Below are 72089 nucleotides of genomic sequence, written 5' to 3'. Positions count from 1 at the left end.
TCGCGCAACCCGGGCGACGGCCGCCCGAGGTCGCACGACCTTAGGCGGCCGCCTAGGTCACGCGACCTCCGCTTGAGGTCGGGTGACGGTCGCTAGGGTTGGGCGACCCTTGGCCAACGGTCGCCGACGCGTCGTCGGCGTGCGCGACCCCTTGGCTGGCGGTCGTCGGCCACTGTGCGGTGGTTTTGGAGAAGATGAATAGTACCGAGCACTTGCATTCCGGAGATGTAACTTTTCAAAGTACCTCCGAACTTGCTTTGGGTTAAGGGCCCTTAGAGCCATTTGGAGATGCAATTGCATCTTGCCAAAGTCACCCAAAAAATCGAACCAAACGCATTTGCATTTGGCCAAAGGACTTTAGAGTCCAAAAGCCCATTTGAAATGCCAAATCAAACGGGGCCTTAAACCTTTCAAAGCATTCACAAAGCGAACTGTTTCCTTTAAAAATTGCATAATTTGTTTATTATTTTTGTCATTTTAGAAGAAAAGCAATCAATGCTTTTTTTTTTTTTTTTTTAAAGCTCAAACAAACTTTTCCGATATTCTTCATTTTACTAAATTCTTGTCCTCTGACTCCTGCCCATGAAGTCACGCTCCAATTAGCATCTTACAAATTTATCCTTTTATTTTCCCTTTATTTTAGTCAGGTTTGAGATTGAATATATTTCATGTAAAATATGTAATAACCTTTTACCAGTTGATAACTTAATTGAAGAAGCATTAGTTAATCACAAAGATAAAGATTCTTAATTTCATATGTGAGTTGATATTAAATTGTTGATAAGAAAAATAAAAAAGGTAGTAAGTGATAAAAGAAACTTTCTTTTGTCTGACATAAGAGAAATTGGTAACTACATGAATTTCAAAGAAACATCGATACCCAACTCAACTGAGAGTTGATAGTGTAAATTAATTGGTAACTTAATTAAAGAAAGAAAATATCATAATCACTCAGACCAAAATTAGTCAGTTGATGAATTTAAAAGTTGGAGAGCAATGCAAATAAACATGGTAATTAAGTAGAAAAGTTGGTAACTTTTACAACAAATAAAATAAGCATTGGAAATCAACTTATATGAAAGTTGGTAACTTAAAACAAATTGGCAATTTAATTAGAGAAAATTTGGTAAGTCATTAAAATATAGATTGGTAATTCTTTAAAAGTCAAATACATGCTAGGAACTAATTCTATTAAGAATTGGTGGCAAAAAATTGATTGGTAACTTAATTGGAAAAAAATTTAAACCCCAATTTCGTTGGTAATCTCTAAATATAATTGGTAATTTAATGGGATCTTAAGCAAGACAAATTAAAATTGGAAGCTTAGTAGAAAAGTTGGTAAGTCTTTTAAGAAGAAACATTTAAGAATTTCAAAATGATAGTTGGTAATTCAAAACTAGTTAGTAACCTAATGGGAGAAAAATTAATAAATTATATACAAAAATTATTAGTGAATTGGCACAAGAGACAATTAATTAAAGATGTTTGTAAGAAAGACAAATAAATTTGGTAAAAGACAACAAAGGTTGAAAAAAGAAACGCCAAACAATCATTGATAAGATTTACCCAAAAAAAAAAAAAAAAAATCATTGATAAGAATCTCAAATGATCAAGGTCAATGATTCAAAACGAGATGGTGATTGATATAAGAAAAGTTGATAAGTCATCTAATAAAGATTGATAAATTCATAAAAGAGTTGATGGTAAATTTATGTCATTAGTAAAAAATAAATAAAAGTGGGTATATCATTTGTAAATTTTCAGAAAGAGTTGGTACTCTTTTAATAGCAAGGATGATTTACCATAAAGTTATCAAGAAGTCCTTGGGTAATCTCTGATTTTGTTACCAATATAATTTCATCACTTACCAAAACTTTCATTAATTACTAGTAGGAAAAAATAGTCATTTTTTTTTTTTTTTTCAAAACGGACCACTAGAACCTAATATAAAAGTTTAAATGAATGTTTTGATTCCAATTTGATAAATAATAATGCGGAAAAAGAAATATGAAATTTTATATATATTTCGATGTCTATTGAAGAGGGTTTAATTAGATGACTATCTAAAATAACAAATAAATCAAGATGTTCATAATCAAATGAAGATATGCATGGATCTTGAGATATGGAAAATCAATGAAATTATTAAAATATCTTTAATGATAAATGAACTTAGAGAAGTCTTTAATATTTTCTCATAATAAATGTCTCTTCTACTATTCATGCCTTGTCAACTCCAGCTAGTTTTCGACCAAAAAAAAAAAACTCCAGCTAGTCTTCGACCAAAAAAAAAAAAAAAAAAAAACTCCAGCTAGTCTTCGACCAAAAAAAAAAAAACTCCAGCTACTCAGCATCTGCTCCAGCATCCATCAATAATGTCTCGTCCCTTTCCTGCCTTCGGCCAAAAACTCAACTCGATCTTATTCGTTGCCGGTTCTCTCTCAAAATGAGTACAGACATATAATATCGTCAAAAACTCGTCTTCTCCTAGGTAACGTCCTTGTCTCTCTTTCACTCTCCAACAATGGCTCCACTAGGCTTCTTGAGCCGCTTTGTGCTGCCGCTCTCGGGCTTCGTCTTCACCTGTGTCCTCGCTGTAGCGCTCCAGATCTTCGTGTTTTCGCCAATATCTCCTGACTTGCTCCATTTACCGGAACCATCGTCCCTAACTTCTCTTCCCACAAACACCCGCTTGCAGGTAATTGAAAAGCTTCGTCATACAGAAGGTTCAATCTATCGTTTCTTCGATTTCTCAATTCTTCATTTATGCAAAAAACCTTTTGTTTCGTGCAGGGCGTGGCCAAACTTGGAGAGGGCTTGGTGAAAAATTCAGAAGACGTTTGGTTGGACGAAAATGGCGTGCTTTACACTGCGAATAAAGATGGTTGGATTAGGAGGCTGCATCGAGATGGGTCCTGGGAAAACTGGACCATGTTGAACAGCCGGACACTTCTGGGGATCGCAGCGACCAGGAGAGGTGGCATCATTGTGTGCGATACTGAGAAGGTGTGCGTGATAAGATTAAAGAGATGATGAAATTGGTTTTATGGAGAAATTGACTTGTGAGGTGCTCATGTTGCAAACTCTCTGTGATGTGATTTGGCCAGGGTCTGCTCTGGGTCGATAAGGATGGTCAAGCGAATGTCCTTTTATCACAAGTCAATGGATCTGAATTAAGGTAATGTTTTTAACCATTTTGATTGGCAGTAGTTCTTTTTCTTTTCATTTTATAACTCCGGACACTCCCATGGGGGCGTGGTAGTCCTCCTGTTCTGCACGCCTCTGTAGTTCCTAGAAACACATGGGGGGGCGCCCCAACAATATAAAACCGACTTTCATTTTCTATCTCTTCTGCCTCTACCTCTCTGCCCACCTAATCTGCCATAGCCGTTGTCATCAATGGGTGACCTTTGATTGGAGAGAGAGAGAGAGAGAGAGAGAGAGAGAGAGAGTGGCAGGCCGTAGGCGGCATCGCTATGGTGATCGGAATTGGAGACAATGGTGGTCTTAGCTTAATGTTGTAGTGGATGGAGGGAAGAAGATGAGAAAGAAAAAGGAAAAAAGACATAAGGAACGATTACTGAGTTATAGCTCAAAAAAAAAAAAAAAACTGATGCATCGATCATCTAGAAGGGGAAATTTACACCTAACTTTGTTAGAATCAATGATACACTTAATTTATTAAAATGAGTCTAAAAATAATTTGCATCTGCAACAAATTCTTCCGACTTCTCTCTTATTTTGTCACTGTCTAGCCATATTTTCAAGAGATTGACCTTGTTAGAGAGCAATAGGGATTTCGTACTTCGACAAGAAACGTGCGTACCCTTCAATAAATGATATCTCAAGTTCTCCTTAGAATAGTACCATTTAGAGTTAGACTCCATATTATACTTTTAAGTTAGTTCAAAACAACATTTTATGACAACTTACATAAACGAAAATGAAGACTTGTTAAATTATTTATCTTTTGTAAATTCCTACCATAGATTAGTCTTATGAACATCAAATGCACGTCACAATTTAACATGTCTCACCAGTGATATGCGACAAGTTAGATAATGTTGCATTGAACTTGTCGTGTCCTGGCTTCTTAAATCCTAAAGACGACTCCATCCTCTAATTTTCCATTAACTAATGAGTACGTAACACCTTGCAAGGTCACTTGTCAATAGTACATTAATCAGGCGCGATCGTAGGGAAAGCGACGGAAATTAAAAGTAACAGCTTAAAATTGAGCCATGTGTAAGCATTTGCGACTCAGTCAAAGGAAGATAATTGAAGAATAGCAGCTTTTTATTGCCATGATGCGCCATGCGTGGCACATGCTACAGGGTGTTTTGTCTCTTTTCTTCTTCAATTGTCATTGACAACAACGTATGGTGGGTATTTGTTCGTTAGGTTGCGTTTGTTTGCGTTTCTGTTTAAAAATTGTTCAGAGAATGAAATAAAAAAAAGTGTTTCGTTCGGGAACAATTTTTCAACAAAAAAACGCGTTTGGTAAACTTGTTCTAACAAAAATAAATAAACACGTTTGGTAAATTTGTATAATTTTTTTATTTCTTTTATTTTTCTATTTTTTTTTATTTTTTTCCTTTTTTCTTTATTTTTTCCTTTTTCTTTTTTTTTTTTTTCTTTTTTTCTTTTGGCGGTCGCCGGCCTCGGCCATGGCCGGCGACCGGCCGACGAGGGCCGGCGGCCTCGCCCAGCACGGCGAGGCTCGGCCTCGCCGACCGCCGGGCGAGCTCGGCCTCGCCGGATCCGGGCGAGATCGAGCTCGCCCGGCCGGCGAGATGTCGGCGCGTCGGGCCGGGCGAGCTCGATCTCGCCAGATCCGGCGAGGCCGAGCTCGCCCGGCGGCGGCGAGGCTCGGCCTTGCCGAGCCATCGCCAGTCGGCGTCGCGGGGCGGTGGCCGGCGAGGCCGAGCCTCGCCGGCCGCCGGGCGAGCTCGGCCTCGCCGGATCCGGGTGAGCTCGAGCTCGCCTAGCCAAGGCGAGGCCGACCTCGCCCGGCTACGGCGAGGCTCGGCCTCGCCGTGCCGGGCGAGGCCGCCGGCCCTCGTCGGCCGGTCGGCCGGCCATGGCCGAGGCGGCGACCGCGAAAAGAAAAAGAAAGAAAATAAGAATTAAGAAGAAAAAGAAGAAAAATTTCAAAAGTGTTTCGATTTGTGTTTGAAACAAGAAACACAAAATTTGTGTTTCTTGTTTCATTTTTTTTTGTTTCGGGAACAAAAGAACAAAAAAACAGAAAAAGTGTTTAAAAACAAAAAAAAGAAATACAAACAAACGCAGCCTTAGTATCCAGACAACACCACAAATGTTGGAGTCATGTTAGTTCTTTTCTCGAGCGATTTGTGTGGTGTTCTGAGATTTTTCCCGATCACCTTCTCACGAAGAGAAATCCACAAGGGACCATGGTGCGCGAAGAAACACGGGGCTACACATCACTGTCGAATGAACTCTTTCTACTTGGACTAACAATTTAAATAGACATTCCAGTACTTTCATTATAGGCTTGAGAAATTTGGAAGGGTAATAAGGACAATCTATTTGAATTTTGGCTCGCATGTTATTTGATACATAAATATTAGTGGGTATTCTTATGAAAAAAATTCGCGGGATTTTACTCATTAAAATGAATTATTTCGTCATGAATATGAAGAAAAAAAGGGCTGAGTTCGAAATTAAGGTAACATTACATTGTTTCAAATTTAAAAAAAAGACAAAAGAAATAACGAAACTTGGGGGTTTGCCAGCTTAAGTTTTCTTGTCCTCCTACTCCTGCAACAATAATGTTAAAGATATCAAGTAAGTAATTTACAATGTGATGTGGCAAAATTTTCTGAGACCTCTAAAAGAGTCAACCACCTGCACCCAGTTGCTTGCTTGTATGCGAAGTTAGAGTTTTTCAGATTTTTTGGTAGGGTAATTCCCAGAATATTATGTCTATATGATGTTGCTTTATACTTATCGCATAATATGCTCGATGGTGCAAAATCATGAAACACTAGCAATTAAACCCAATCCCAGACCGAACTCAAACCGCACCTTGGGTGAAAATTATTTTCCCTAATGATTTGGGTCTCGATGAATTGAGCATGGCACTAAATACGTTCAAGTCTGGCTGGAAATCGGCTAGGTTGGAGGCTCATGGGGGACTCGGGCCCATGAGATTGCCTGCCTCATGAACATATGTACCTAACGGTAGCATAGTCAGTGAAGTAGTTTATCTCAAAGCACGAGAACTGACAAAAGCACAAGGAGTAGTTTCATCACAAAGTCATTGAAAATTAATGTTTTTTCTATGATTGCTACGTATAGATTTGCGGATGACGTCATTGAAGCATCGGATGGGAGTCTATATTTCAGCATAGCCAGCACCAGGTTTGATGACCGCAGTTGGTACTTGGACGTCCTCGAGGCGAAACCCCATGGCCAGCTTCTCAAATTCGACCCTTCATCGTCACAAACTTCGATTGTTCTTGATGACTTGGGCTTCGCAAATGGCGTCGCTCTCTCTAGGGATGGAGATTTTCTCATTGTATGCGAAACTTGGAAGTGAGTACATCCACTTATGCACACTTTATAGAACTCATCATTGGAATTCCTCTTGAAAATAAATCATCTTAGTGCAGTTTTGGGGAGAAAAAGGGAAAAAAAGTAGTGCAATTTAGCTTATGCGCATGTGTGTGTTCCGCAGGTTTAGGTGTTTGAAACATTGGCTAAAGGGAGATGAAGCTGGGAAAACGGAGATTTTCATTGACAATCTTCCTGGCGGACCTGAAAACATCAATCTTGCACCGGACGGATCTTTTTGGATTGCCCTAGTGCAGGTATATGCGTAGGATTTTCGCAACATAATAATTAAAAATCTAAAATCCAAAGTGATTAGTGCTCTTAAGGAGATAATGGTGCCCCTGATTTTGGGCAAAACTACATGCATTACATTGTGAGCGGTTCGGCTTCTTTCGGACCATGTATTTCGGATGCTCTATCCATGCTCTTTGCAAATTTGGTGCAGTTGACATCTGAAGGGTGGGAGTTCGTGCACGCCTCCAAGGCAGCCAAGCACTTGATAGCAACATACCCAAGTTTGATCAAGAAAGTGAATGGAGTGTACGGAAAAGCGAGTGTTTTGCATGTGGGAGCTGATGGCAAGATAATCAAGAAGCTTGACGATCCTGACGGGAAAGTCATCTCGTTCGTTACCTCAGCATTTGAGTTCGAGGGTCATCTTTACCTGGGAAGTCTCAACTCCAACTTCATTGGAAAATTACCCCTCATCTGATGATGTTGCCTAATGTAATTCTCACTCAAACTGGTATTCAAGTTATACCAATTCGCAAATCTTGGTAGAGGGAGTATTTCAGATGGGAGGTAGTTGAGCTTTTACATGTATTATAGCATCATTTGCTTCACCGGTTCTGAACTGCGAAAGTTCGATGGTTCCAGGAGGCGGATTTCATAACAATTTCTTAGAACTGCAGTGATGATACACAATCAAAGGGGACAACAACATTGATGCACAAATGAAAGAAGAAAATTCTATATTGTGTATTTATATCAGAATCACACCAATCTGTCCATTGTAAGGACATCATAGCTTCTTTTTTCATACTTAATGGGTTAAGATTAATTTGTCGACACGAAAGATGAAGTTTTCTGGAAGGATTTATTCCGCCAGAAAAGGATGCCTTCATGACCTGATGTTTATTGAGGACATAAGCATCAGTATATCCTGAGTGAACATCGACCCTCTTTTTGGAGCACTTTAAACTACATTGCTCTCTCTACCCAAAACTTAGGCATGTTTAATTGGAAAGTAAGAGGCAGCAATGGTTTGGTACCTGAGAGTCAGCGCCAGAAGACACGAGAACATTTAAGACATTTGAGAAGGCAAGGCCTGTAATTCTTTTCTGATGTCCTCTGAGTATTCTGTTGAGCTGCGAAAGTGAAACAATCAATATCCATAACTTTGTTGTGAAAAACAAGGTTAACTTTCAACAACAATGAAAACAGTTCTCACCCCACCATGAGCTCACACATATCGAATTTGAATAGAGGAGTTCTCCATTTCTATTGCAATAATGTTATGGTCTTGAGGATAGAACGCAAGAGCTGTTGCGGCCAGCGGTTGGGGCGCAAATTTTATCATCGTCTAGATATCAGCAGGCGGGATAGTATTAACGATTTTTTAAGTGAGAGTGGGACATATGTGCCACAAGGCACTTGCCTCCGTGTCATCTCCCTTCTTGCAGAAGGGAGAGAGCAAGTTCGACAATTAAATCTCTGGACAGGTGAAAAAAGCCCTTGCTTTCTTTTAGTTAATCAGTAAGAGTACAAACATTCCATTGGAGAAAGAGAAATCAGTAAGAGTAAAAATATTCCATTGGAGAAAGAGAAAAGCCCTTGTCTCACTTAGCAAGTAAAAAAGCAGTGGTGTGGTACCAAAGAGTAGACACAAGAACAGTCAAGGAAGTTGTGAAGGTAAAAACCTTTGATTATTCTCCAATGTCCATTTTTCATTCTTGGCAACTATGACATATACTCGTAATCATGTCTAAAGACTGAAAATCAAACAATATCAAGTGAACATCACTAATGTGCTTTTGAATCGGATGATCACAGGAATCAATTCACAACAAGGCCTTAGACACATTTCATCGAACATGTTATGGTCAATCAGTTGAGGAACAGATCAAAGCCATTACGAACTCAAATTTACGACTAGACTCAAGCTAAATCAAACAATATCAAGTGAACATCACTAATTTACTTTCAAATCGGACGATCATTGGAATCAATTCACAACGAGGTCTCCGACACATTTCATCGAACATGTTATGGTCAATCCGTTGAGGAAGAGATCGAAGCCATTTCGAGCTCAAATTTACAACTAAACTCAAGCTAAATCAGTTCATGATGTTCGAAATCAAAGAAAAAAAAATTCAAATATAATCAGTTTCATCGTAATAAGAGAATCGGACTCTCGGCATCTTACTTGTGACAACAGAACGGGGGATGCTACCTCGTTAATGAAGTGGACTGAGGCCGCAGTTGGCGCACGAATCACTGAAGGAAGCTATCACGAAAATTGATTAAACCATTGGGCACCATATGTCCTATATCGTGGATAGCGAGGATTTTAACTAACGGGAGCGTGCCATGTGGCATGAAAATTTCGCCTAGAGAGATTTGGTTTAACGGCAGTTCGATCATGTCGGACCTAATGGCTTGGGTCGGTGCCATAAATAAATTACGGTGCCTCCAGTTTCTACATGTAGAAGGAACATAGCAAGAAAAGTGGACGCCCGGTTACTGACACCGAATTGTTTTGGTTAGGGATGAAGTTCCGCTGTTATTGGCGGATTCGATGGCTGAAATTTTCTGAAAATGTACGATGGATCTACGAGTGAAAATTTTAATGTTAAAAGATGCCATATTTGTGATATTCGAAGCACTTCCTATCTCCATCCAATTTTTTGTAGGGCTCTTTAATGAATTCGTTAGACTTCCCATTTCTTTCTCCCGTTACAAAGCACTCCGGGCCTTGCTAGAAAAAAGTACTCTCAAAGAAGCACGTTCCTTAAGCTGAGGGATTAACCAAAAATCTATCACCACCTTTTGATTGCTTATGCAATTTCATAGTTAGCTTGCAAACGTTTTCAAAGGACCAATATGGTTGAAACTCAACCAAATGAGTCAAATTCAATCCTTCAAGAAAAAAAGCAATGATTTACTCTTGCATTTTTAGTATTTCACACCTCATAAGTAGAGGTGTCAAAATGGGTCATTAATCCATTTCTCGACCCATTTATAATTAAATGAGTCTTAAATGGGTCTGCTCTCAAACCCATGCGTTTGGGAGTGGCATTTGGAAGCCACTTTGAACCCCAAAGCTCTTTGGGCTAATTGATGAGTGTTTGGTAAAAATGTTCAAACTCCATTTGGGGAATGCCAAGCCTTCCCAAGGCTAAAAGCCCAAGGTAGGTGGGGGGCTGCCTTGGGCTTTCAGCCTTCTCGACATGCTGAGAGCTAAGCTTAAAAAAAAAATTTCTTCCCAAATTGTCATAATTGATTTTTCGTTTTTCCTTTTTTACCTTGACTGTTCATCTTCTTCTTCTTTCTTCTTCGTGAGCGGTTACCGATGAAGGGCATGCAGTTGCCGGTGACCGTCGCGCCCGCCATGCCGACCCGCCATGCCACGACCTCTGCTGCCGCCGCGCGACCCTTCAGCGAGGGTTGCGTGACCCTGCTTAAGAGGTTGCCCCGCAGATCGCAACCGTGACCTATTTGGTCACAGATCTGGTTGCCAGCCGCGACCTTCGCACTGCGACCAGATGGGTCGCCGGCTGCAACCTTCGTGGAGGTCGCGACAGATCTGGTAGCGACCAGATTTGCGTCACCGGCTGTGCTTTAGGCGACCTTCGCGGAGGTCGTGACCTTCGCGCGACCCAATCTAGTCGTGACCTTCGCGCTGCGACCAGATGGGTCGCCGACTGTGACCTTCGTGGAGGTTGTGATGCAGATTTGGTAGCGACCAGATTTGCGTCGTTGGCCATGCTTTAGGCGACCTCCGCGGAGGTCGCGACCCATCTGGTCGCAGATCTGGTCGCAACCAGATGTGGTCGCCGGCCTTCGACCTTCGCGTGCTACCAGATGGGTTGCTGGCAACCTCCGCGACGCGGCGAGGGTTGTGGCGACCCTCGCCGGATCGCCTACCCTTGGCCGGTGGTAACTGGTGAAGCCTTGGCCAACCAACGTTCCTTTTTTTTTTTTTTAATAATAAAAAGCCTTTTGCAAATTTAATTTATCCAAACACTATTTTGCACAAAGATATTTCACAATAGACTTTCATAAATAAATTTACCAAACGCACTTTGCATTTTGAAAAACACCCTTAACTCAAATGCCTTTACATTTTCTCAAGGACTTTTCCCAAAAGTCTTCCTAAACGCACCCTAAGACTTATTTAAAGAGACTGAGATAAATGGGTCTGAACCCATTTATTAACCCATTGAAAATTAACCCATTTACTCTCCCCCTTCGTTTTCTCGTTTAACCTCCATCGTACGACGTATTACAAGTCGGGACTCGAGAGGCCGAGAGCTCACCGGCGACTTCCTCTGTCTTTTTCCGAGCATTTTGACTTCTACGTTTCTTCTCCTCCTTCTCTTTCCGCTGTCAGTCGCTGCCGCCGTCGCCGCCGCCGCCGTCGCCGTCGCCGTCGCTGCCGTCTTCACCGTCCGTGGAAAAGCGATTGTGTTTTGATTGGGTGGATCTGCGGATCTGCGGTCTTCTAGATCTTCGTCGTTGTCGTCCGACGCGGTTCAGCTGCAAACTTAAACCGTTTCCGTAGCAACCGGGTAAGTAATCGTGTCGCGGGCACGCCTTTCTCGCTTGTCTCGTTTCTGGGTTCAACCTCTTCTTTGGTGGCAAGTTGATGGGGGCGTGGGGCTTGCTGGGTTTTTCGATTGGATTGAGTTGCCATGTGGGTGCTCGCGTTTGTGGCGGTTTCGTTTTCTCGTCTCGCTCTTGCTCCTATCGATTTGGTCTCCTCTCGAGTTGCGGTCGGTTGGGATGATGCTTGATATGGTTAGGAACAGTGTGGGGGTATTGCTTGAGCTGGTGCGCAGCGTCTTTTCGGTGATTCGGTTTGGTTGCTTTGTTCTTGCCTTCCAGATTGATCTGTTTATGTGGGTCATTCCGTTTCGGGCTGGTGAATTAGGTTATGTATTGGAAAGTTTGTAACTGTTCAACGGTTTTCTGTTATCTTTTGTTTTTTAAGCGTAGTAATGTATTATGGACTTCTGAGCACAATTATAGTGAAATGTGCCTGCTTCTCTTGATGCTTTTCTACATTCCTGTTACTGATATATATGTCCAGCTTGCTACCTTTCAGACCTGGTTTATGGTTTTACTACTTGATTTTTGGAATCTATAATTAGCGAAATCTTGTGTACATCGAATATGGAAATCTTGAACTTGAACTTGCTTGTCTTTACTAGAGATTGATGTCATTATCAGGAAAATGGAGATTCAGTTTTCTTGACATCTAATTGATTGTGGTTGTATTGCCAGATCCAACTGCACTTTGGAATGCTGAATTTGTGTAGGTACAGGAGCTTTTTAGCTAGGATGCAATCACCGAGAATTTGTGCAAGCGGTGAGCAAACTCTATACACATGGTTCCTCCAAGAATGTAAATGATAAAGTGACAAATCCTATGCCAACCTTACAGGCGAAAGGTTTTGAAGACTAGAATTGATGAGCATGGGTCAGAAATGGGTTGCTTAGCATTTTTTTTTTTTTTTTTTTTTTGCATCCAGAGAGGTTCGCTAGCCAACCTATTTAAAACCCATTAAATCGCTAAGCATCCACTGACCAAAATAAAAATAAAAATGCTAAGCAACCCATTTTTGACCCATGCTCATCAATTCTAGTCTTCGAACCATTTCGCCTCTTTAGTAAGGTTGGCATAGGATTTGTCACTTTATTATTTACATTCTTGGAGGAACCATGAAAAAGTGTATAGAGTTTGCACACTGCCTGCGCAAATTCTCGGTGATTGCATCCTAGCTGAAAAGCTCCTCTGCCTACACAAATTCAGCATTCCAAAGTGCAGTTAGATTTGGCAATACAACCACAATCAATTAGATGTCAAGAAAAATGAATCTCCATTTTCCTGATAATGACATCAATCTCTAGTAAAGACAAGCAAGTTCAGGTTCAAGATTTCCATATTCGATGTACACAGGATTTCGCTAATTACAGATTCCAAAAATCAAGTAGTAAAACCATAAACCAGGTCTGAAAGGTAGCAAGCTGGACATATATATCAGTAACAAAAATGTAGAAAAGCATCAACAGAAGCAGGCACATTTTCACTATAATTGTGCTTAGAAGTCCATAATAGATTACTACGCTTAAAAAACAAAAGATAACAGAAAACCGTCGAACAGTTACAAACTTTCCAATACATAACCTAATTCACCAGCCTGAAACGGAATGACCCACATAAACAGATCAATCCGGAAGGCAAGAATAGAGGAACCAAACCGGATCACCAAAAAGACCCTGTGCACCAGCTCAAGCAATACCCCCACACCGTTCCTAACCATATCAAGCATCATCCCAACCAACCGCAACTCGAGAGGAGACCAAATTGACAAGAGCAAGAGCGGGATGAGAAACGAAACGAAACTGCCATGAACGCGAGCGCCCACATGGCAACTCAATCCAATCGAAAAACCCAGCAAGCCCCACGCCCCCATCAACTTGCCACCAAAGAAAAGGCTGAACCCAGAAACAAGACAAGCGAGAAGGGTGTGCCCGCGACATGATTACTTACCTAGCTGCCACGAAAACAGTTTAGGTTTGCAGCCGAACAGCGCCGGACGACAACGACGAAGATCTAGAAGACCACATATTCGCAGATCTGCCAAATCAAAGCGCAATCGCTTTCCGCAGACGGTGAAGACGGCGGCGACGGTGACGGTGGTGGCGGCTAACGGCGGAAGGAGAAGGAGGAGAAGAAACGTAGAAGTCAAATTGCTTAGAAAAAGACAGAGGAAGTCACGGGCGAGCTCTCGGCCTCTCGAGTCCTAACTTGCAGTACGTCGTATGATGGAGGTTAAGCGAGAAAACGAAGAGGGAGAGTAAATGAGTTCATGGAGGTTAAGTGAGAAAACGAAGAGGGAGAGTAAATGAGTTCATTTTCAATGGGTTGATAAATGGGTTGATAAATGCGTCTTAAATGGGTGCTTTGCACTCCATTTAAGACCCATTTATCTTGGTCTCTTTAAATATGTTTTAAATGGGTTTAAGAGCAGATCCATTTAAAACTCATTTAACTATAAATGGGTCCATAAATGGGTTAATGACCATTTTGACACCTCTATTTTTTTTAAGGATTTTTTTATAAAGATTTTCACACATTTTAAGGAAAAACCACTCAAAATTTTTTTAAGCCTTTTCTATATTTTGGAAAAATGATTTTTTTTTTTGGATTTTTCTGAAAATATTTATTTTCTTTATAATTATTTTTTACTCTGAAATTGGGACTAGGGCTGGGCCTTTTAGCCCAGTCCGAATATTTGCTGCTGCTGGTCTTCAGAGTTCGGGCCGAGGGCCCAAATACAAAGAAAGAAATGGGCTCAAAGAAACCCAATTCAACCACTACAGGACACAATCCGAGCCCACTCAAACAAAAGGCCGAATTACACCCAACACTAAAATTCTCCTCTGATCAGCCCAAGCCCAAAAGTCAGCAAACCCAATTAGAGCTAAACCTATCTAACGTATTTTCTCCTTCCTTCTGCCCTCTCTACCTCCCCAAGAGTTTGCTCACAGGAGGCCCCAGAGCAAATGCAAACTCCATTTTTTTCCGATGGACCTAGGTTAATTGCGGCAACGCGACGTGCATAAAACGAGGACGTACAAAGCTAAGGATAGTGGTCAGAATCTATCAAAAAGCAGCGAGCATCTACGATGGGAATAAGGCTAATAGCAACCGCACAAATCTTAGTCAGGCATTTCTTCAAACGCAGGAGGTTTATTGAGAAAATATTGGGTGTATTTAATATGCCATGTTGGATGATACAATAGAACATCCAGAGATTGACATGTGTCGACTGGGCCCACATGCTAGATTATTCAAAATTTCTAATGGACCGTCACTCTTCCCGTTAAGCACTAATGAATTGAATTGGACAACCTGCTCACGAACATGCCGACACTCATCCATGGCCGTCGTTGGCGTCGTTCGGGTATGCTATGAATCCCTACGTATCGTTTTTTGCAATCCACCATGGACAACACTCATCCATGGTCGTTTGGCCATGAAGCTCGACCTCAAGCCCGGAGCTTGGGGTAGCCTTGGCTGCTCGAGTTTTGAGCTTGGCCTCAAGCCATCTCACCGCAAACGAAGCTCGACACAGTCTCCACACTCCTCAACCACTCGATCTCCAACTGAATCACCCCCTGTCATCGTGTCTGGCGGCGTGCCATCCCTCCTCAACCTGAAGCGGCCATGAGCGACTCGAGCTCAAGCCATGGCAGACGAGAGAGGAAAGAAAAGAGAAATAGAGAGAGAAGAGAGAGGGAGAGTCACGAGCAGAAATGGAGGGGAGTGAGAGTAAAGATGAGAGAGGTAAGGAGCGTTAGCCAAGAGAATGGGGACAGAAATTTTGATGGTTCAACTGACATGTGAGCCCGGATTTATCTCGTGTTGCTCCGTGTATGGTTTATTATATCATCCCGTGTGGTGTCTTAAATGCACCTAATATTTTCTCGAGGTTTTATACTTGCCCGAAACTCAAACTCAGATCAAAGCCAGCCAACAATGAACGAGCGGGACTCGACTGCAGTATGGTACGAACGACACACAGTAAGTGTCAAACATAAACCAGGACATATAACATGCTTATGACTTGGGCATTTCATCAGAAGAGGTGGCGTGCATCATATGAGGGGCCAGAAACGCGAATAACCGAGCCCGAATTCAAGCCGAGACTCACAGCAATCAACACACTGAGGCTCCGAAACCACAGTACACACACAAATGAGGCTGGAAACTCAGACGAACCGGACAATAGTTGCCCGGTCCGGCGAGCCCAAAACAGGGCGCAAAAGGAAAAGCAAAAGAGGGGCGGTCTATTTATAGGCAAGTGTCATGGGCCGATCGATTGAGATCGTGATGGCGCGGCGACTCGGGTGATCCAAGCCTTGCTCGATTGAACACTCACTCGCTTACTCGGATCGTAGAGAGAGAAAGTTTAGAGAGAGGAGCTTTGGAAAGAAATGAGCTTTGATATTACTGAAATGTTGGATGGTTACAAATGAGGGGAGGGCACCCCTTTTTATACTTGAGGCCCTTGGCTTACATCCGTTGATCTAGAATTTAACTGGCGGACGAGATCGCACCGCCTCAATTACCGACATAAATGACAACTATTAGCTACCGACATAAATAAAGATAGAGTCTTCTAGAATCAAGAGTAATGACGGTGTCGCCCGCCCTTGGAAACTTCGGGGAGAAGACTTGATGGGAATCTGAGTGAAAGTAGGAGGTCCTCCATGAATGAGTCACGGCCGTCCCTTGGGAACCTCTCGGATTGGCCTTCTTTCGGGCCGTGACACAAGGATGTTGGTTGATGGAGTGTTTGGACTACCGGTCTTTGGCAAGCCGACCGGCCCACATCCTGGCCCAACCGGCGTCCAACATATAATAATATAAATAAAACTTAATTGATGCAAATATTAATACCTATGTGATGTGCTATTTAATGAAAATATTTTTGGGTATGGTCAAATTAATCCCTAATTTTCTATACAATTTAATCTAAGTATTTAGTCAAAATTTAAGCATCAATATTATTCGATAAAAAAAAAATCATACATTTTTGGGACAAAAATGCCCCTGTTGAAGGCGAAAATGGAGTAATGATTTAGGCTTCCTTTGGCTAGTTGGATTGCCTAAGTTAATTCTTTTCCTAGGGATCAATCACTTGCTCACTGATTCACTCAGATCACATAAAAAGGTGTTTAGAAAGAGAAGACCGGGAGAGAATGATTTGTATCGTTCAAGTGTTGAATGATACAAATGAGAGAATGACACCCCTATTTATACATTAGGCTCTCTAATCCTAGCCTTTGATCTCTATCTTGATCCTATGGGTTAGATAGAAAAAAAAGAAAATGTCATTGAAAAATTCCAAACTATGTCCACCCTAACACATTAATTTGAACTTTTTTTTTTTGTTGACTTCAAAAGCCTCATACTTGTACCGTGTGACGTATTTATCTTTTCATGGACAACGGTGATGACGTGAAATTGAAACGTTGTTTTGATTGGGAAATTATTTGATTTTGCTGAAGTTCCAAGAAGAACGCCGTTCACCTAAGTTTCTGTGAATCAATTTGGGGCTTTGGGGTTTATGTTCATTTACCAACAAGGGTCACACTTGTTCATTTGCAGTTTCGTATACAAACAATGGGTACTGTTCATTTACAATTTTTTGGGGGGTAAATATATGGTTAAAAACTAAGAAAAGTTAACACCTAAAATCCACAACCCCAATTTTATCACTAAATAAAACATGAGGTAATTCCTTAGAAGGCTGCAAGTAGAATGTAGTATCTAAACACTTCATTATGGCAACATTGAGGCCAATTGCTTTCTAAAAAAATATGATGAATTTTGAACTCAAAACAAGAGCTCATTAGTCTATTGATATCCTTAAGAAGTGTTGATCCTCTCTCTTTCTCTGCCCCTCTTGGCTGAAGCTTGATTTGTTCCAAGCTTGTTTGCTCACTAAGGCGAGCTAGGGCTTTTTCTGGGGTTCTCTTGCTGGATTCGGTCTCCATATAGAAGCTAGATTCTGATTTGGTGATTCTCTGAATCTGAGACATCACATTCTCATCCATGAGTTTCTTTAGAACATGACATGTCGAACCAAAATCAACGGGGATTTGGTCGATATGGAGCAGCAGTTCATGCTGCTTTCTAGCTAATTTTTATCTCAATTTAGTAACCAGACACATCTATTTCATCAGAAGACTTCAAAGGGCCCTTCGAATATCATTATTTTGTCAAGCATAGTGTCCTGGGGAATCTATCCTTCAATTATGTTGAAAATGCTGTTGAGCAAATTTCCCCATTCTGAGGATCGATAAAATCTTTTTGTTAAGTGTTTTATAATTCTGATGATAAGTTCTTCAAGTGTGGCTCTTGGAGCAAATCTATTGAAATCTTATTTATGAGATTCAAGACACTAGTGAATCCGGTTCTCTACGCCAATATATGATTATATCTTCTTAATCAAAGGCAAATATGTAATTTGCGAGGATTATCAAGACAAATGAAGAGAACTCTCCATATTTCATTATGATGTGAAGCGCAACGGCTAAAAATTGGCCTGGATTTTTTTCTATAATTATTGATAGTCCACGAGGGATGGTTAACATGTTTTAAGAGAAAACAATTGTTATCGTAAAATAGTGTTTGGACTTTTCCTTTTCTCTTAGAAAAAGAAGGGAGAACTCAAATCCTTAGCCGGCCATTTGGATTTGGCTCGTCGGAGGTGGCATCCCTTAGGCATCCCCTGATGGCTGCCCCTTGCGAGGGCCGCCTAAAGTCACTCGACCCAGATGACTCTCGAGGTTGCGCCCTTGCCAGACTCTTGTCAGCCTCTCACTTGCTGCCCTCATGCAAAATGAATGGGGAAAATTGTTGAGGGTTTCATGAATCATGTATAAGATAAATTAACGAAATGAACGCAGCGGAAACAAAGATATATTTTATACACGATTCTCCTAAGGCGTTGTTCGTGCGTTTTAATCAAAAATCTAAATATCAAAACGGAGTTAAACGAATTACCTCTCGAAGCGCGCTTTAAACAAGTCGGTTCGGATGTTCTACAGTTCGAGTCCCACAAGTGTTGGACCTCTAGTTCAGACACACCAACAACGAACGTCGAACGGAAGAGAGAATTTCGGATATTCACCACTTCGATCGTGCTAGCAATCACGTGGAAACAAACTGTCGTATCCTTGATGTATAATAGTCACGGCCCGAACGAGATAATGTTCTTCTTTCTGTGTCTCAAAAACACAAGAACACGCACACAATTTGCTTTCTGTTTTCAGCAAAGCATTTTCTCTCTAAAACACAAATGCACACAAACCTTTTCTCTGTCTTTTTTTTAACCCCTTTAAGTGTCGCAAAAACAACTCTTTTAAACTAAAAATATAAACCGATCAGCAACAGTTGCTGATCCGATCAGCAACCGTTGCTGATCGTCCCCACTCATGCATGAACAATCGTGCATAAGCGGTTGCTCATACATGACTTCGTGTATGAGCGGTTGCTCATGCACGACTTCGTGCATGATGGTCAGCAACTGCTGACCGTTCATGCACGAATTCGTGGATGATGGTCAGCGGTTGCTGACCATCCAAGTTTCATGCATGTGCTTCGTGCACATGCAGGAAGCTTTATATATATAATTTATTAAAAAGTATTAATTAATTAATTAAATGAACAAATAATTAATTAATCAATTCCTTTAGGGCATATATCTAATAATCTCCCACTTGCACTAAAGCCAACTTGTTTGGTATGTTAACATATATCCACTTTGGGCATGCGTGTGCATCATATGCAAGTAGGCTCGTGACTATAATACAAATTAAATTAAATCTCATTTAATTTAATTTCAAATCGACTCAATTCGATTGCAGTAATTGCAAACACATTTGCAATAATATTTCTCTCTTGTTCCACGTCATCCTAATTGTTTATGGTGTGTGACATCCCTAGGTTCATCACTAAGCTGGTAGTAAGACTTGTACTAACACATTAGTACTTCCAAAAGAATTAATTGTCCCGATTAATCTTTTAGGTCCTACAAGCCACGATTGACATCTAGCAATATGTCATGGCTACCCAGATAGTGTGAATACTTTAAGAACATAATGAACCTGTTAGCTTTGGCTACAGTGTAATTCAATCCCTCGTCTTACTATGTCCCGATCAAACAAAGACCATGGAATATTTGTCAAGTCATTAATTCGATCATATGCACAAATCTAATTGACATGCATTTTATTCGAGACATAAACAATTTATTCTCGGTTACAACCCCGGCCGAGGATTTCAATGCAGTGTCACAATTAGATCGCATAGGACATCATTATCATACCTTGCATATAACAAGAGACAGATTCCATATTGCGCACACGTGTAACTTCGTATATGAACAAACTATGACCATCAAGTATAAAGACGGATCGACGACCCGGCATTATGTGCACCCGTGAACCATAGTTGTTCAATACACAAGTTAACACTGTGCCTCAGGTCTAAGGATTATTTACACAAGACCAAAGCATGAACAATTAGACATTGACCACGCTAAAAGCTTCCATGTCGCTAATCGTTCCATATGCGTCACGTTCAGTGAATTTGTCTAATACAAACACTTGTGTTCTAACTCAGGCATCATAATACCCAATGACATATGACTCATCATTCCTTAAGTATCCAATACTTAATGGCGAAGTTAAGAACACACCGGTCTCAACAGGATTATTAATATCCACTTAATAATCCATCGACCGGGAACAATTTAAAGATTCAATCTAACTATGAACCCGACACATATATTCTTGACGTCTCAAGAATAGGTCTAGTTGCAACTGATCTTATGGAATCATTCATCAATATAAAATAATTGGACAAATGAATGAATACGTCGTTGCCATTAATTAAATAATAATAATGAAAGTACAACTGAAATCCCTAATATGTAACTATTACATAGTAGCTTTAGGGCATACATCCAACAATTTCCCAGTTGCACTAAAGCCAACTTGTCTGGTACCTCAAACCCATTTTGTCAATATGTCTTTCAAAAGAAGACTGAGGTAAGGCCTTAGTGAAGGGATCTGCCATGTTTTCTGCCGAGGCAATTTTCTACAAGGCGATATCACCTCTCCCAACAATTTCTCTGATGAGATGGAAGCGTCTCTCAATGTGCTTGGACTTCTGGTGAGACCTTGGTTCCTTAGCTTGAGCTATCGCCCCATTGTTGTCACAAAACAATGTGATCGGTTGCTCAATTGAAGGAACGACTCCAAGTTCAGAAATAAACTTCTTCATCCAAGCGGCTTCCTTTGCTACTTCGAAGCGGTTACATACTCGCCTCGGTGGTGGAATCGGCAGTTATGCTTTGTTTGGAACTTTTCCAACTAAACGCACCACCATTGAATGTAAAGACAAACCAGACGTAGACTTATAATCATTAGGATCCGATTGAAAATCGGAATCAGTATAAGCTACAACTTTAAATTCTCATTCTCCATATATCAAGAATAAATCTTTAGTCCTTCGCAAGTACTTAAGAATATTTTTGACTGCTATCTAGTGCTCTTCTCATGGATCAGACTAATTTCTGCTAGTAATACTTACAGCATGCGCAATATCAGGTCTAGTACATAGCATAGCATACATTATGCTTCCAATAGCGGATGCATATGGTATCTTTGCCATCCGCTCTCTTTCTTGAGGAGTGTTGGGACACATCTCCTTAGAAAGTCGGATCCCTTGCCTAAAAGGCAATAATCCTCTCTTGGAACATTGCATGTTAAACCGTGTTAACACTTTGTCTATGTACGTAGATTGTGAGAGGCCAATCAATCGTCTTGATCTATCTCTATAGATCTTGATACCTAAAATGTAGGTTGCCTCTCCTAAATCTTTCATGGAGAATTTCTGTGACAAGAATAGTTTTATCGATGATATCATTGGTACATCATTTCCAATCAAAAGTATATCATCGACATACAAAACTAGAAATGCAATTACACTCCTACTGATCTTCTTGTATACACAAGGTTCATCCGGATTTTTGATGAAGCCAAACATTTGACTACCTCATCAAAACGGATGTTCCAACTTCGGAGGCTTGTTTGAGTCCATAAATGGATCTCTTAAGCTTACACACCTTATGTTTTTCACTATTGGATTCAAAACCCTGTGGTTGTTCCATATAGATGTCCTCATCGAGAAAACCATTTAGAAAAGCCGTTTTGACATCCATTTGAAATATCTCATAATCAAGGTGTGCAGCTATAGCCAACATAATCCGAATGGATTTTAGCATGGCCACAGGTGAGAAAGTTTCGTTATAATCAATTCCTTATTTTTGACGATATCCTTTCGCCACCAGCCGTGCTTTGTAAATTCCAATTTGACCTTCAACATTCATCTTCCTCTTGAAGATCCATTTACAGCCAATTGGTACAATACCATCGGGCAGGTCGGTCAAGGTCCAAACCTCATTGGAATACATTGAATCATTTCGGATTTCATGGCCTCTAGCCATTTACCAGAATCGATGTCCAACATCACCTCCTCATAGGTTTTAGGATCACCGGGTTGATCACTATCATTCACAATGAATAATGGTTCGATATGATCAACCGAGTGTCTATAACGAGTAGGTGGGCGAAACGTTCTCGCACTTCTCCTAAGAGGTTGTGTATCAGAAGCTCCCACTGAATCAGAGATTGGTATCTGAACTCGGTTGTTTGATACTTCATTATTTTCTTCTTGTAAGACTATTTTCCGCCCAGCACCACTTTCTTGGACGAACTGATTCTCCAAAAAAGAAGCGTGCTTGCATACCAAAATTCTTTGGTTTGAATGAAAATAGAAATAATATCCAAGAGTTTCCTTTGGATATCCAATGAAGCGACCTTGTTCAAATCTTGCCTCCAATTTTTCCATTTTCAGCTTTTTCACGAAAGCTGGACAACCCCAAATCTTAATATGATTAAGACTAGGTTTCCTACTATGCCATATCTCATAAGGCGTAGTTGGAACAAATTTGGACGGCACTCTATTCAGTATATATACAGCAGTCTCAAGGGCATATCCCCAAAGGGATATTGACAAATCGGTGTAACTCATCATAGACCGTACCATATCTAATAAAGTACAATTTCTTCGTTCAGATACACCATTATGTTCTGGAGTTCCAGGAGGTGTCCATTGTGATAAATTACCATTATCTTTAAGATAGTCCAGAAATTCAGTACTAAGGTATTCACCTTCTCAATCCGATCGAAGAGCTTTAATACATTTTCCTATTTATTTCTCAACTTCAGCCTTGAATTCCTTGAACTTTTCAAAGGATTCAGATTTATACTTCATGAGATGTAAATAATCATACCGTGACTGATCATCGGTGAAGGTAATGAAGTAATTATAACCACCTCTAGCAGTTTTCATTAATTGGTCCACATACATCTGTATGTATTAATTCTAATATGTCAAGCAGCTCGCGCACTTTGTCCCACAAAAGGCGCTTTGGTCATTTTTCCTAGAAGACATACCTCACAAGTCGAGTATGACTCAAAATTTGAAGGATCAATGTATCCATCATTACTCAACTTGTTAATTCTGTCTTCTCCAATATGACCTAATCGAAGATGCCAAACATACTTTTTATTTGGACCGTCTCTAGGGCGTTTATTAGTTATGGCATTTATATCAATTCTATTTTGCTTATTGACATTGGTAATCACATTACCGGACATTGTAATGGTATAAAGATTGTTGGTTAATAAGCTAGAACCAACACATATTCTATTATGATAAATAGAACATACATCATCAGCAAAAAAGAAAATTCATAATTCTCTTTACCCAAACGAGGTATAGAGATGATGTTCCTAACAGCATTCTTATAATGCAAACAGTTCTTTAAAAACATTACATGTCCAGAAGGCAAACATAAATGAAAAGTCCCTATAGCTAATGCAGCAACTCTTGCTCCATTGGCAAACGTCAGGACAATCTCATTTCGCCTTAGCATCTCGCTTATTTCCAGATTCTGCAAAGACATACAAATATGTGAAGTTGCAGCAGAATCTAGAACCCATGAGCTGGATTCAGCACTAACCATAAGATTGGTTTCAATAAGCATAGACACCATACCTTCATAAGGTCGGTTCTTGGGCTTGACCTTCAAGCTCGTGAGGTACCTCTTACAGTTCCTCCTCCAGTGCCCTTTGACACCACAGTAATGACATTTACCTTTATCAATCATGGGTTTTGGTTGCACAACAGGTTTGGCAGGCCTCTTCCATTTATTCTTCTTTAAAACAGTCTTACCCTTTGAAGAAGAAGCCTTAGCCATAGCCACTACATTTGGCCTCGTGTTATGCATTTCCTTCTCATAAACTACCAGCATGCTATGTAACTCAGCAAGAGTTTTCTCCATCTTATGCATGTGGAAGTTTTGGACAAAACCAGAGAAGGAATCGGGTAAAGATTGGAGGATCAAATCCACAGCTAACTCATTGTCCATAACGAGATTAAGCCTAGCCAATTCTTCAATGTGCCAGATCATTTTCAAAGCATGATCATTAACAGATGATCCTTCAGCCATCCTCATACGGTACAATGCCTTAGATATCTCATATCTAGAGGTTCGACCATTCTCATCAAAGTATTCCTTTAAGTGCAAAATGATTGACCCAAAGCATCTTCCATAGATTCATACTTCTTCGTAATTCATTATTCATAGAAGCAAGCATATATGACCTAACTTTTAAGTCATCATCACGCCACTTATCATAAGTGACACGCTCCTCTTGGGTCCCACCCTCAGGAAAGGAGGTTGGCATCTTTTCATCAAGCACATACCCAATTTTTTTCTGAATTGAGAACAATTCTCAAATTCCTCACCCAGTTAGTGAAATTGGGTCCAGTCAAACAATTCTTGTCAAATATAGAAGCGAGTGGGTTTGTGGTCACCATTTTCAGAGTAATAATATATCTGTTGCAGAAAATAAATTGTTAGCCGTTGTATCTTTTAAAGTAACTATTTCATTTTGGCCTTTAAATGAAATAGATCCTCTCACTAAATTTATATTCGAACCCCATACTCCTTAAGATGGGAAGCGGTAATCTTTGTTGGGTAAAGATTACTAGTGGGGATTGGAGTCCCACTAGCCCAAAGTTCACATCACCTAACAGTTATTGGTGTCTTATGAACTTAGTGAGTGAACCAGCTTGTTCAACGCATCATATGCGAGTCCCAATCATAACTTCGGCCTCTAGACCATGAAAGCCTCACCTAACAGTTATTGGCATCATGATCATAGTTAAGTCTAGCCCATCATCTCATGCAAGTATTGAAAACACAAATAATTCCTCACCTAACAGTTATTGGAAATCATTTGGCTCCAACCCCACAGCATCATATGCATAATGGAGTGGTCCAATATTATAAATGGTAATTAACTCCTATGTATCCATAACCGGTTAATTAACCACTATAATATTGGATCAAACCACGACGATGGAAGGCCACGAGTCCGAAACCCGTTTCGACTTAATATTCTTTGTAAGGAGATTTGGGTCGTTATTAACATTCTCACTTTGCACATTAACCAGTTTAACATGCACGATACCATAAACACAATAAATAAATAGATATCACATAATATCTATCCTATGTGGTGATCATGGAATTATGGTTCAATGGGTCTCGAGCCAAAGAGACCCATTTAGCCATTTTAATATTTTAATAATATGGACCTGCTCTTCACTTTTTCTTCAATCTTTGAACTCTTCAAAGACCGGGCCCGAAGAGCTCACCGGTTTAATGGCTCCTCCAATGGCTCCTCCTCTCTTGTAGTATTTACATCAACAATTGAAATACTAAACTATACTAAAATTACATATCAAGAAAAATTAAAGTAAAATAAAAGGAAGGACGCAGCCTCCATTTAATAATTACATCCCCAAAAAGAATACATGTAATCATCATACATTCATCCATACAACAATCACAACAATTAGGGATTTTTCCATGATCACCACCCTTCCTTACGAGCCATAAATTCAAAATTTAAAGCTCTGGAAGGCATGCATAAAATTCTGCATATCATTTGTAGAATATAAACATCAAGTATAACAAGTTACGGATTTTTGATTCAAAATTGATTTAGTTCTAATTTTTTTTGCTTTGTTGATTAAATTTATCACATAAATCAATCAACTTCTATAGGCCACATAAGAGCAAGAGAACCAATTCTCTTAACAAAAGTAAATTGGCCATTAGAATGCAAAAATATATTTGAACTATAAATCAATTAAACGCACGAAAACGCCTAAGGTTGGCTCTGATACCACTGTTGAGGGTTTCATGAATCATGTATAAGATAAATTAACGAAATGAATGCAGCGGAAACAAAGATATATTTTATACACGATTCTCCTAAGGCGTTGTTCGTGCGTTTTAATCAAAAATCTAAATATCAAAACGGAGTTAAACGAATTACCTCTCAAAGCGCGCTTTAAACAAGTTGGTTTGGATGTTCTACGTTTGAGTCCCACAAGTGTCGGACCTCTAGTTCGAGACACACCAACAACGAACGTCGAACGGAAGAGAGAATTTCGGATATTCACCATTTCGATCGTGCTAGCAATCACGTGGAAACAAACTGTCGTATCCTTGATGTATAATAGTTACGGCCCGAACGAGATAATGTTCTTCTTTCTTGCGTTTCAAAAACACAAGAACACGCACACAATTTGCTCTCTGTTTTCAGCAAAGCATTTTCTCTCTAAAACACAAATGCACACAAACCTTTTCTCTGTCTTTTTTTTTAACCCCTTTAAGTGTCGCAAAAACAACTCTTTTAAACTAAAAAATATAAACCGATCAGCAACGGTTGCTGATCGATGGACGATCAGCAACCATTGCTGATCGTCCCCACTCATGCACGAACAATCGTGCATAAGCGGTTGCTCATGCACGACTTCGTGGATGAGTGGTTGCTCATGCACGACTTCGTGCATGATGGTCAGCAACTGCTGACCGTTCATGCACGAATTCGTGGATGATGGTCAGCGGTTGCTGACCATCCAAGTTTCATGCATGTGCTTCGTGCACATGCATGAAGCTTTATATATATAATTTATTAAAAAGTATTAATTAATTAATTAAATGAACAAATAATTAATTAATCAATTCCTTTAGGGCATATATCTAACAAAAATTCGCATATTGACCTGTCAATTGCCGTGTAGCTCTGAGCTTCCGTGCCTCCTAAGTGTACGAGATGCCCTTCCTGTGTGCGTTTCTACTGTGGTCCAGCCGGTCAACTATACACTAGACAAGACTATGAATGTAATGAAGACGATCATTCTGAAGGGAAGCATTGTGGCACTGATACTTGGGGAGATTGAGGGACACTGAAGTAGGATTATCGCCCAGATCGAACCCAGTGCGCTAAATACGAATGGCCGCTTCCCATTCTTAGAAGGAACAAAAAAAATAAAAATAAAAATTGTCCATTCGAGATAACTCATCCCAAATTATTCATGCAAGCTAAATCAATATTCACGCTAAGCATTGACTCTACACGCACGCAGCAAATATTTCCGTTTTTCTTCCTGCATTGGAAGGAGACAAAATAAACGCAGACGCATTCACATTAAATTCAGAGCATTATTGTTCACTTTTGGTTGCGTGCGTTGTCATTTTTTTTTTTTCACAAAACTCCATTTACTTCGTTGGCGACTTTCTGCTTCAAGACTTTTACATTCTATAAGTAGGATCAATCTTATGTGTACATCCATGTAGATATAATAGCACAATGTAATCATAAGAATTATCCCTTATACCTACTCATACTCTTATAAGAAGAAAGTAGGGGTGAGCATGATCTAGGTTGGGTTGGTCCACTCCCTAACCCTAGGACCAACTTGCACAATGTTGGTCCTCAATTTTTGGGACTGAGGACCAACCATATTGAGCTTGGGACCAAAGATCGGACTGGCCCAATGGGTTCGGTTCGGTTTCAAGGTCAACCCGAGACCAATCGATAATTTTTTTATTTTATTTTTTGTACTTCTTGAAAATGTGATTGAAGACTGGACTGACCTAATGGGTTTGATCTAGTTCCAACGTCAATCCAAGACCAACCAATAATTTTTTATTTCATTTTTTGTACTCCTTGAAAGGGTAACCGGGGACTATACCGACACAATAGGTTTGATAATGAGTGAGGTCAACTAAGAAAGGCAAGCGGTGAGGGTCAAGTGGGGTTAGCGTTGAATAGAGTGAGCATCAAGTGTTGAGTGGGTAGCAACAAGCCAAGCGAGCATCGAGCGGTGAGTGGCACGAGTGACCTAAAGCAAGCGAGGTGAGTGTCAAGTGGCGAGCAGAGAAATTGTTTCTTTCGATTTTGGTAAATTAAAGACTAACAGGACAAATAAAACAGAGAATTAGTACTAGAGGAGGATGTCGAAATGAGCTGTTTATGCCATTTTAGACGTCGTGAGAACTCTTCATAAAAACATTTTCCTTCTTCGTAAATTATGACTATTGATGCTGTAAAAGACATTAAAAATCTAAGTTATTATAGAACAATGTAAAATTACTTGAACTTCTCACTAAATAACTGTTTAATGTTGTTGACGCTGTTTATTTTAAGATTTTCTCTAAATAAAAAAATTATAAATAATATATATATATATATATATTATATAGTCAAGGTCGGTCCGAGTTTGACCAATCTTGAACTCCCAAGACCAAGGACCAACTCCCACAATACTAGTCCAGGAATCCTAGGACCAAGGACCGATCTAGTCTCCCTTGAAACCGGACAGGACTAGCAGGGTTGGGCCGATCCATGATCGGTCTAGGATTGACCCTAAACTAATGCTCACCCCTAGAAGAGAGAGAGGGTACATATCTCTCCTCTTTTTTTTTTTTTTAATCATTTTATCAAGTCTTAAGATTTGATTGCACCCACTTGACAAGTTTCTTTAAGTGAACTGTCAAATCTTTGCTACAGATTTTGCCCTGTCAAATCTTTCTAACCTGAGGAAATGGTACTGTTCCGGTAGGACAAGTTTCTTTAAGTGAACTGTACATATTTAACCTTTGAAGTAGGAAAGCCAACGAAGTGTAAATCCGGTTTTGTATAAAAAAAAGGCAGTCATAATATTATCAAGCATAGTATTTTACGCGGGAATGATGATATTTTGACGAACCCGACTTTCCTCGCAATAGAATTAAGGAGCAAAATGATTAAACCTGAAATTTGTGGTTTTTCACCAGCATATGATCAAGTACGAATTGCTGACAGATTTCAACACAATCAATGGTACCTCTCTTGGTCTTCATGAAAATATATATAAAAAAAAAATCAGTCATTCATCAAACTACTCGTCGGAAAGTTTCCTCAACAAAAATCTTTCATTGAAGATGGTAGAATTTCAATTTTATTGTTTGCAATGGGTCCTTTGTCACTTTGGAAAAGGAAACAACTGATCTAAACTACTAGCAAAAGTAAAATGTAGGAATAAGGAAGGAAAGTAAAGATACGATTGAATGTAAAAGTGCGATTGATAAAGCAACAACCTAAAATTGAATGATCATTTATTGATTTGGCAAAAGATCCCCGCATTGGTGCCTCTTCGACTATTTATTATAGTAATCCGAAAGGCAACTGCCTTTTTGCAGTTACCATCTCAATGCCTACAAGTTCCGGAAGTTTCGGCTCCTTTCGGTAACCGTTCTGCCTTACCGATGTCTTCACTAGTACCGATTCAAATAACTGCTTTCATCTTTATCTCACTGGTTTCGGCAAGCCCTCTTGTCGCATTGTTCGAGACTCCATTTGTCGACTGCTAGTATTCCGGCCCATTTTCTATGGATTTCTATGTTTTAGGCTCACTCTATCTTCCTTGGCTTCTGAAGCCCAATAAGCTAGTTTGGGCACCAACACAAACCAACATTGTTTCTGAACATGATAGATTGCAAAAAGTAACGTAAAATCCAAAAGGATGAAATCACCAAGAATTTCGAAAGATTAATTATCACAAGTGTCTTCACAGGCGACTTGATCATTATTTCAACTTGTTTTCCAACTCTCGGATAATTCATCTTCTGAAATGCTTGCTATCTCATGTCGAAACACTCAAGAATTTAAGCAATGATGACACAAACCAACATTGTCTCGGATACTTGAGCAACGGGATTTGCCAATCAAACTATGTACGATTTATCTTCTGAATATTTTAGAATTCATGAATTTAATCTCAAATATGTGTAAGAACTTATGGACATTTATTGCGTGTATGCAGGATCCAACCAAAAAGAATTGGTGGCTCACCGTTGGTCCGCCAAACACTATAATTGGTTATTGGCCGAGTGAACTGTTCTTGTATTTACGCAATGGTTCACTACATACGGCTTGGGGAGGAGTGGGTCTAGCTGGGAGAGATGGAGCTTGTCCTCCAATGGGAAGTGGTCATAAGCCTGATGGTAATTCTAGGCACGCCACGCACTTCCGAGATCTTCTTTGGTTCGACGCGACCGGTCTTGTTCATCGTCCTTCGACAAAAATAGTCGTGTGGGTGGATAAATCCAAAGTCTATGACTTGAAGAAATATGGCTACAGAAAACGACAAATGGGGTATTGGATTAGTTTTGGCGGTCCGGGAGGCTACTGTGAGGGAGGGATGGATGGTGAGTGATGAATCTTGGGCAACTCAATAAGTGACGCTGTCGACTTTGTGAACTTTTCGTCTGAGTTTTTATTTAGTGTTGATTTATCTCCCTTTTCCTTGAGGTTGCCGTTGGAATAAAGGGGGAGAATTTCTATAGGCAAAAGTAGAGTCTAGTCGGGTTTGGTTGGCGTTAAAAATTGATTGACCTAAATCAATCCAGTTAACCATTTTAAACACATTTGCATACAATGTAAATGTAGTGACACATATCCTGCTCGACCTGACACATATTACCAAAACACTTCCACATTTAACTCAATCTAAAAAAAACTCATACCCAAACTAAGAGGAAAACATGGAGTAAGTAAGCATAAGATTGAGTGCGGACAAGAGCAAGTCATAGCGGTGAATTGATTCTAAGTAAGTTGTGAACTTATTTAACATCATATTATTTTGGGCTTTATCATTCTAAACTCATTCATAACCTATTTACCGAGTATAATAGTTGCGACCCTCTTGACGCAGTCCGAGAATGATGAGTTTAGAGGTAATGCCCAAAATGTGGTGTTACGCCCCGATCCTCGGGCAAGCACACATCATTTTCACTTGGTCGATTTTAATATGCGATATCTCAGGACTATGTATCGCAGACCCTTTCAGTTATTAAGCACATGCGGAAGCAATTATAAATCCCCAGACAGTAAATCGATGGGATAGAAAAGCAGGGCCATATTTTTCATATTGAAACTTATAACCATACTTTTATACAAAACACAAACCAGAGTACTTCACAACTTTTTACTCTATCTCTATTCACATCAAAATGGAGATCTAAAAAAAGATAGAATCTCAGTACATCTAGGGCGTACTTAAGATCTCTCTCATGATTATCTTCTTCTTCCAAAATTCTTCTCCTCGGGTTTCACCCCAGAGTTCTCCTTCTTAGACTCCTCCACCTTAGCTCCTCATCGGGGTCCTGAAATGTTTTCCCCAAACCGGGATGAGACTACGTCTCAGCGAGTTCTACCCCACTAAGGCCCGATTAGTAAACTATTATACTATAGGCTACCTAAACATGCATAGGATAGAGGACTTACCTTGGCCTCAGATCCCACCTGCAAATCAGCACAATTCACAATAGGCACTCATTTACTCCAAACAAATCAAACTAGTCGATTACATGTCAAACGAACCATTCTAGGTCATTGATTCCACACCATATAACCTCTCTTCGGCACTCGGTCACAAAGCCACATCAATGCTCTCGGGCGTCAAGTTCGCCAAAGTTACGTATCCACTAGACAATTGCGTGCATTCTTTAAGGCGCCATTTTTGCCAGTGATATCCCAAATCACTGAACCACACATGCCTACAACGATTTTCTCAATAGACAACTGCGTGCGTTCTTTAAGGTGCCGTTTTCGCTAGTGATATCCTAAATCACCGAACCACACATGCCTATAATTATGTATTCAATAGACAGTTACGTGTGTTCTTTAAGGCGCCGTTTTCACCAGTGATATCCTAAATCACCGAACCACGTATATCCATGATGGGATATGTACTAGACCGGTACGTGCATTCTTTAATTGCCATTTTCGCTAGTGACATCCTTAGTCACCGAACCACGTAGGCCCATACACCGTGTCTAATCAGCTATAGCTCAGAGTATTTCCAGTCCACTCTCATGATTCTATCCACTTTACAACTCATCAAAGCATTATAAATGCTAAATAAACATATTCGGCCATCTACTAATCAATCATTCCATTTCACTCAATTTCAAACAATTTAGGATAAATCCCTAAAATATCACAATTTATTTAATTCCATGCAATGAATAACTCAAATAAATAAACGGACTACACCACAACAATCAGCACGAGATTTCGGTCATCGGCCATCTCAATCTTAATTTCCGAAAATTAATTAATAAATATTAAAAATTCAATTTAACTCAAATTAAATCCCGATTAAACAAACGGACTTCACCATGATTATCAGCATAATATTCCGGTCACTAGCCATCTCAATTGAATTTTCGGAAAATAAATAAATAATTAATTAATTTCGAAAATTAAATAATTAATATTAAAAATTCGATTTAGCTCAAAATAAAGCCCGATTAAAGAAACGGACTTCACCACGGTCATCAACATAATATTCTGATTTCGGGCCATCCCAGTTGAATTTTCGGAAAATAAATAATTATTTAATTTAATTCCGAAAATTAATATTTAAATACCAAAAATTCCACTTAGGCCCGAAAAGCCTAATTGAAGCTCGATTAGGTCGGGAAAACCCGGGCTACCCTCAATAAATAGTAGACCATGTCTACTTGCTAAATACACATTCAATTTGTCTAATTCGCATCACAATTGACTAATAAACACTAATCCATACTAATCTAACCACCTAAATCTAATTAATTAAAACTAAAAAACCCTTAAGCATAATTAGCCAACTAACCAGGGATTAGTGAAATTACTCACCGGATTTTAGCGCAAAACGGACCAATCCGACGGGACGACATGATGGTTGTTTCTTCCCAAAGCACGGCTCGGGTTTGGGGCCCGAAAATGGCCCAAAATGGCCCACAAACGGGCTGGATACCTACTCCGTGGGTTGCGGTTTTGGCTTGGCCGAGGCTGGTCCGGTGGCGAGGGCAGTGAGGGAAGGCCGGCGGAGGGCAAGGGAGACGCCGGGGAGGCCAGGCGATGGCTAGACGGGGCTGGGCGGTGACCGGAGGTGGCTGGACGGGCTGGGCAGAGGCGGAGTAGAGGCTGAATGGGGCTGGACGGCGCATGGCGAGGATGGCAGGTGAGAGCAGGAGGCGGCGGGGAGCGCGGCATCGCGCGGGCGTGCGGTGCGAGCGGCAGGACGGGTGGCGATGACGAGCTGCAGCTTCTGTTCTTCCTCAGCTTCTGGTTCACTCGCTCGAATGCGCGGAGGGGAGAAGGAGAGAGAGAGAGAGAGAGAGAGAGAGAGAGAGAGAGAGAGAGAGAGAAGAGGAGAGAAGCGAGAGAGAGAGAGAGTTTGACTGGTCAAAATGAAAAAGAAAGAGAGAAGATAAAGTGGAAGACAACAAGAGGGGCAGTTGGTGGGGATGCTCGCACGAATGGGGGAGGGGAGAGAAGAGAGAGGAGAGAGAAGAGGGAGAGAGAAAGAAGAGAGAGAGAGAGGGAAAATAAAATAATACCCTAAATCTTATTTTATTTCTTTTCTCTTTTTCTTTCAATTTTCTTTTGGTCTTCAATTTTTCCTCCGATAATTTCTTTATTGAAATTTCGGACTCGTCAATAATTTGACGGACGATGAGACAGTCCTAAAAATGAATTGTGACACGCTCGAATATTCGATTCCCGAAACCAATTTAAATTTCATGGTTAGAATCGTTCAGGCGATTTTAGTCCAATCTAACTAATTGAGTAGCTTTTAGGGATTTTACTGCAGATACATCCCTTAACAGCTTCACCCAATAGGTTAGTTAACTCATGAGTGATCAGTTCAGAGAAAAAGGACCATAGGCACGTTGACGACATGCCCATTTCACTTTATTGAAACATGGTCGAATTTCATGATGTCACATGTGGGCTGACGACTCTCAATTAGGCACAGATTCTCCCAAACTCTTACCTTATGCAACGTCAAAATTCATTTTAAGTTCCAAAGATTCTATATGAATGGAGTGTTGATAATTTATTTTTAAAACAAGTTAAGAGGTGTCTTGTCCCTTATTAAAAAGATGTTAATGTGCATGTTGATCAGATTTGACACTTATCAATACTTATAATTATTTATTTATTAAAATTTGAAATTATAATTATAAAATATCATTTGTACCCTACTGACATAGTGTGGCTATTTGCAATAGAGTTGCGTTTATTTTTTTTTATGTATAATTATATTATTATGCCTAAATTTAACAAAAAAGTACAATGGTTTTGCACATTGACGCCCGACTTAATCCGTGGAATTTTAGTTTGACATCATATGAGTTCGCATACGAAATGACGTATGCAATCTTATCACTTGAATATGTTAGCATTTAATGATCATTGAGAAATTATGCATGTTGACCAAAAAATCGTAAAATTTAGTAATATATCTTTTTTTTCATTATAAAGCAAAATTTAGCAATAAGTTGAGCGATCAAAGGTACACAGGACTCAATGAAATCATCGCCATTTGTTTAACCGTGGCCGGAAACTTTGAAGGTGTTAAAACTATTTGTGCATTAGAAAAAATTAGGTCGTCGGAAGATTAATTTAATTAGCTTTATAAATATTAGTAGTTCTTATGCATGAGATTAGGACATTACGTAAGAGTGTTATATGGTGCCTTTAGTAAGCAACATTTTATAGTGAATAAGTATTGTGTTCAGTAAAACAACTCATTTTTTTTTTTTTCTATTACTCTAAGATAAACAAAGGATCAGTAAAATATAATCTATCTATGTTTTTTACTAAAATTATTGGCATAGGTTTACAACAAGGAATTTCTTAAAAAGACACCCAGAAAAAAGAAGAAGATAAAGCTTAAAAATCTTGATACTATAGGTATTATTGGTTTTTTATTAAAAATATTGGCATAGTTTTAAAAAAAGGATTTTTTTTTAAAAGGGCACCTAGAAAAAAGATATAGCTTAAAAATCTTGATACCATTCGGATATAACAAATTATAAGAATAAATATATTTGCCAGGTTTTCTAAAATTTTGTAAACTGAAGGTCTTAAAAATGTCAGTTCAGTAAGTAAAAAAATAATCATAATTAAATGTTAAGATAATACCAATTACTTATGTTTCACGTGAAAATTTTAATTTTTCAAAAAAAAAAAATTTAAAGTTCGTCTATATAATCTATGAAGAAAGTGATAGAGAGGACTACAGAATAGATATATTGATTGAGTTATTAGTTGTTTGATTGGATTTTAAAAATTATTATAATTTTCTCTATTTATATATGTATTAACAAAATTTTCAATATAGTATCGTAGGGAAAAGATCATAAAAATTGAAGGCTTTCTTCTTATTATACAAAATATTAGTTTTACTTATATGCACGCGCAAAAAAAAAAAAAAAAAAAAATGTGCTGCATTCCAAAAATTTACTTAAACGGATGATATTATTTTAAAAAATAATTATGTTATCAGACGCTTCAAATAATCTAACTATTCTACGCAACAATAAAAGCAAAAGTCAATATCGTCTCGTCTCTTACCAAGTTCGACAATTGGCAATTTTGGTAGAGTATTCTTTTAAATTAAATATATGGAGTTCTCATTTGACTTGGGCGACTACAAATTGTCCGTGAAATAATGCATGTTTGTCGTTTTATTTCTTCTGAAAATGATAGCTTGCCATTTGTCGAACTTCCCCTTATGCTCAATTTATGCATGTACGTTTTCGCTTCCCATGACCACATCCATAGCATGAACCATGGATGCATAACCATGATTTTACGGATCCCCTTCGAAGTTGGGTCCATCCACATTGGCTTAGCTAGAAGATGGGTGAATTATCCCAAAAAAAAAAAAAAATTAATAAAAGAAAAAGACACACGGAGTGCTAAAATTTGGCACGAATGGACACTTAAGTGCCAAAAAAAAAAAAACAGATCAATTAAGGCCCTGTTTGGTAACCATCTAAACATGACCAAATTCTGATTTTTTGTTCCCGAGAATCGCTTTGAAATTTGAGAATCGCGTTTGGTAAAAATTTTTGTTCCTTGGAACAAATTTGTTCCTAGAAACAGATTGAGAGTGGAATCAAGAATAAAAAAAAAAGTTAATTCTTGTTCCGAGAATAAATTTGATAATTAACCACCGGCCGTGGTGGCTTCACTGGCAAGTCTTCTCCATCGTAGGGGGACCCATTGACCCCTTCTCGAAGGGCAAGGGTTCGACTCGCCGTGGAGACGCTTAGCGTCTTACTCGTTCCGCGGGGGTGGTGGGTCCTCCTGTGGGGACCTAGGGTTTACTCCAGCCGCCTGTGACGTACGGGGTTTCCCTGGGTCATAAAAAAAAAAACAACAAATTTGAGAATAAAAAACCAACACTTATTCTTCTTCCCTTTGACCATCTTGCGATCGCCGTCCACCCCCGTCCGCCGCCGCCTGCCGCCGTCCACCAGTGGCCAGGCGGGCCTCGCCCAGCCCCGCTAGTGGCCAAGCGGGCCTTGCCCAGCCCCAGTGAGGCCCGCCTAGCCACTGGCGAGGCTGGGCAAGCCTTGCAACACCCAACCCCGGTGGCCAAGCGAGCCTCACCCATCCGGCGAGGCTCGCCTAGCCTCGCCGGTGGTCGCAGCCTCACCCGGCTCCCGGCGAGGCCGCCCGGCCACCGGCGAGGCTCGGCCTCGCCAAATCTAGCGAGGTCGAGCCTTGGTGGGGCTAGGCGAGCCTTACCTAGCTGCCAGCGAGGCTCAACCGACGAGGGCTGGCCTCGCCGAGGGCTGGCAACACTCCGGTGAGGTCGGCCACCCTTGTTTGACCGATCGTTTGTCCGGCGACCAGCCACAAGAAGAAGAAGAAGAATAGGAGAAAAAGGGAAAAAAGAAGAAGAGAAAAAAGTAAAAAAATTATTTAAATATTAAAAGAAATTGATTTGGATTAGAATCAATGAGCATGGTACCAAACACAACTCTATTACGTAATCAGAAATTTTGAACAGTTACCAAACGTGTTCTTTTACTTAGAATCAGTTTCCGGGAACGGAATAAAAAATAATCATTTCTGGTCAAAATTTGTTCCCAGGAAGAGAATCATTACCAAACGCGCCCTAAGTGTCAATGATGAGAAAATCAAGCCAAAATGCCGACGTGGTGATCTTCCGGCAAGCCTAATGTAAAAAGATATTGTTTTGCACATTAATGTAACTAGACGAGTGCCAAAATGACGTCGTTTTGCTACCGACGTGGTAAATAATTAATATAAAAATTAATTAAATTAAATTTAAAACCAATTTTTTTTTTAAAAAAAAAAGGAGGAAGGGAGGAGGAAGATGAATAGTAGGCGACGGTTGAGGGCTCAGCCCTTGCTGCTGCCACCGTCCCACCGTCGCTGAGAAGTTGGGGGGAGGGTCGGTCGGGGTCGTCGAGCCCTGGTTGAAGGTCGGTGACCATAGTCAACTGGCGGCGAGGGCTTGCGAGCCCTCTCCCAGATTTGTGGTGAGGGTCACGGCCCTCCCCCAAATCCGATGAGGGTCAGGCACTTACCCTAGCCGACCCTCCCCCCACCTTCTTGGCAATGATAGGCCCTCAGCCATTGCGTGCTGTTCATCTTCCTCAGTCCTTGCTTCCTACTTCTTCTTCTTAAATTTTTTTAATTTGGTTTTAAATTTAATTTAATTAATTTTTATATTAAGATTCGAATTGTGCCCAAATGAAGTTACTTTTGTGTTTACTTAGTGAGCCGATCTCGGCGAGCTATGTAAGAGAGCAAAATTAAAAAAAAAAAATTGCAATGTAGAATTTCCCGCAAGATTCGACTCAAGTGTCTCATTTAAAAAAAAAAAAAAAAAAAAAATGACGCTTGAGTGTTACCTTCCTAACTTTTGATACTTGAGTGTCTCATTGTGCCAAGTTTTGGTACTTAGGGTGTTCTTTTACCTCAAAAGAATTAAGAGAACATTACTCAAAAAAATCATAAACCTATTGTAATTATATCATTTATGTTATAAATTGAAAAAATTCAGTCTTAATCTGCTGGATGGACTAAATTGATATAATTACAAATGATTCATGATTGAATTTGCCAAAAAAAAAAAAAAAAAGATTTAGGATTGAATTGACACAATTACAATATGTTTATGATTTTTTTTGAGTAATTTTCTCTTAATTCTTTTGAAACATTTAAGGCCACGATGAAACATCCTAGGGCTCCAATCCTCATTTTCCTATTATTTGAATTCTTGACATGTGTTGGACTTACATGTCAAGTATTTGTCTTTGGGTGACTTGAAGTTTTAAATGAAAAAAATTAGATTTTCATTTTTCCTTTCAAAATAAGTGTATTAGAAGTTCTAAAATTTATTGCAATAACGCAATCTAGTTGCCAAACTTTTAAAAGCACAACCAAGCCGTATCACTTGTTGAGTTGATATAATCAAGGCATTCCATTAACTCGTTCCGATTTGGCTAATAGAGGGACTTAATTGCATCATTTAAAAAAAAAATAAGTTTTAGGATTTGGTTAAATGTTTTGAAAGTTTTAGCATTGATTGGACTTTGGAGAAAGGTTTTAGGATTGCACTTATCCCTCATTCTAAATTCATGTAATTCTACTTGTTTCGAGCTACTAACGTGCTTTTTTTTTTTTATCACACTTAATGTGACGGCCCAAGTGGCAGTGCAAGGGAAGGAGGGATGGCGGTGTATCCGCGCCTCGGTCCTCGAACGTGGGCAGGGAAGGAGCGCGTCTTTTCTCCCACATTGCATAAGAAGGGAGGTCTGGGCTAATTTATAAGCTTAGGTTCATTTATCTATACATACGCGTTCTGAGAGAAAAGATCATGGTTGGGATGGCGGTGCCTTGGAGCCAGTGCAGGTGACCCATAGGAAACAAAACCTTGAGGGAGGTTGTGCGACTATAATGAGGCGTATGTACTGTCACGCCCCGATCTTCGAAGATGCGCCAATCCTTCTACTTGGTCAATTTTAAAGTGCGATATCTCAGGACTAAGTATCGCCGACCCTTTCTTTTCATTTACGCATACGGAAGCAGTTATGAATCCCCAGACAATAAAACAATGTGATAGAAAAGCAAGTCATATTTTCCATAGTATTGAAATTCACAACTACACTTTTTATTAATAGCACAACTCATAGTATATTTACGATACTATTTACAGCAAACAAGTCTCACACCTATCTATACTAAGACAGGGTTCACAAAAGGGATGGGGTCTCAATCCACATCCTGGTTATACTCAAAATCCCTCTCTAGGTCATCTTCTTCTTTAAAAGTCTTTCTCCTCTTCAGGTTCCTCTTCCTTAGCTTCTCCTCAGGGTCCTAAAATGGTTATTCAATAACCAATGAGATCACGTATCAGCAAGTTCTACCCCCTAAGACTCGATTAGTAAACCAATACACCTTAGGCTGCCTAAGCACATCACGAGTCAGAAGACTTACCTCGGCCTCAGTTCCTTCCTGCAAGTTAGTATATACATCAAATATACATCATCACATCACATCACCCAATCAAATCGAATCATCGATCAATCGACCTAGTCGATTACATGTCATCCAAATTATCTCTTGATCGACCCCTTACATACTTTCTATAAGTCTGATAAACATCCAAGACTACTCACCCTAGGTGATATATAGATAGTATGTTATCTTATCTCTAGACGACATATAGAGTCATCGAGCTATCAAATCATACCGTACTGTCTCCAGATGCTCCGTAGAGTCATCGAGCCGGTAGATCATACCGTCCTCTCTCAAGATGACATATAAAGTCATCGAGCCGGTATACACACAATTTATCATACCGTACTGTCTCCAGATGCTCCGTAGAGTCATTGAGCCAGTAGATCATACCATCCTGTCTCAAGATGCTCTGTGAAGTCATCGAGCCGGTATACACACAATTTATCATACCGTACTGTCTCCAGATGCTCCGTAGAGTCATCGAGCCGGTATACACTCAATTTATCATACCGTACTGTCTCCAAATGCTCCGTGGAGTCATCGAACCGGTATACATGTCATTCCAAGCAAACAATCAAATAAACAATTTTATCCTTTTCGATAAAATGTCGTGTGTGGGTACACGATCGGCCCTAGCCCAAAATATAATAATCTCCTTTTTATAAATCCCACCATTTTCTATATTCCACTAAAACATTTTTGGTATCATTAACTGATGCCCAGTTAATTTCCAATTAATTTTCCAAGATTATTTAAAGTAATTCCCAAATAAATCATTTTCGCACAAAATAAAACTCAATTAAATAAACGGACTGCACCACGACAATCAGCATAAAATTCTGATCACCGACCATCCCGTTTGAATATTTGGAAAATAAATAATTAAATAATTAATTTCGAAAATTAAATAATTAATTATAAAAAAATCCAATTTAGGCTCGTAATGCCGAATTGGACGCCGAGACGAGCCCGGAAAATTATCGAGACTCATTCCATAAATAACATGGCATGTCTACTTGCTAATGTCTATTTCTAACCACCTAACATGCATCATTAAGTCTCTAATTTAGTTGATCTAAACTAATCTAACCACCTAATTGCATTTAATTAAACATGACCAACCTTAAGTATAATTAGCAAACTAAGAAAGCAATAGTGAGTAAAACTCACTTGGTTAAAAGCGAGAACCAGGAGACCGCGATGGCAACACGACGGCGGCCGAAATCGGGCTTTCGACGACACCGGCGGGCTTGGACCGGGCCTTAAACTTGGCCCAACAAATCTCAGCTCAAGCTGAGACTTGTTGCTGAATTGGGCTTGACTTCACGGGCTTGGGCCTCAAAATTGCGTGCTTGGACTGCTGACTTCTTGGGCCAATGTTGGGCTAGACCAAGGATGGGCTTCAACTGTGAGCTGATGGTAGGGATTGCTTGCTGAAGACTTGGGCTAAACGATTAAGCAGCAAAGGCCCTTGTTGGGCCACAAAAATTTGTTGGATCCGTGGGCTTTGCTGGGCCCAAAGGCTGAGGATGGACCGCAAGTGAGGAAACATGTGGGCGACTTCACGCGGGGAGACTTCGCTGGCCGAACTGCTGCTCGTGAAGTTAAAATGGCTGAGCTGGCGTCTGCACGAGGGAGAAAGAAGCTGACCGGCGTGGCTATGGACGAATGGCAGGGGACGTCGAGCTGCTTCGTGAGTGGATTGGCACGCGGTAGAAGGGAGAATCCGAAGTGGAGATGGGCTGTCTTCGGTGAGTGGGCTTTGTGGCAGAGGAGGGCGGCTCGCTGGCGTGAAGATGGGGTCAACAGTGAAACTTCGTGAAGAGGAATGTTGACCGAAGAAGTGCGCAGGCAGCCATGAAGCGAAACAGAGAGATGGAGATGCGTGGAGAGAAGGCGCGGAGACTGAGCAGAACAAAGCAACGAAGCCGTTGATGCTGAGGCAACGTGTGCTAATGAACGTGCGGTAGAGGGGGAGTCAACAATGGGGAGAGCTTCACTAATTATTGACCCAAGGTCGCTGGACTAAAGACGCGTGGAGGCAAGCGTCGATGTTGGAGCAGCTTCTGCCGTGAGCTGTCTCGACCGAGTGGAGCTGGACGAATCGCAGCAGCTTCAGTCAACACCTGTGGACTTCGCTTGAAGAATTTCACTGAAGTTGACCAAGAAAGCAAAAGATGGTGGAGCAGAAATGAGCTGGCTGCGCGAGAGGAGCAAACGACGAAGGGAGAGAGAAGGATCGTGGGGCTGAGTCTTTGGTGGAAATTACAGAGAAAATGGACGCTCAATCGACTTGAATTTTCGCTGCCTTTGCTCTCCTTTGTTGGTCACGCACGGGAGGGAGAGAAAGAGAGAATGGAGGGTCCCTTTAGCTTGATCTTTCCACAAAATATCTCCCACACTCACTCTAGGCCAAGTATTTATTCCTTGGCTGCCATTGAACCACCCAGCTCCTTCTTGGACATGTGAATTGGTCCAAAATGGCTAGGGTAAGGGGGGTTTCAAATTTTAAAATCATGGTTTCAAATTGGACACTCATCCCATCTCAATTTCATCTCAAATTGGCCTCCACAAATTCAATTGACCTCTCAAGGCCTCAATCTCATCCTCTATGTCCCCCCCATCATTTTCAAGCATAAATTCCACCATTAAATCAATTTAAAGTCCAAATTAATGCAGTCCTCCTTTATATCCGAATTTCACAATTTTTCGAGACATCTATTTCTTCGACAATTTCCCAAATTCGACATCCAATTTGATATAGAAAAAGTCTGCATAATTTCTATAGGTCCCCTTCGCCTTATAGCTCAGATTGAAAGTCGAAAATCTCTTCAATTCGGCTGATCTGAATTTCTGTTAAATTTCCACGACGTCCGAATCGATTTTCCGTAAAAATCCCGGAATCTCCGAAAAATCTTCTGAGACTAAATCAACGTTCCTAAAATAGCTCGTGACACCACAGAACTTTCGATTTCTGAAATCGGGTTTGAATTCACGGTTAATTTCCATTCGACGCATTTTTAGCGTCACCTAGGCTACCAAGTAACTTTGAGAACTTTTCAGTGTAAATGACCCGTGATCGATTTTCTTCGAGCCACAATGAACCCACTCGACTCAATGACGACTCTCGATTGTCGTGAAAATCTCAATGGTTCAAATATAGACACAGGGTACCAAAACAATAATAAAATCAGTCTAGTATTGGTCAACGAGAATTTTCCAATTTAGTGGTGTCACCCACGATTAGCCACACATCTCAATCGAACCAACATATATCTGATCTCAAATCGATTTATATATGTGCCGTAATGGTCTCGACAGATGAGCACGGTCAAGAAGTCGATTCATGGTCAAATTCTCAAATCTATTTGCCTTAAAATTCTTAATGGCTTCCCCAGATAGTCTAGTTATCTCGAGAGTGATTAGCTCTGAGAATAGCCCTATAGGCGCGTTAATGAAATGCCCGATTTATTCAGCAGAAAACATGGTTGAAAATCTAGGATGTCACAACTTTTCCTCTCTTATAAAAATTTCGTTCTCGAAATTTAAACCTTTACCAATCCTTAAACGGAAAGGTGGGGGTATCGTTGTCTCATCTAGTCTCACTTTCCCCGGTTGCTTCTTCAGTCCCGTGGCATTGTTAGACCACTTTGACCAAGGGGATCTTCTTGATACACCGAATCTGATCTTTCTGATCCACAAGCTGAACCGAACTTTTCATGTACGACACTCTGTCGTCCACGCCTAATTCTTCAAGATTTAGCACGTGGGTCGTGTTAGGCTCATATGTCCTCAACATCGACACATGAAAGACATCATGCACTTGCGCTAACCTCGGCAGCAATGCAAGACAATACGATAGGATCCCGATTCTTCTTAGAATCTCAAAGGGACCTACGTACTTCGATTTCAGTTTTCCCTCATTGTTGAAATGCAAGGTATCCCTCATTGGTGACACTTTTAGAAAGGTGTACTCACCAATTTAGAACTTTTAGGGCCTTTAATGCTCAACAATTTAATTATTCTGGCAACACTGAGCAGTCTAAAATCTTATTCTGATCACGACAACTGCAATCATTGACTGCTAAATTGACCCTGAGCATGTGATCTTTCTTTCTCTGATCTCATCTCAACAAACTGAAGTTCTACACACTCTGCTCTGTTCTGCCTTAAAAGGAACTATCTGACTGATTTGTTGAAACTGGAACCTCGGTTCTAGATCCGATATAAGTTCATCACTAGTACTCCACACAGACGAACTACCTGACACACATACACTTCTACCTGCCTATTTCAATCAAGATCTTTTCATACTGCACTGAAGTGAATCAACTTCATCAGTCTATCAACCCCTATCCAAAATGGATCATTGCTTCTTTGATTCCCTAACAAGCTAGTCACAAGGTTCATCTTAACATACTTCCATTCCCACTCGAAATTCTCGCGTGACTATAAAAGTCCTCCCAGCTTGCATTACTGAATTCCCACTTACTAACACATCTGGCACTTGCAACCTGTTCGGCGATATCTATTCTTATATCGATCTACCATTAAGCTTACGCTGATTCTGACCTACCTCGCACTATATGGTCAAATACTGCAACTATTATAGTGAATCCCTGATAAGGTCTCCTCCTCAAGTTCCATACTGTTTGACTTATCATCACCCACAATACCTCGGCATTTCTGAAATCTGAAAGTCAACCTTTCTTTTACCGGTATCCTCTTATAGGATTTCTTGAACATTTATGTTCATCAACTAAAATGTCCAGATCCTAAACTGGACCTTTGGGTCAATTCTGAGGGTGGCCATAAGGTTTAAAAGGTGGCTTACCTCAAATTTGAAAATTGAACCTCGAGCTCTCTCGAGTAAATTGCACTCCTTGATCACCATATGTGCAACTAAAGACTTTTGATTCAGTGCACTTACGACTTAATTCGTCTTTCTAGGGTGACACAAGACATAACAATCACAGTTCTTCTAAAATTCTAATTCATAATGCTGTTTCCGATATAACTTTCTTCCTGATTCCCAACTGATGACATCCTATTCTCAAGTCGACCCTTGTAAGTATCGACACTTTTTGTAACTGATCATGCATATCGTTGATCTTTGGCAATGAACACTTGTTCTTTATTGTCACTCGATCGAGTTAACCATAGTCGATGCATACTCGTAATGAACCGTCTTTATTTTTCTCACAAACAAAACTAATATTTCCCCAAAGTAATGCACTAATATGCATGAATTCCTTATTCAATAGTTGTATCACATTGCAACAACACTTCATTACAACAAAAGCTCATCGAGCCAAACCTTTATATTATATATATATATATATAGTATCAAAGTTATACATAGGCAAACCCATTAAGTACAACTATAGTCAGAGATTCATTTTCCTACCACTTTATTACAACAACGGAAATTTCACAACCTTCACTCGAAATCCCGCTGCTCTACTCTGATAAAAAAAACACCTCAAAAACATTCTTCCTTTGCTCGGTGCCTAGTCAGTCCATTCCTGTTCTTTTCGTCATCCCAGTGGTGTTCTATCTGTGGTGCTTTCCCTTTGTCCAGTCCTTCGGTGATGGCGTACACCGTACCCTGAATTGATGGTCTCAGCTAACCTCCTTGCGACGCGTTCTGAGGTTCATACCCTCTGATTTGTCCCAAAGGTGGCGGTGGCGGCAACTGAGGTTGTCCTCTTCGCTTTCTAGGACAGTCTCTGGCTATGTGGCCCTGTTGGCCACACTTAAAACAAGTGTCTGTCCTTCAAGGGCACTGGTTCGGTCCATGTCGACTTCCACAAGCGCGACATAAATCATTCCTACTTGGCCCAAACTTTCCAACTCCACCCTTCCCATTGGACGGGATATGAAATCTATTTCCAAGCATGGGTCTTTTTCCTTGACGGATATTCTCTCGATGGGAGCTAAACCTCGATCCAGATGAAGCAGCTTGTTCATTCAATCCTCACTCTATCATCTGGGCTCGCCGATAAACATCTCTATAATCTTTCAAGTCCCATGGTAGCAGAGGTTGTTTCAATTCAACACAAAGACCGTTTTTGAACTTCTAATCTTTCTCTTCAGGGTCTTCTATCAGTTTAGGAGCATACTGTGATAGTTCTGCGAATTTGACCCCATACTGGTCAACTGTCATGCTCCCTTGGCGGAGACGGTAGAACTCCTCTATCTTTTGTTCCGAAGCAGTACTCGAAAAGTATTGATCATTAAAGGTGCTAAGGAAGGTGTCCCACACTTGGACCACACCTTCCGGGAATACTATATCCTTGGTGGATCTCCACCATATATTGGCGTTACCTTGAAGTCGGTACACAGCTAGTAACACCTTTTCCTCCTCATTGCACATCAGAAATGCAAATGCCTTTTCCAAATCCTGTACCCACAGAGACGCGGCCTCAGGGTCTCCGGTACCCATGAATTTTGGTGGATTCATCTTTAAGAATTGATCCAGTGACTGGTGAATCAGCCTCCCAGCGGCCACAACTCCTGGTAGTATTTTAGCAGGGGCGACGGCAAGTGCAACTGCGATTGTAGCAGCAGGTACGGTGGCAGCTGCGGCAGCAATAGCAGCGTTGGTAGCGGCAGTGGTGGTGGCTTCAACAGCGGCAATAAAGGCGGCAGTTTGATCTCGGGCCTGTTGCCCCATCATCTCCCGCATAGCATCTAGACCCTGGTTGATTCCGACAATTCCTTGTTCACCTGGGGTTGCTACCCCAACACCAACAGGAGGTGGTGCTACTCTAATATCTACAACAGGTGGAATCATTCCACTCGCGCTAGCCTGTGCTGGTGCTCGACCACGGCCTCCTCGGGTACCGACTCTAGTCGGTGCTCTTCCCCGAGTCACGGCCCTGCTGGCCCTCTTTGCAGGAGTCCTCAGCTCCTGATCGCTCATAGTGTCACTTTAAACAACTGACACCTGCTTCCAATTCAACACCGAATTAGAAACAGAACGATTCAAACGACAAACAATTTTAGCACTCAGCTAACACAGACATGCATCCGTATGAATTTAAAGGCATTTCCTACCAATTATCCCATGGTCAACACTCCTTATCACTCCAATCTTGAACTTGGCTCTGATACCACAAGAAAGGGATGTCACGCCCCGATCTTCGGAGACGCGCCCATCCTTCTACTTGGTCAATTTTAAAGTGTGATATCCCAGGACTAAGTATCGCCAACCATTTCCATTCATTTACGCATACGGAAGCAGTTATGAATCCCCAGACAATAAAACAATGTGATAGAAAAGCAGGTCATGTTTTCCATAGTATTGAAATTCACAACTACACTTTTTATTAATAGCACAACTCATAGTATATTTACGATACTATTTACAGCAAACAAGTCTCACACCTATCTATACTAAGACAGGGTTCACAAAAGGGATGGGGTCTCAATCCACATCCTGGTTATACTCAAGATCCCTCTCTAGGTCATCTTCTTCTTTAAAAGTCTTTCTCCTCTTCAGGTTCCTCTTCCTTAGCTTCTCCTCAGGGTCCTAAAATGGTTATTCAATAACCAATGAGACCACGTCTCAGCAAGTTCTACCCCCTAAGACTCGATTAGTAAACCAATACACCTTAGGCTGCCTAAGCACATCACGAGTCAGAAGACTTACCTCGGCCTCAGTTCCTTCCTGCAAGTTAGTATATACATCAAATATACATCATCACATCACATCACCCAATCAAATCGAATCATCGATCAATCGACCTAGTCGATTACATGCCATCCAAATTATCTCTTGATCGACCCCCTTACATACTTTCTATAAGTCCGATCAACATCCAAGACTACTCACCCTAGGTGATATATAGATAGTATGTTATCTTATCTCTAGACGACATATAGAGTCATCGAGCTATCAAATCATACCGTACTGTCTCCAGATGCTCCGTAGAGTCATCGAGCCGGTAGATCATACCGTCCTGTCTCAAGATGACATATAAAGTCACCGAGCCGGTATACACACAATTTATCATACCGTACTGTCTCCAGATGCTCCGTAAAGTCATTGAGTCGGTAGATCATACTGTCCTATCTCAAGATGCTCCGTGGAGTCATCGAGCCGGTATACACACAATTTATCATATCGTATTGTCTCTAAATGCTCCGTAGAGTCATCGAGCCGGTATACACACAATTTATCATACCGTACTGTCTCCAGATGCTCCGTGGAGTCATCGAGCCGGTATGCATGTCATTCCAAGCAAACAATCAAATAATTAATTTTATCATTTTCGATAAAATGTCGTGTGTGCGTACACGATCGGCCCTAGCCAAAATATAATAATCTCCTTTTTATAAATTCCACCATTTTCTGTATTCCACTAAAACATAAACATTTTTGGTATCATTAACTGATGCCCGGTTAATTTCCAATTAATTTTCCAAGATTATTTTAAATAATTCCCAAATAAATCATTTTCGCACAAAATAAAACTCCATTAAATAAATGGACTACACCACAACAATCAGCATAAAATTCTGATCACCGGCCATCCCATTTGAATATTTGGAAAAATAAATAATGAAATAATTAATTTCGAAAATTAAATAAATAATTATAAAAAAAAATCCAATTTAGGCCCGTAATGCCGAATTGGACGCCAAGACGAGCCCAAAAATTACCGAGACTCGTTCCATAAATAACATGGCATGTCTACTTGCTAATATCTATTTCTAACCACCTAACATGCATCATTAAGTCTCTAATTTAATTGATCTAAACTAATCTAACCACCTAATTGCATTTAATTAAACCTGACCAACCTTAAGTATAATTAGCAAACTATGAAAGCATTAGTTAGTAAAACTCACTTGATTAAAAGCGAGAACCGGGAGACCGCGACGGCGATGCGACGGCGGCCGAAATCGGGCTTTCGACGACACCGGCGGGCTTGGACCGGGCCTTAAACTTGGCCCAACAAATCTCAGCTCAAGCTGAGACTTGTTGCTGAATTGGGCTTGACTTCACGAGCTTGGGCCTTAAAATCGCGGGCTTGGACTGCTGACTTTTTGGGCCAATGTTGGGCTGGACCAAGGATGGGCTTCAACTGCGAGCTGATGGTGGGGGCTGCTTACTGAAGACTTGGGCCAAACGATTAAGCAGCAAAGGCCCTTGTTGGGCCACAAAAATTTGTTGGATCCGTGGGCTTTGCTGGGCCCAAAGGTTGAGGATGGACCGCAAGTGGGGAAACAGGTGGGCCACTTCATGCGGGGAGACTTCGCTGGCCGAACTGCTGCTCGTGAAGTTAAAATGGTTGAGCTGGCGTCTACACAAGGGAGAGAGAAGCTGACCGGCGTGGCTATGGACGAATGGCAGGGGACGTCGAACTGCTTCATTAGTGGACTGGCACGCGGTAGAAGGGACAAACCGAAGTGGAGATGGGCTATCTTTAGTGAGTGGGCTACATGGCAGAGGAGGGCGGCTCGCTGGCGTGAGGATGGGGTCAACAGTGAAACTTCGTGAAGAGGAATGTTGACCGAAGAAGTGCGCTGGTAGCCATGAAGTGAAACAGAGAGATGGAGATGCTTGGAGAGAAGGCGTGGACACTGAGCAGAACAAAGCAACGAAGCCGTTGATGCTGAGGCGGTGTGGGCTAATGAACGTGCGGTAAAAGGGGAGTCAACAATGGGGAGAGCTTCACTGATTATTGACCCAAGCTCGCTGGACTAAAGACGCGTGGAGGCAAGCATCAATGTTGGAGCAGCTTCTGCCATGAGCTGTCTCGACCGAGTGGAGCTGGACGAATCGCAGCAACTTCAGTCAACACCTGTGGACTTCGCTTGAAGAATTTCACTGAAGTTGACCAAGAAAGCAAAAGATGGTGGAGCAGGGATGAGCTGGCCGCGCGAGAGGGGCAAACGGCGAAGGGAGAGAGAAGGATCGTGGGGCTGAGTCTTTGGTGGAAATTACAGAGAAAATGGACGCTCAATCGACTTGAAGTTTCGCTGCCTCTGCTCTCCTTTGCTGGTCACTCTCGGGAGGGAGAGAAAGAGAGAATGGAGGGTCCCTTTAGCTTGATCTTTCCACAAAATATCTCCCACACTCACTCTAGGCCAAGTATTTATTCCTTGGCTGCCATTAAACCACCCAACTCCTTCTTGGACATGTGAATTGGTCCAAAATGGCTAGGGTAGGGGGGTTACGAATTTTAAAATCATGGTTTCAAATTGGACACTCATCCCATCTCAATTTCATCTCAAATTGGCATCTACAAATTCAATTGACCTCTCAAGGCCTCAATCTCATCCTCTATGTCTCCCCCATCATTTTCAAGCATAAATTCCACCATTAAATCAATTTAAAGTCCAAATTAATGCAGTCCTCCTTTAAATCCGAATTTCACAATTTTTCGAGACATCTATTTCTTCGACAATTTCCCAAATTCGACGTCCAATTTGATGTAGAAAAAGTGTCACGCCCCGATCCTCGGGCACGCACACATCCTTCTCACTTGGTCGATTTTATCATGCGATATCCCATGACTATGTATTGCCGACCCTTTTAGTTATTAAGCACATGCGGAAGCAGTTAAAATCCCCAGACAATAAAACGATGGGATAAAAAAGGCAGGGCCATATTTTTCATATCGAAACTTATAACCAAACTTTTATACAAAACACAAACCAGAGCACTTTATAACTTTTTACTCTAAACTCTATTCACATCAAAATGGAGACCTCAAAAGAAGATAGAATCTCAGTCGAATTGGGCTGTACTCAAGGCCCCTCTAAGGATTATCTTCTTCTTTCAAAAATCATTCTCCTTAGATTTCACCTCCGAGTTCTCCTTCTCAGACTTCTCCTCCTCAGCTCCTCATCGGGGTCTTGAAATGATTTCCCCAAACCGGGATTAAACTACGTCTCAGCGAGTTCTACCCCACTAAGCCTCAATTAGTAAACCATTATATTATAGGCTGCCTAATCACGCACAGGGCAAAGGACTTACCTTGGCCTCATATCTCACCTGCAAGTCAGTACAATTCACAATAGGCACCCATTTACTCAAAACAAATCGAACCAGTTGATTACATGTCACACAAATCATTCTCCACGGAGGAGTATCTAAAAGCTAGACCACGTGCATTCTCTAGGACGACATTCCAAGTCTCCAAGCCACGTGCCTCGAACCTTGGGCCTACATGCATTCTCTAAGGCAACCTCTTCACCAAGGTGGTACATCAAGTCACCGAGCCATGTGCCATTTTAGATGCTATTTCCGAATACTAGACCCACGTGCATTCTCTAAGGCACTCATTTGCCAAGGTGACGCATCAGATCACCGAGCCACGTGTCCTTTTAGATGCCGTTCTCAAACACTGGACCCACGTGCATTTTCTAAGGTACTCGCTTACCAAAGTGACGCATCAGATCACCGAGCCACGTGTCCTTTTAGATGCCTGGGCCCACGTGCATTCTCTTAGGTGCTATCTCACCAAAGTGATGCATCAATTCACTGAGCCACATGTCCTCTTTCAAGTGATTACCAATCTACTTTCAATACCGACAACCAATGCCCAACGATTTCTCAATCAAATAATTAAATCAACTCAACAAAGCATTATAAATGCTGAATGACATACTTGGCCATTTACCAATCAACAATTCAATCTCAATCAATTCCAATCAATTTAGGGTAAATCCCTAAAATATCACAACTTATTCAATTCCATACAACGTGGAGCTCAAATAAATAAACGGACTGTGCCACGACAATCAACACGAGATTTCGGTTGTCGGCCATCAAAATCTTAATTTCCGAAAAATAAATAAATAATTAATTAATTTCGAAAAATTAGTTAATAAATATTAAAAATTCAATTTAGCACAAAATAAAATCCAATTAAATAAACGGACTTCACCACAGTCATCAGCATAATATTCCAGTCTCGAGCCATCTCAGTTGAATTTTCGGGAAATAAATAATCATTTATTTAATTCCGAAAATTAATATTTAACTACTAAAAATTCCACTTAGGCCTGAAAAGCCTAATTTAAGCCCGATTAGGGTCGGGAAAAATCCCGGGCTACCCTCAATAAATAGTAGACCATGTCTACTTGTTAATTGCACAATCAATTTGTCGAATTCACATCACAATTGGCTAATAAACACTAATCTATACAAATCTAGAGGTGTTAAATGGGTTGCACAACCCATTTATGGACCCATTTATGGTTAAATGGGTCATTAATGGGTCAGGCTTTATCTTATAAAGCATCCATAATAAGTTTTAATGGGTAAACACTAAGATATATGGGTTTTAAACGGGTAAGCTCTCTGACCCGTTTATGACCCGTTTATCAACCCATTTTTCACTCAAAACCTCATTATCTCTCTCTTCTCTTTAATTTTACAATTTCTTTTATAAAAATCAAAATTATAATTATTTTTCTTTCATTTTTTTTTTCTTTTTTTTTTTTTTTTCTTTCTTCTAACTCCGGTCGCCGGCACGGCGCTCGGGCGAGCTCGAGTTCGTCGGATGGCGGCCGGAGGCCTCGCCGACGCCCGGCGAGGCTCGAGCCTCGCCGATCCGGGCGAGACGCGAACTCGCCGGCGTCGGCGAGGCTCGAGCCTCGCCAGATCTAGCTAGGGCGAGCTCGAGCTCGCCCGACGAGGCTCGAGCTCGCCAGATCGGCGAGGCGAAGGCCTCGCCGACGTCCGGCGAGGCTCGAGCTCGCCGATCCGGGCGAGGCGGACTCGCCGACGTCCGCCGAGGCCCGAGCCTCGCCGGATCCGGGCGAGGCGAAGGCCTCGCCGACGTCCGGCGAGGCTCGAGCCTCGCCGATCGGGCGAGGCGGAGGCCTCGCCGACGTTCGCGAGGCCCGAGCCTCACCGATCGCGAGACTCGAACTCGCCGGCGTCGGGCGAGGCTCCAACCTCGCGAGATCCGGCGAGGGGCGAGCTCGAGCTCGCCGACGCGTCGGCGAGCCGGGTGAGCCAGCCGGCTCCCGTGGCCGGTCGCCGGCCGTCGTCGTGGCCGGCGGCCGGCCAATTAAAAATAATTAAAAATGTAATTTTTAAAAATAAAAAATAAAAAAATAATTTTTTTAAAATAAAAAATAATTAAAATTCGATTTTTAAATAATTATTTTTTAAATTTGTATTGTATAAAATCATGTTATCAATACCATTTTATATATATATATATATATATATATATATATATATATATAAGCTTTTTTATGTTTTGTTAAATGGGTCGGGTATGGGTTGGGTATAGGTCGGGTCGGGTATGGGTCAAAAAATTTGCACTGCAATAAATGGGTTATAAACGGGTTAAATGGGTCGCTTTGGGTCGGACCATTTATGACCCGACCCACCCGTTTAACGGGTCTATACAAATCTAACCACCTAATTACATTTAATTAAAACTAAATCAACCTTAAGCATAATTATCAAACTAATATGGGATTAGTGAGTTACTCACCAAATTGCGCGCAAATCGGATCAATCCGACGGGGGCGACGCGAGGAACAACAAACTCCAAAGCAGGCCTCGGGTTCGAGGCCCAGAAACGGCCCAAAACGAGCCCGAAAGGGGCTGGAAACCCACTTCGTGGGTTGCTGCTCCTGGCTGGCCGGAGCTTGTCTAGCGGTTAGGGCGGCGAGGGGAGGCCGGCAGAGGGCAAGGGGAGCTTCGGCGGGTCCGAACGGTGGTCGAGCGGAGCTGGGTGGTGGCCGGAGGCGGATTCGCACGGGAGAGGACGCCTGGGCGCGAGGGGACGGGTGGCAGCGAGCAGCGGGACGGCGGCGAGCGGTGGCCGCGCGGGCGGTGGTGCGTGGGTGGCGATGGTGGCTGCTCCGGTCTTCAGCGAGCTGCTATCTTCTTCTTCCACTTTTGTCTTCAGTCCGTTGGATTGCACAAAGAAGAAGGGAAGAAGGGAGTTCGGTCACGTGGGAAACGGGGGAGAAGAGAGAGGAGAGAGAAGAAGAGAGAGAGAAGAGATAAGGCTTGACCGGTCAAAAGGGAAAGAGAGAGAGAGAGAAGTCGATGGGGGGGGGATCGCACGAAGGGGGAGGGAAAGGGGAGAGGAGAGAGGAGAGAGAGAGAAAAGAATGAAAAAGAAAGAAAAGAAGAGAGAGGAAGAGGGAAAAATAAAATAAAAATACTATAATTATTCTTATTTTATTTCTTTTCTCTTTTCATTTCTATTTCCTTTTAGTCTTCAAATATTTTTTTTTTCCTTCGATAATTTCTTTCTTGAAATTTCGGGCTCGTCAATAAATTGATGAGCAATGAGACAATGTCCTAAAAAAAAAAAAAAAGAACTATGACGCGCTTAAAATTCGATTCTCGAAATCGAGTTCAATTTCGTGATTAAAAATCAATCAGACGTGATTTTAGCCCAATCCAACTAATTAGGTAGCTTTTAGGGATTTTACTGCAGATACATCCCTTAACGGCTTCACCCAATAGGTTAGTTAACTCGTGAGTGATCAGCTCAGAGAAAAAGGGCCATAGGCACGTCGACAAAATGTCCATTTCACTTTATCGAAATGGGGTCGAATTTCAGGATGTCACAAAAAGTCTGCATAATTTCTATAGGTCCCCTTCACCTTATAGCTTAGATTGAAAGTCGAAAATTTCTTTAATTCGGCCGATCTGAATTTCTATTAAATTTCCACAACGTCCGAATCAATTTTCCGTAAAAATCTCGGAATCTCCGAAAAATCTTTTGAGACTAAATCAACGTTCCTAAAATAGCTCGTGACACCACAGAACTTTCGATTTCTGAAAACGGGTTTGAATTCACGGTTAATTTACATTCGACGCATTTTTAGCGTGACCTAGACTACCAGGTAACTTTCAGAACTTTTCAATGCAAATGACCCGTGGTCAATTTTCTTCGAGCTACAATGAACCCACTTGACTCAATGACGACTCTCGATTGTCGTGAAAATCTCGAGGATTCAAATACGGACACATGGTACCAAAACGATAAGAAAATCAATCTAGTGTTAGTCGACAAGAATTTTCCAATTTAGTGGTGTCACCCACGATTAGCCACACATCTCAATCGAACCAACCTATATCTGATCTCAAATCGATTTATATATGTGCCGTAATGGTCTCGACATATGAGCATGGTCGAAAAGTCGATTCATGGTTGAATTCTCAAGTCTATTTGCCTTAAAATTCTTCATGGCTTTCCCAGATAGTTTAGTTATCTCGAGAGTGATCAGCTCTGAGAACAGCCATATATGCCCGTTAATGAAATGCTCGATTTATTCAGCAGAAAACAGGGTCGAAAATCTGGGATGTCACATGTACCCATAGAGGACAATATATTGGCTATGAGCTATCACGAGAAGAACAAAATCAAACCATGAGGACTTAGTGTCCAAAGTCAATAACATATGTACAGTAGCGAGACCAAGGTCCTTACACTAATTGTTTCAGTTTTCTTTTCGTTGAAAATCTCTTTCGAAAGCATATCTCCCTAGGGCCATGCTTCTAGCTTCGATGCAAATCTTCGAGTTTGAGCGCTCCTTCTTTTTTGGCTAAAAATGAAGTATCTCTTCCGAGTAGTCAGCTAACTCTTATTAGACGGCACAAATAATCCGTCCTTCATGTATCCAGGAATTACTGGAACTCACAAACATATCCTCCTCCTATTTCTCCTATGTCTAGTTCCTAATCCGACAATGGGCACCATACTGAGCATGTTTTCTCCAGCTCATCCATTGGCGTAGCAAATCGACAACGATCGAGAGCCAAACCACGGTTATTATTCTATGAGAACCATTACTATTATTATATAAGTTTGATGCCTAAACTCTCCCAAGTATAGATAAATCTCCATCGAGTTCAATACATAGAAATGGAAAATAGTACCAAAAAAAAAAAAAAAAAAATTCAAACTTTTTCTCACAATTAAAGGACAGTAAAAGTTGAGAGTTAGCATGGGAGTAGACTTCTTCCCCCATGTCAATACGTAAATAATTTACCAACCTTAATGAGCTATTCGTATGACATGATTAAACGGATGGTGGATGATGTTATCGAATCAAGTTTGCATTTTTGACCACTCAACATATTACTACATTTTGCTTTTATTAGAAAAGGCATCTTACTGATTTTCACTTCTTTTTTTCTGACAAAATACTTGACTTCGCATTGACAAAATACTTGACTTCGTATAGAACTCATATGCTTTTAGACTAGAATTCCACATGTTACAATTGAACGTCAACGAGGGAAACCAATTCAAAACAAGTGAACTCTCCAGTTTGCTCGAGGAAATGACGAGACAGAAACTGACTTTGCAACCTTAACCTTTGGATCTTACTTTTGTTCACCGTGTTGTTATCTTTGCCTATGGATTTCGCCCCTGATATTGCAACCTATGCCTCAAGGAAAAAGGGAGAAAAAGATCAGAAATATAATAAAGACAATACTAACTCAAAGGAAAAGTTTACAGAGTTGAAAGCCTCACTTATTGAGCTGCTCAAGATAGCTCCTTATTACTATCTACCCCTCCCTCCCTCGCAATATCCTCCCGGACCACCATAACTAATCATGTACCCCATATGATATCTAACATTGCCATGATTCTTCAAACCATAGACATTGGATTTATCCACCCACTCGACTGTTTTTGTCGAAGGAAGTTGAAGAGCGCCGGTTGCATCTATCCAGTGAACCTGTCGGAAGTACGTGGCGTGCCTAAAATTGCCATCAGGCTTATGACCACTTCCCATCGGAGGACAAACTCCGTCTCTCCCAGCTAGACCCACTCCTCCCCAAGCCGTATGTAGCGAACCATTGCGTAAATATAAGAATAGTTCACTCGGCCAATAACCAATTATAATGTCTGGCTCACCAACAGTGAACCACCACATCTTTTTACTTGGATCCTGCATACAGGCAACAAATGTCCATAAGTTCTTACACATAATTTGAGATTAATTTCATTACTTCTAAAAAGTTCAAAAGATAAAGCGTACAACATGCGATTAGGCAAATCTCGCTGCTCGAGTATTTCCGAATTCTCTCTTACAAGCATACATTAACTTCAATATTGAAGAACGTATCACCCTGTTTTACTTCAAGACTAGCCGCCGATATGCGACTACATTTAAATTGTTATATTTCTTTAGATATATAAGAGTCCCAGTTAGACATACAAATTATCTTTTCGATCAACCTTTAACTGAACCAAATATTACTGTAGAATGAACGTTGTGACGATTATTATGGCTTATCATACACGGGTCTCTTTTTTTTTTTAATAAAGAACATGGCTTCAATAGGGAAGGCGAGAAAGGTTTTTTACAGCTGTTTTATAGTTTGAGTTGTACTAATTATATATTTATGGAAACATTACATAATTTTAGAATAACTAAATTGCAGATGAACTACAATTTTCATACAAGTAGCTTAATATCCGGAAATGGAGTACGAAACAATTTCACCGGTTCCATTATTTTTGTAACTGTTTTCAAAAGTTTGATATATATATAATATTGCTTGTGTATTATAAAGATGACTAGTAAAATTTAAAGAAGTGAATGACCAATACTTACAAATCATCGCAATTTCATGAAATCAATTATTCAGTAATGTAAAAGGCTATCTTGATGACCATTGACTTGATCAATAATATCCATCAATAAAACTTACAACTACATGGACCGACTAGATTGCTCAGATCACATTTCAAGAACTTTTAGGCAAACTAGCTCCTCTAATTGTAGTATATGATTATCACTTTAATTCTAGATGATGATTTCGCATTGAGTAGTCGTTTTGCTAAAAATGATAGATTCTCATCTTCTAGCGATTATCTTAGAGATCGACATCTAAAAAGACAGCAATCGCATGATGATTATTCTAACTTAACTTTATAGACTGACTAGACAAAAAGGAAATATAAACTAAACCTTTTAATGTCTTCTCACTAGGGTGAGTGTTGGCATCTCCTGTTTCAACTTAGCGATGTTGATGATGATGATGATGATGATGATGATGATGATGATGATGATGATAGTAATATACAACTTTGGATACCGTTTGAAAGAAACGGAAGCTTATTTACAATTTTTTCCTATAGAGCTTGATTTAAGAAATCTATTGCTATGTTTCTAATTGTGTGTTTATTATTGTTACTTTTTTTTGTTAAAGTTATTCCTCTCCCGATCTCTTATCAAATAATGAAAAAGCGCTTTTGTACGCGCCCGCGCGCGTTTTTCCTAGCATATGTATCCCCAAAAACTACCATCGTCCTGGATACGTCCCAACACAAAGCTATCCCACAATTGACTGCCGAAGCAAAATTACATCTAATAGTTCATATTTGATCAACGTTTATTATGTCTCAAAAGTAAATGGACATATCCACATATTTTTAGCTGCCCCGATCAATTTTGAGAGAAAGATAGATTGGAACTTGTAATTAGTTAAATATTTCTTATGTATCACGACTAGTGTTAATCACCGAACATGTGGGCAGTTAAAAATTATTCACCGAAGTTGAACATAGTTAATCTTGTTCTCACCCTATTCGATTAAATTGGGAAGAAGATAGCACAATAGGTTTGAATTGGTTTCATTAAGAAGAGAATACATCGTCTTAATTGCCCAAAATCAAGCTTACCTGATGGATTTGGATATTAAACTCATATTGACGTCCGCCATATTCGGAAGCATCGGGGATTGGAGAGCCGGGAGTTACTGCCCTATGTACCTGGACAAAACCTGGACATAGCATGTTGTAACATCCATTATGGTGGCCATTACCCTATAAGAAGGATGCTTTAGTCAACAAAATAAGCCAACAATCCAACTTTATTCTTGAAAATTCCAGATCCAATGGGAGAATCACTCAACAAGTTTCAAACTAACCGTCCAATATGTAAACAACCGAGGACGAGAGTCACCATATAGTTGTGGAGAAACCTAGTCAAAGTAAAAGATGTTATATCTTTCTATCTCAATACATTCTCTATATTTGCCTATCTATTGAAGTACCTGCCAGCCTGCAACAATCATACTAATATGATTCATAGGACCAGTTTCAATCCACATGTTGTGTGAGCTGGCTTGGTCATGAGCTATGGTTAAATTGTAGACGTTACATCTCGCAAAACCTCCATATTTGATCTTTTCTGTCATGTCATCTCTCAAAGAAACTACCTGCATCGAGTTATAGATGGGTTAAAAAAAAAAGCCAAATATATTTTTGTTTGCTTATGACTCGTTCTACTACCGTGCAGGGGCAATTATGCTTCAAAATCACAAATGCAACTTGGATCGAAAATTTAAATTTTGAAGGGTAATAGTACAACCTTTTTTTTTTTTTTCAATTATATGCTTATTTTTGTTTGAGGGGACGGGCAATGCAGAAAAGTGACCGTTCAGATCTTTTCTTTGTAGTGCTAATGGAAAGATCAATTTGTATATTTTTTTTCCCATATTTCTGGACTTGTTTTATGTTATGTCAAGAAATTTTTGTAACATAGGTAGCTATGAGAAAAATATAGGTCATTCACGAAATACAACCTGTGAACGTCAATCTTTTCATGGGTTATCTACAGGCTTTTAACAAAAATATCATAAACCTTATGTACGTGAGAGAGAGGGGGAGGGGTTGTATGTGTACGTGTGCGCTAGAGCACAACATGGGGGTTGGGGGGAGAGGGAGAAGAGAGCAGCACATGTTGAGAAAGAGCATTCTGACTCTTAGAGGATGGCATCTTGGCTACTGATTTTGCCCTTATCAAGTCTTCCTTTCTCACTCGAGGAATTGGTACTGTTCCGACAGGGCAAGATTCTCTCCATCCGAGCTGAACAAATTTAACCTTTGAAGGAGTACGAAAGCGATTGAAGCTCATACTCGGCTCTGTCTGCAAAAATGGTGGTCATAATATTATCAAGCAAAGCAAGTCAATGCAAGAGTGATGATAGTTGGACTAAACACAGTTTTCTTCCTTAATAGGATAAAGGGATAAATTATTGCCTGTATTTGGTGGTTTTTCAACCGTGGATGGTCAAGTGCCGGTTGCCTGTCAATTTCAACACAATCGATGGTGTCTCCTTCCTTGGTCTTCATTAAAATACCACATATAATCAGTCATTTGCCAAACAAACACTGCTTCTGAACAAGATAGATTGCGGAATGTAGTATGAAATCTGAAAGGAGAAAATCAATGAATTTTGAACGATTAACTACCACAAATGTCTTCATGGGTGACTTGGTCATAATCTGAACTTGTCTTTCCAAATCTCGATCATCATCTTCACAGATGCTCGCCATCTCACATACCGAAACACTAAAGAAAATAAGCAACGATAATGCAAGTTTCATTCTCACTTGTATGATGAATTTTGAAGTTTCGAAATGATGTTGCATGGTGTTTAAGATGTGTCTATTTATAAACAATAAAGTCTTTTTTTTTCCCTTCTGTGGCTGCTCTTTGTACCTTAGTGAAATCCCGCAGACCTAACAATGCGGGTTCAAAGCAAGAGATTATTTCATTAGAAAAAAGAAGCTTGACAAATGGCAAGCATGCATTTTCGTTAGTTAAAAAAAGCAACATGCATTATTTCATGGACAATTCGTAGTCTCTCAAGTCAAATGAGAACTACATATCTTTTCTATAAAATAATAAATTGATGACGTATTTGATTCTATAAATTCGCATGGCAAGTCATAAAATATACGCCAGAAGCAAGCATAAGAGAAGCTCGACAAATGGCAAGCATGCATTTTCAGTAGAACTAAAATGGCAAACATGCATTAATTCGCGGACATTTGGTAGCCTCTTAAGTCATATAATATTTTAACCAAACCTTGAAAACTACATCTCTTCAATTTGAAAGAACAAATCGTTACCATATTTCATTCAACCCCTTCAATTGAATCTCTTTTCCATGATTTTTTCAACGCAAAAAAAAAAAAAAAAAAAATGATATAATCATTTTCACTCTTCATTTGCGGTATTATCATCAGCCAAAACTGAATGAAATTTTGGTAAAATGGATCTAAGATTCTTTTTTCTTTGTTGACGTTTATGCCTACATTCAATCGCATTATTTAAATAATGTACGAAATTTGCGATTGGGTAAGAAAAGAGAAAATCCCCAAATTAAATAAAAGCAATTTGTAGTAATTATTACAACCGACAGTGAGCACCACGGTTTGGACCTTGGAACCGTTAGTGGGCGGTCTGCGGCTGGAGAGACGCAATGGTTCCGAGCTCCACACTGGCGTGTTAATCATCGGTAGTAATAATTACTAGAGATTGCTTTTATATAATTTGGAGATTTTGGTCCTACTTTTTGTCATTTACAAATTCCTTAAAAGTCCAATACCTCTGCAAGTCAAGAAAGGGGACCTCGAAGTCCAAATAGGAAATGTATGGAAAAGAAGAATAATATTACTATATTGACGCCTGAATATTCATTAATAAATTCGTCATGGTATTTTTATTTGTACGTGGTTGGACTGCGAGAGATTGGTCTAGGGTAAATACTACGATCTTGAGCTATTGGTCTAGGGTAATTTATGTTGTAATACGACATTTTCAATTTAACAAAGCATATGCACGTTTTATTAAGCATGTGTGTAGGTACTCTAAACTAGTCTTATGATGATGCTTTGAGGCCTAGACTTTCGCAAGCATCCTAGTTTTCCAAATTGATTTGTGGAACAAGGATGTTCGAGCATATAAGGATGAGTTCCCTATGAGTTCTCTTCGAAAAAAAATCATTGTTCGAAAAGATTTTTGATCAACATGACATGCATTGCATTTGTTGTTGGTGTACTAACCTTGTTCATTGCATCTCAGGGATGACATTTTGCATATTCATGAGTCTCATACATGGCTCGAATTTGTTTCATGAAACTTTATTTGAACCCGATTCCTCTAAGCTGGATGACGAAAATGATTCGAGAGCTATTGAGGAAGAGTGGATTTGTTACAAAATAAAAAATAAAAATGTAACCCTCTTATCGCAAAACATACAATTACTGCAAATTTTGGTAATTCTGGAAATCCCAAAGAAAAGAAGATCAAAGCTAGTCTTTCTAAATCCGAAGCTGTAAGGATAGTTGAACTCTTGAAGAAGTATCAAGACATATTTGCCTAGTCTTATACTGACATGCCGGGTTTGGAATCAGATATTGTGGAACACGCTTTGCCAATTAATCTGAGCATTCCACCTAAAAAGCAAAATTTTAGGAAGACGAAGCCAAAATTATTCAAGAAAATTGCAAAGTCATGAAATTGCTAAAGGTAGACTTCATTGAATATTACTTCGATTGGATTGAAGACATTGTGCTGGTTATAAAGAAGGACGGAGGAGCTCAAGTATGCGTGGATTATCGCGACTTGAACAAAGCAAGTCAAAGATGATTTCCCATTGGTGCATATTGATGTACTAGTTAATAGCATGGCGGGGTTCAAGTTATTCTCCTTTATAAATAGATTTTTACCAAATCAAAATGAAAGAGGAAGATAAAAACAAGACATCTTTCATCACCTCATGGGGGACTTTCTATTATAAGGTAATGTCCTTTGGCTTAAAGAATATTGAGAGAATTTATCGAAGGGCAATTGTCACTTTGCTCCATGACATGATGCACAAAGAAATTGAAGTATATGTCGATGATTGCTAAATCAAGACAAGGTGAAGATCACATTGAAGTATTGAAGAAGTTGTTCAATCGACTAAGAACATTCGAGCTAAGGCTTAACCTACGAAATGCATATTTAAGGCAAAGTCTGAAAAGCTGCTACGATTCATGGTTAGTAACCGAGGCATGGAAATCGATCTGTTAAAGGTTAACGACTTTTGTGACCTAAAACCTCCGTCCACTATCAAAGAAGATTAGAGTTTATTAGGAAGACTAAATTATATTGCAAGATTCATCTCCTAATTATTTGAAACGACAAAACCACTTTTCAAGCTTTTGAAAAAGAATGCTAAAGTTGAATGGGACGACGAATGCCAAAAGTCATTTGAAGAATTGAAGCGATATCTCTTGCATTCCTCAGTTTTGGTACCACCAATTTATGGAGTACCACTGATTCTTCATTTTAACATCCTTGACGAGTTGTTTGGAGCCATGTTAACCTAAAAAGGACTAAGTGATGGAAAAGAACGCACAATATACTACCTTAGCAAGTAGTTCTCAACTTCTAAGATGCATTATCCCGAAGTTGAGAAGACTTGTGTAGCTTTAGTATGGTATTACACATATTGCGTCAATACACTCTTCACCATCGGATTTTATTGGTGATTGAGAATAACCCAATCAAATATCTCTTGGAGAAGCCTATTTTTGTTGGAAGACTAGCCAAGTGACAAATATTGTTCTTTGAATTTAACATGCAAAGCATGGCTCAAAAGTCCATCAAAGACCAAGTCATAACTGAATGTTGGCTGAGAATTCCATAAAGTCTGATGACTTGGATGAAGTAGTGAGTTGATATTTCTGTGCAATAACAATATTTCTAAATACGAAGCTTGTATTCTTGGCTTGCGACTAGCCGTTGATGTGAAAGTCAAGAGATTACAAGTTTTTGGCGATTCTATGCTCATCATTCTTCAAACTGAAGGTGAATAGCAAACACGCGACACAAAGTTGATTCCCTATCATAAAAATCTTGAAGAATTGGTGAAAGAGCTCGGAGAAATCTCCTTCGAATGTCTATCAAGATCTAAATCAATATTCACGCTAAGCATTGACTCTACACGCACGCAACAATATTTCCGTTTTTCTTCCTCCATTGGAAGGAGCAGAGACGCATTCACATTACAATTCATAGCATTATTGTTCACTTTTGGTTGCGTGTGTTGTCATTTTCTTTTCTTTTTGACAAAACTCCATTTACTTCGTCGGTGACATTCCGCTTCAAGACTTTTACATTCTGTTAGTAGGATCAATGTTATGTGTACATCCATGTAGATATAATAGCATATTGTAATCATAAGAATTATCCCTTATGCCTAGTCATACTCTTATAAGAAGAGACTAGGGGTGAGCATTGTCCGAGTTGGGTCGGTTCACCCCCTAACCCTAGAACCAACTTGCACAGTGGTGATCTTCAATTTTTGGGACTGAGGACCAATCCTATTGAGCTTGGGACCGAGGACCGGACTGACCCAGTGGGTTCAGTCTAGTTTTAGGGTCAACTCAAGACCAATTGATAATTTTTTTTATTTTATTTTTTTGTACTTCTTGAAAAAGAGATTGAAGACCGGACTGACCTAATGGGTTTGATCTAGTTCCAACGTCAACCCGGGAGCCACCAATAATTTTTTATTTCATTTTTTGTACTCCTTGAAAGGGCAACCGAGGACCGAACCGACCCAATAGGTTCGATAATGAGTGAGGTCAGCTAAGAAAGGCAAGCGGAGAGGGTCGAGTGGGGTGGGCGTCGAATAGAGTGAGCATCGAGTGTCGAGCGGGGAGCAACAAGTCAAGCAAGCATCGAGTGGCGAGTGGCACGAGTGACCTATAGCGAGCGAGGTGAGTGTCAAGTGGTGAGCAAAGAAGTTGTTTCTTTCGATTTTGGTAAATTGAAAACTAACATGACAAATAAGATAGAAGAGAATGAGTATTAGAAGAGGATGCCGTAATAAGCTGTTTATGCCATTTTGGACGCCATGAGAACTCTTCACAAAAACATTTTCCTCCTTCATAAATTATGACTATTGACACTATAAAAGATATTAAAAATCTAAGTTATTATAAAACAATGTAAAATTACTTGAACTCCTCACTAAATAGTTGTTTAATGTTTTTTTTTTTTTTGGTAAACAATGGGAGCGACACTTCTGTTTAATGTTGTTGACACCGTTTATTTTAAGATTTTCTCTAAATAAAAATTATAAATAATATATATAGTCGGGGTCAGTCCGAGTTGGACAGATCCTGAACTCCCAAGATCGATGACCAACTCGCACAGTACTGGTCGAGGAATCCTATGACCAAGGATCGACCAAGTCTCCCTAGGAATTGCATCAGGACCAACAGGGTTGGGCCGATCCAGGTCGGTCTAGGATTGACCCTAAACCGATGCTCACCCCTAGAAGATAGAGAGGGTGCATATCTCTCCTTTTTGCTTATGCAATGTTTGATGCCTATTCCACGTAACCATATCTATTAATTTATAAAGGGATAAGTATACATGAAATCGTAAAACTTATCAGATACAATTAAATTATAAAAGTTATAAAAAGTGCAATCAAGTTTAAGAATTTGTCAAATTAGTTTAATTGAGTCTTTTCTTTAGCTTCATCCAACTTGATCGTCGAAAAATACTGATGTAACTTCTTTTTTTGTTATTATTTTATCAATCTCACGTGGCTTTTTTTTTTTTTTATCATTTTATCAAGTCTTAAGACTTGATTGAACTCACTTAACAAGTTTCTTTAAGTGAATTGTCAAATCTTCGCTACAGATTTTTCCCTGTCAAATATTTCTAACCTGAGGAAATGGTACTGTTCCGGTAGGACAAGTTTCTTTAAGTGAACTGTACATATTTAACCTCTGAAGAAGTAGGAAAGCCAACGAAGTGTAAATCCGGATTTGTATAAAAAAAAGGCAGTCATAATATTATCGGGCATAGTATTTTACGCGGGAGTGATGATATTTTGACGAACCCGGCTTTCCTCGCAATAGAATTAAGGAGCAAAATGATTGAACCTGAAATTTGTGGTTTTTCACCAGCATATGATCAAGTACGAATTGCTGATAGATTTCAACACAATAAATGGTACCTCTCTTGTCTTCATGAAAAAAAAAAAAAAAAAATATATATATATATATAAAATATATATATATATATATATATATATATATATATATAAATCAGTCATTTATCAAACTACTCATCGGAAAGTTCCCTCAACAAAAATCTTTCATTGAAGATGGTAGAATTTTAATTTTATTGTTTGCAACGGGTCCTTTGTCACTTCGGAAAAGGAAACAACTGATTTAAACTGCTAGCAAAAGTAAAATGTAGGAATAAGGAAGGAAAGTAAAGGTACGATTGAATGTAAAAGTGCGATTGATAAAGCAACAACCTAAAATTGAATGATCATTTATTGATTTGGCAAAAGATCCCCCACATTGGTGCCTCTTCGACTATTTATTATAGTATTCCGAAAGGCAACTGCCTTTTTGCAGTTACCATCTCAATGCCTACAAGTTCCGGAAGTTTCGGCTCCTTTTCGGTAACCGTTCTGCCTTACCGATGTCTTCACTAGTACCGATTCAAATAACTGCTTTCATCTTTATCTCACTGGTTTCGGCAAGCCCCCTTGTCGCATTGTTCGAGACTCCATTTGTCGCCTGCTAGTATTCCGGCCCATTTTCTATGGATTCCTATGTTTTAGGCTCACTCTATCTTCCTTGGCTTCTGAAGCCCAATAAGCTAGTTTGGGCACCAACACAAACCAACATTGTTTCTGAACATGATAGATTGCAAAAAGTAACGTAAAATCCAAAAGGATGAAATCACCAAGAATTTCGAAAGATTAATTATCACAAGTGTCTTCACAGGCGACTTGATCATTATTTCAACTTGTTTTCCAACTCTCGGATCTTCATCTTCTGAAATGCTTGCTATCTCGTGTCGAAACACTCAAGAATTTAAGCAATGATGACACAATATTATTCCCTCATATAGAGAAATATGAAAGTTACAAAATATGATGCATAGTTTTAAGGCTATCTATTTATAAACAATTAAGGTACCGTATTTATACTTTGATGAAACCCACACATCTGACGATGGGATTCAATGCAAGAAATTATTTGATGAACCCAGTATTATATTAAACCAAATTCGACTTATTGAACATGCTTGATTCTATAAGAGTCTCGTATTGGTGCCACAAATTTATTGGTTCAAATTTAGTTTAGTGTACATGTAAGGTTCATACAATATTTGCTTGATGTAGCAGAACTTTTTTTTTTTTTAATTAAAAAAGTAGGTAGTGTTGATCAGATTTCAAGCAAAAAATTGAACGATCCATAAAAATGTTTCGAGGGAGGCCATCCGCTCTTAGGGGGTTACTAGATGTGGATTGATCCAAATGGTCATGTGGAGTACGAATCCAACTAAAAAATTGATGTCTCTTGAGGCGCAAAATCTCAGTTATTTTTTCAATCAACCAACCACTTAAGATAAAAAAAAAAAAAAAAATGATACGGATAAGGGCCCAGCATATAGCATAAGAAAATTACTACTAATTAATGCCCACGAGATATAGCCTACTTTTATTATGAAACAACACCTTTGCCTATGCTTCAAATGGGCATATATATATATATAGAAGTCATATCATATTAATAATGTGATTGAATGTTGGCATGAACTTTAAAAAAGAGAATCTTAGATTCACTTTATCAAAATTCATTCAACTTTAGCTAATGATAATACCACGATAAAAGAGTGAAAACAATTATATTAATTTCATTTTTGTCGCAAAAATCATGGAACAGAGAATTAATTTAAGGGAGTTGAATGAAATACCGTAATGATTTGTTCTTTTAACTTAAAGAGATGTAGTTCTCTTGGTTTGGTTTAAATAATATATGACTTAAGAGGCTACAAAATGTGCGGGAAGTAATGCATGTTTGCCATTTTAATTCTATTGAAAATGCATGCTTGCCGCTTGTCTTCTCTTACGCTCACTTCATTGCATCTACGTTATAAATTGCCATAGCCAATTTATAGAAAAAATACGTCATCAATTTATTCTTTTATATTAAAAAAATATGTAGTTGGACAATTTTTAGCAATATTTTAATAATTTTTTTCTTTGTTTTTTCTTTTTTCCTTTTTTTTTTCTCTCCCTCCTTTCTTCTTGCTTAGGTAGTGGCTGGCCCTCCACCATGGCCACTTGGTTGGCCTTGCCTAGATGAGGGCAACCCCATCGAGGTTGACTCTCGCCGAGCGGTCACCCTTACTTGGGGTGAGGGTTAGCCTTGCCAGATTTGGCTTAGTGAGGCTCCTCACTTAGGCAAGGGTGAGCCTCACACAAGGTCATCGTGAGGCTGTCCTCGCCTAGGCAAAGGGTTGCCTCGCTAGATTTGGCAAGGGACCTTTCATTGGGGTTGCCCTCGCCCAAGCTAGATCTGGCAAGGCAAACTTGCCTAGCCACTTGCTACGGAAAAAAAAAGAAAAAAAAAAAAAAGGAAAAAAAAAAAAAAAGGAAAAAATAATAAAAATGAAAAAATTATGAAAAATTATCTACGTTAGCACTAGTAGTACTATGTAAGCTGGCTAGCATCCATGTTAGTAATATTCGGCCAAAATTAGCTAGAAAATTGAATTAACACTAAATTAAAAGGTTTAGGACTAAATTGACATTAGCTTAAAAGGTTTAAGACTAACTTGGTATCATTAAAAAGTTTAGGACTAAAATGACACCAACTCAAAAGGGCTATGATTAAATTAACACTATTAAAATGTTTATAAATAAATTGACACCGATAAAATATGTTTATGATTTTTTTGACACCTTTCCATGCTTGCCATTTGTCGAGCTTTTTTCTTTTTTCTTTTCCTAATAAAACCATTTTATTTCTAATGAAAATGCATGCTTGCCATTTGTCCAGCTTCTTTTTTCTAATGAGATAATATATTGTGTTGAACCCCATTGTCAAGGGTGGGGAGTTTCACGAAGGTACAAAGAGAGGCCATGGAAAGAAAAAAATGATATATATGATAACTTTAAATAATGTGATTGACTGCAGGTATGAACTTTAAAAAAGGAAAAGAATCTTAGATCTACTTGATCAAAATTTCATTCAGTTTTGGCTAATGATAATACCGCGAAGGAAGAGTGAAAACAATTATATCAATTTTTTTTTCCATTGCAAAAATCATGGAACAGAGAATTAATTTAAGGGGTTGCGTGGAACATGGTAACGATTTGTTCTTTTAAATTAAAGAGATGTGGTTATGATGGTTTGATTGATGACTAAGAGGCTACAAAATCTCCGTGAAGTGATGCATGTTTGCCATTTTAATTCTACTGAAAATGCATGATTGTCATTTGTCGAGCTTCTCTTATGCTCACGTCATTACATATACATTATGGCTTATTATGACCAATTTATAGAATCAAATACCTCATCGATTTATTCTTTTATATTAAAGACATGTAGTTCTCATTTGCCTTTAGAGACTACGAATTGTCCTGAATAATGATTGTTTGCTTTTTTTTACTAACGAAAATGCATGCTTGCCATTTTGCTTCTTTATTTATTAATAAACCATTTTATTTCTAATGAAAAATGCATGCTTGCCATTTGTCAAGCTTCTTCTTTCTAATGAATTAATCTCTTGCGTTGAACCCCTAGTAAATGTGTGAGATTTCACTAAGGTACAAAGAGCGGCCATGGAAAAAAAAAAAAAAAAATTCATACTTTACTGTTTATAAATAGACATAACCTAAACACTATGCAACATCATTTTGAAACTTCAAAATTCATTATACAAGTGAAAATGAAACTTGCATTATTGTTGCTTATTTTCTTTAGTGTTTCAATGTATGAGATAGCAAGCATCCGTGAAGATGATGATCGAGATTTGGAAAGACAAGTTCAGATTATGACTAAGTCACCCATGAAGACATTTGTGGTAATTAATCCTTCAAAATTCTCATTGATTTTCTTCTTTCAAATTTTATATTACATTCTGCAATCTATCTTGTTCAGAAGCGGTGTTTGTTTGATAAATGACTGATTATATGCGGTATTTTAATGAAGACCAAGGAAGGAGACACCATTGATTGCATTGAAATTGACAAGCAACCGGCACTTGAGCATCCGCTGTTGAAAAATCACCAAATTCAGGCAATAATATATCCCTTTATCCTATTAAGGAAGAAACCCGTGTTTAATTCAACTATCATCAGTCTTCCGTTAACTTGCTTTGCTTGATAATATTATGATCACCATTTTTGCAGACAGAGCCGAATGTAACCTTCATTCGCTTTCGTACTCCTTCAAATGTTAAATTTGTACAGCTCGGATTGAGAGAATCTTGCGCTGTCGGAACCGTACCAATTCCTCGAGTGAGAAAGGAAGACCTGATAAGGGCAAAATCAGTAGCCAAGATGCCATCCTCTGAGAGTCAGAATGCTCTTTCTCAACATGTGCTGCTCTCTCTCTCCCTCTCCCCCCACCCCTCATGTTGTGCTCTTGCGCACACAGACACACAGACACACACACACACCCCTTTACATACATTGAGATTTATGATATTTTTCTTATTTAATGCTTGTAGATAACCTATGAAAAGATTGGCGTTCACAGGTTGTATTTAGTGCATGACCTATATTCTGCTTATAGCTACCTATGTTATGCCCAAAATTTCTTGGCATAACATAAAACGAGTCCGAACAAACATACAAGTTGATCTTTTCATCAACAGCACAAAGAAATGATCCGAACGGCCGTTTTTCTGCATTGCCCGTCCCCTCAAACAAAAATGAACATGCACTTGGGGAAAAAATTGTACTTCAAAAACTAAATTCTCGATCTAGATTGCATTTGTGATTTTGAATCATAATACCCTGCACCGTAGTAGAAAGTCATTAGCAAACAAAAGTTTATTTGGCTTTTGATAATCTATCTACAACTTGATGCAGGTAGTTTCTTGGAGGGACAAGATGACAGAAAATATAAAATATGGAGGTTATGGGATATCTAATGTGTACAATTTAACCTTAGCTAATGACCAAGTCAGCTCACACAACATTTGGATTGAAACTGGTCCCGTGAATCATATTAATATGATTGTTGCTGGCTGGCAGGTACTTCAATTTATAGGCAAATATAGAGAATGTATTGAGATGAAAGATATAATATCTTTTGCTTTGACTAGGTTTCTCCACAACTATATGGCGATACTCGTCCTCGGTTGTTTACATATTGGACGGTTAGTTTGAAGCTTGTTGATTGATTCTCCTAAATGATTCTGAATTTCAATAATGAAATTGGATCGTTGGCTTATTTTGTTGACTAAAGCGTCATTTTTATAGGGTAATGGCCACCGTAATGGATGTTACAACATGCTATGTCCAGGTTTTGTTCAGGTTCATAGGTCAATAACTCCCGGCACCCTAATCGACCCATCTTCCATCTATGACGGACCTCAATTTGAGGTTTTTATCCAAATCCATCAGGTAACCTTGACTTGATGTAATTAAGACAATGTATTCTATTCTTAACGAAACCAATTCAAACATATCACGCCATCTTCTTCCCAATTTAGTCGCATGTGGTGAGAACAAGGTTAACTGAGTTCAACTTCGGTGAATAAAAAATCATCATGCGATTACTCTGTTTTTTAGATGTCGACCTGTTAGAGAATCGACAAAAGACGAGCATTTTTAGCAAACTGACAACATACTTAATGAGAAATTATAATCGAGAATTGAAATATAATGATATACTAAAAGTTCTTGAAATGCGATTTGATCATCCAATTTGGTCCACGTAGTTATAAATTTTCTTAATGGATAGCATTGATGAAGTCGGTGGTAATAAGATAGCCCTTTAAATTATTGAATAATTGATTTCATGAAATGATGGTGATCTATAAGTAACTGTTATTCATCCACTTCTTTAAATTTTACTAGTCATTTTCACAGTACATAAGCAATTTCTATAGTTATATGTAGGGCAAAAATGAGATTCTCAATTCCTGTAAGCAAGATCAAATTCATCAGTTTCATACTCCATTGCCCAATATTCGAAGCTACTTGTATGAAAACTGTAGTTCATTTGCAACTGGATTATTCTCAAATTATGTAAATATTTCCATAATATATAATAAGTATAACTCAAAACTAAAATAGCTGTGAAAAACCTATAAGCTTCTAACGCTTTTCTCACCTTCCCCATTGAAGCCATATTCTTAAGAAAGAAGAGGTATTGGATATAATAAGCCATAAGAATCATCACGATGTTCATTATGCAATAACATTTGGTGCAGTTAAAGATTGATCGAAAATAAATTTGTATATTTACTAGAAATTCTATATGTTGAAATAGATAAAACAAATTAAATACAATCGCAAATTAGTAATTAGTCTTAAAGTAGAATAGAGTAATGCATTCTTCGATATCGAAGCCAATATATGGTTGTAAGAGAAAATTTGGAGATACTTGAGCAACGAGATTTGCCAATCAAACCTTGTACGATTTATCTTTTGAATCTTTTAGAATTCATGAATTTAATCTCAAATGTGTGTAAGAACTTATGGACATTTATTGCGTGTATGCAGGATCCAACCAGAAAGAATTGGTGGCTCACCGTTGGTCCGCCAAACACTATAATTGGTTATTGGCCGAGTGAACTGTTCTTGTATTTACGCAATGGTTCACTACATACGGCTTGGGGAGGAGTGGGTCTAGCTGGGAGAGATGGAGCTTGTCCTCCAATGGGAAGTGGTCATAAGCCTGATGGTAATTCTAGGCACGCCACGTACTTCCGAGATCTTCTTTGGGTCGACGCGACCGGTCTTTTTCATCGTCCTTCGACAAAAATAGTCGTGTGGGTGGATAAATCCAAAGTCTATGACTTGAAGAAATATGGCTACAGAAAACGACAAATGGGGTATTGGATTAGTTTTGGCGGTCCGGGAGGCTACTGTGAGGGAGGGATGGATGGTGAGTGATGAATCTTGGGCAACTCAATAAGTGACGCTGTCGACTTTGTAAACTTTTCGTTTGAGTTTTTATTTAGTGTTGATTTATCTCCCTTTTTCTTGAGGTTACCATTGGAATAAAGGGGGAGAATTTCTATAGGCAAAAGTAGAGTCTAGTCGGGTTTGGTTGGCTTAAAAATTGATTGACCTAAATCAATCTAGTTAACCATTTTAA

General features: G+C 39.6%; 3 protein-coding genes and 1 long non-coding RNA gene across 5 annotated transcripts; 2 read left to right on the top strand and 2 right to left on the bottom strand.

Moving 5' to 3' along the window:
• Positions 1-2452: 2452 nt before the first annotated feature.
• Positions 2453-7490, top strand: LOC104437990 (protein STRICTOSIDINE SYNTHASE-LIKE 4-like). The gene is made up of 6 exons (XM_039308666.1): positions 2453-2698; positions 2794-3006; positions 3108-3178; positions 6322-6558; positions 6701-6833; positions 7022-7490. Exons 1-6 carry the CDS (start codon positions 2525-2527, stop codon positions 7286-7288), a joined length of 1095 nt encoding a protein of 364 aa, XP_039164600.1. The 5' UTR covers positions 2453-2524; the 3' UTR covers positions 7289-7490.
• Positions 6740-9212, bottom strand: LOC108958726. Of its 2 annotated transcripts, none has more exons than XR_005549389.1 (3): positions 9002-9212; positions 7848-7943; positions 6740-7703 (listed from the first exon to the last, which is right to left on the bottom strand). It is a non-coding gene; the product is annotated as an uncharacterized LOC108958726 (long non-coding RNA). The 2 variants fall into 2 exon arrangements; XR_005549390.1 differs by having other exon boundaries at positions 6740-7481.
• A 46489-nt stretch (positions 9213-55701) lies between these two features.
• On the bottom strand, positions 55702-59489 carry LOC120292018. Its single transcript, XM_039309866.1, has 7 exons — positions 59406-59489; positions 59193-59279; positions 58972-59079; positions 58205-58369; positions 58079-58132; positions 57831-57974; positions 55702-56091 (listed from the first exon to the last, which is right to left on the bottom strand). Exons 1-7 carry the CDS (start codon positions 59487-59489, stop codon positions 55702-55704), a joined length of 1032 nt encoding a protein of 343 aa, XP_039165800.1.
• A 9256-nt stretch (positions 59490-68745) lies between these two features.
• Positions 68746-71884, top strand: LOC104440122. The gene is made up of 7 exons (XM_039309865.1): positions 68746-68838; positions 68967-69053; positions 69167-69355; positions 69851-70015; positions 70087-70140; positions 70244-70387; positions 71492-71884. Exons 1-7 carry the CDS (start codon positions 68746-68748, stop codon positions 71882-71884), a joined length of 1125 nt encoding a protein of 374 aa, XP_039165799.1.
• The last annotated feature ends 205 nt before the right edge of the window (positions 71885-72089 follow it).

This window comes from Eucalyptus grandis, chromosome 3 (genome assembly GCF_016545825.1).
Source record: "Eucalyptus grandis isolate ANBG69807.140 chromosome 3, ASM1654582v1, whole genome shotgun sequence".
NCBI classification, from domain to species: Eukaryota; Viridiplantae; Streptophyta; class Magnoliopsida; order Myrtales; family Myrtaceae; genus Eucalyptus; species Eucalyptus grandis.
The sequence above is the reverse complement of the archived record's forward strand: the minus strand, read 5'-3'. Positions and strand labels throughout refer to the sequence as shown.

Bases quoted from the DNA above. Each gene is read 5' to 3' on its own strand.
- LOC104437990 (XM_039308666.1), top strand. From the start codon at position 2,525: ATGGCTCCACTAGGCTTCTTGAGCCGCTTTGTGCTGCCGCTCTCGGGC. The intron at 3,007-3,107 runs GTGTGCGTGATA...TGATTTGGCCAG, and splicing joins TTGTGTGCGATACTGAGAAG to GGTCTGCTCTGGGTCGATAA. The intron at 6,834-7,021 runs GTATATGCGTAG...AATTTGGTGCAG, and splicing joins TTTGGATTGCCCTAGTGCAG to TTGACATCTGAAGGGTGGGA.
- LOC104440122 (XM_039309865.1), top strand. From the start codon at position 68,746: ATGTATGAGATAGCAAGCATCCGTGAAGATGATGATCGAGATTTGGAA. The intron at 68,839-68,966 runs GTAATTAATCCT...ATTTTAATGAAG, and splicing joins CACCCATGAAGACATTTGTG to ACCAAGGAAGGAGACACCAT. The intron at 70,016-70,086 runs GTACTTCAATTT...TGCTTTGACTAG, and splicing joins TGATTGTTGCTGGCTGGCAG to GTTTCTCCACAACTATATGG.
- LOC120292018 (XM_039309866.1), bottom strand. From the start codon at position 59,489: ATGGCGAGCATCTGTGAAGATGATGATCGAGATTTGGAAAGACAAGTT. The intron at 59,280-59,405 runs GTAGTTAATCGT...ATTTTAATGAAG, and splicing joins CACCCATGAAGACATTTGTG to ACCAAGGAAGGAGACACCAT. The intron at 57,975-58,078 runs GTTAGTTTGAAA...TCCTTCTTATAG, and splicing joins GGTTGTTTACATATTGGACG to GGTAATGGCCACCATAATGG.